Raw genomic sequence first — 51,168 nt, forward strand, 5'->3', positions numbered from 1 at the left:
ATGGTAGTAATCAAATAACATAGCTGGAGAGCAGTGTGTTCGTTCATCTGAAACTGTATTTATCTATTACAAATAAGGGGGGGGGGGGGGGGCTTATCAGTGAAATGATTGGACTCAGCTGAACAGGTTTCCCTTTGTAAAACGGTGAAGGATAAATCATGCACCTTTAATGAGGTGAAAGCAAAGCTGGCCATCAGTGGGAGCCCCTGGCAGTTAGCTACAGCAGGGGAGTGGCTGCCTCTGTTCATATGTGTGGCTGCGCTGAGCCCATAGTTAGGTGCTGGGGAAAGGGGTGCTGCTGTACCCCATGGCCTCCCCCTGCAAGTTGTGGACAACTGCTCAGCGATACACCTTAAGCTCCTTAAACTCAGTGTTTTTTCATCTGTTTCTTCTTCTGGATAAGTTTTTTACCACCTTGAGCTGATTCATGTTGCCAGGAGGAGTGAGATAAACATCAAGGCTGACACAAAGGGAAGAGCGAAGTACCTGTCTGGGTTTGCTCAGATAGATTTTGTTAAAGGAAATGTAATTTAGTGGGAATTTGGCTCACATTAGTGAATCAGATCTCCCAACCAGGAGAGTGAGGTGCTGACCTCATAGTGACAGGAACCTCTGTTGCAATGGGCTTTGCAGCACCATTATCAGCTGCACCAGCTGAGGCTCTCAAAACTGGTTCTGCTTAGCTCTTGAAACCCACAGTCCTGTGTGAACACTCCACAATGTGCATGATGCATTGTTACTGATTGTCCTTCGTGCAGACAAAGCATCTCTTAAATGTCTTAACTATGTAGAAAAGTCTCTTGTTCTTACATTATTCTTTCTGTGGGAGTAATACCTAGTAACTGTTTACAAACATCTATGTACAAGTTGATCAGTGGTGTAGCAGGGACCACCCTGGAGATTAATCAACATGTTTAAGCACACAAACTGGTTAGAATACAGTGGGGGGATTTCAAGGACTGTCCCAAATTCCCATGCACTGAGCTCCTGTAACAATGGCTAAATTAATTGTGGCAGCTCAAATACAGAGGTTCAAGTGTACTGGGTGTGCATGTAGGAACTGATGCTCTGCTACACCACAGCTGTAATTAAAAAGTGAATTTATTTTTCATGCTTGTAACAGAACTGATGTGCTGCAGCTCCTCCCAGTCCCTAGTCAGGCAGAAACTGTACTTTTGGCAGCAGTCAATTTTTAGGCAAGATCATCCCATCATCAAGATCATCTGAGGCTTTCCCAGCCCTAGGATCCATAGTCAAAGTCTGGTCGGTTCACTGTGAGCCTACGAAGAGTTTAGAATCATAGAATAGAATAACAATTTAATTCTAAACAGCTGAAGGCATTAAAACTAGCAGCAGGTGGGCAAATGCAATACATGTTAATTGTGCTGGGATCGATGGCACTTCCTTTTGTGTATGTGAGAGAGACATGGTCTGCTGTTAGCTGAATATCAGCAGGTGTTTTACACACACCACAATTGTCTCTGCTTATATAAGCACTAACTTGTAGCAATTTTTATTTTTTTTTTCATTTGTAGGATGATGTTGAAAGTACCACGAATGTTTTTGTCAAGTTATTTTTCCATTCTTTTGCCCATACACATTATTACACGTATGAAAGTTATGGGGTAGGAGAGATAATGACAGAAAAAAGTCAGTAGAAAGAATTAAACAGAGCTTTGGCTGTCTGTTTCAGGACACACCCCCCCCCCCCCAAGCAGGATTCAGCTTGAAGCTGAGATGCCTAAAATGAGGTGCCTGCAGCTGACCTAAGTTTCTGAGTGTCAGACTGTTTTCCATACGTCTGAAGCCCAACTGGCTACCTAAATCCCCAGTCGCTTTATTTAGGTCTTCTATCACTAGTGATGTAAGGTAATAATATCCTATTAGAACTGAAGCAGAGATTTTTCCAAGTGTAGCTGTAGTCTGGATGTATACTTTAGTGTCTCTCTGTGACAATATTACAAAGTGCTGTGAAATCAGGTTTAAGTTTTCTTCTTATTTTTTTGTAACAGTCTTCAATGCAGGTTTTTCCTGTATTTTGTTTTTTTTAATGATACACTACTAAAAGATTAGCAGTTGTGATTTTCCTGATCTTACTTTAAATGGTCTTATTAACATACCTGTTTTCACACTTAGCAAAAATGTGGAGAAATTTGCATTGAAGAAAAACCCAAACTCCCCATACCCCAGTCTTACACTTAAACTCCTTGAAACTCTTAAGTATTAAAGTTGGCAACTACTGGGGGTAAAAATTCGTGTTTTTATAGAGCTTAGTGTGTGTGATCAGTGAGTTAAATTTACTTAGTCCTGGGCTGGAGTAGATACTCCTTGCCTGTCTCTCCATACGGGTATGCAATGCAGATTCTGCCCTTGATTAACTAAGCCACCTGTCATTCTTTGATTTGCCTTTTATTGGCCAAATTTCATGTTTTCCCAATCTGAAGTTTCAGTGCAGGCCTGGATGCTTGGTTCCTATGGAAACAGCTTACTGTCTTCACGCAGACTGGGCATGCTGAGTTGCTGTGGCAACACAGGTAAGAAATGCTAGTAGGTGCTGAAAAGCATCCACTCCGTGCTGGCTGCAAAGTCCCAGTGCCAGACATCTGCCATGAGCTGATGCTGAATGCCCCAGGAAGGAGTGAAGCATTCCCTAGGGTGCAGGTGATGGTATTAAACCTTAAAACAGCAGTATATTCTTCCCAGCTTGCATATCCTCCCATATTTACCCATGAGGAATGCACTCACCTGGTGTGTTTTGTAGCTTCCCAAGGGATTTATTGATTTTGTTCCTGATGACTGGGCTTGTAGAAATCAAAGAGGAATGTCTGGGTTTTGTCATCAACTCTCAAATGTTTCTAACCGAAATGTATGTGCTAGCAATCGTGTCTGTATTTGTATCTGGAGGTAGAAAACAAGGTCCTGTCAGAAGTATTTTCTATTTGAAATGAAGAATCTATTTGAAATGCACTGAGTTGAAGCGAGGAAGATCTAGTCATTGCAAATTTAAAGCAAGTAAAACAAGAAGTTTGAATCACTTGCAGAAGATAACAGGTACATATATATCCACCTGGAAGAAAATGGGGGCAGGAGGTTGGAAGACTCAAAATTATGTGGCAGAGGAATAACTTCATGCTGCCCAAATTGACTTGACTTAGTCTTGCAAGAGAAGTTTCTGCCAGTGTATGTTTAAACCCAGGTATGTTAATTAAAGCACAGTGTGATATGAATTTTCTCCTCAGTGAGTCAGAACAAGTGCCTGGCTCATTCCCAGTAAAGATGCTAAACTGATTGACCAGCTCAGGATGTAGCAAAGGTGATCCTTTCTGGCCTTGGTGATCTCTACTTTGAACTTTGTCCCTTTTGAGCAACACAGGTCAGTGCAGAACACGAAGCAAAACTTTGAGCATTAGCTCCAAAGAAGGTGAAGAGAAGACAGTCATTTTAGAGAGGAATTACTGCTTCAGTTAAAGTTGTAACTTCAGTTAAACTTGCGACAACTACACCCCGAATGGTGACCATTGCAAGAAAACATGTGCAGAAGCCAGGGTGGTACCGCTCCAATGCATGGTCCAAGATGGCAGTAAGGGAGATATGAGTGACAGCTCTAATTGTCAGCTGTTTAGGAGATGAAAGAAAAGAAAATACAGCCAGGATCTAGAGTCTTCTATGCACTATGAGAAAAAGCCTTTACTGGGTTGACTGTTCCATGCAGTTGTTGATTCTCTAAATGATGAAAGGCCTCCAAAGATGCTCTTAGAGCACTGGGAAGAGAGAGACAGGAAGGTACATAAAATGTAACTGCACTAAATTTTGAGGGCAAGACTTCTAAAAACTAGGAACCTTAAGGTAGGTACCTAAGTGCAGGGGCAGGAAAGCTAGCTCTAAGAGGCACAAAGCGTCCACCAGCTTTAGCAATTGTCATGAGTGTCTCAAGAAAGAGCTATCTCCTACCTCTGCAGCAGGCTGAACCACTGTTCAAAAGCACATCCCATACCTCTGATAGCTCAGACTGTTTTGAGCAGCGGCATTTGCTCCTAAATGCCACAGTCACTGTGAGGTTTAATCTTCACCTATCCTCTGCCTGTAGCCATTCGACAAGACGAATGAACAAAACAGGAGTAGATTCTATATGGCGGCATGTTTAAGTCCAAAAAAAAGTATTTAAATAACCATCTTAAATCCATCTACTGTCCCTTCAGGATTCTAGACCATTCGTTCCAGGAAAGATAAGTCTATTAGCAGGACTTCAGTACATCTGCTAAATGAGCAATGTTCTTTTTCTTTGGTGCAGAAGATCCTGTGAGATTATTTTCCTGTAAAGAATACTGAATATTAAAATCTTGAAAAACAGATTTCCTGTGTAGTAGGGCTTATATGACCTGCATATTCCTCTGCGTATTTGGAATAATTTAGCATCTTCCCTGCTGTTTTTTTCCCACAAAGCATAGGAAACTTGCCAGCAAAGCTACGGATTTTACATGCTGAGTGACTGCTATGTCATCTTGAGAAACAGCTGGGGATTTGACCAGCCCTCTCAAGCTTGCATCTTGGAAACCATGCAGCTCTGTGGAGGCTGCTTTGACTCTGTTCAGATTCTTAATGTGAGGGATACTGGTGCTGTAGGGCTGGTACTTCACTAACTTGGGACTTTGTGAATACAGTAAAGATGGGCCCCGCCAAAATGCTTTACAAACCTTGCACCTCCTCTTGCACCTACTGAAGAATGGTCAGTTGTGTAAGGAGAAGTGCAGGGCTTGTCTCACAGACCTCGGAGCCTATGGAATGGTGCATACTGGAGAACACTGGGATGTGCCAGCTCCTGCAGAGAGCCAGTTTGCAGAGCAGGTGTTTGGCCCACTGTATGCTCTGGTTTACGCAAGCCACTTATTCCTCCAAAAGAACAGACTAATTGGATTTTCAGTCATGTAGCTTTGATCTTCCCCTTTGATCTTGCACTTTGACAAGTGAAGTCTGCTTATTCTCACATCTTTCTTGGTTGATGGTTCAAGCAGCCTCCAAAACCTTATTAGGTGTTAAGAAAAATTGGTTGTTTTAAATGTGAAACGATGAGGTTTTGGTTGCCTTTTGAATACATCTCCTAGACTCTCAAAGGACAATTTGAGGCATGTTTTACAAATACACTGTTTACCTGCTATAAAGTGACAAAATCTGTGGAATTTCGGTAGCAGGTTTTCTTGTCTCCTTGCATATACAGGAGCGAACACTCTTAACTTGGTAAACCCAACTGGGTAGGCGAGACTCCTGAAAGGGCTTTATGTGCCATGTGAGAGAGGAGGCAGGCTGGGCAGTCCACCATGATTTTGGAGTTGTAACTATTCCCTTTCAGAAGGAAATAGTTTACCTTGCTTCTCCTCTTTTTGCAGGGCGGTAGCACTACACTGAAAGCAGCTAAGATCTTCTCTGAGCTTTAGCTTGGATGGAAAGAGTTTCTTTATATTTGAGATACAGCCTCTCAAAAACTCCATTCAAGAAGGCCTTTGATCAGGCTTTTGCAATGGCATCCTCCAGAACCAGAAATTGTCGGTGAACAAGGGCAAGGAAGGGAATTCTGTACTGATAATACACCAGTTTCTGATTATACAGGATGTTTGGTGAATTGTTTTTCAGACTTGTTGCTTATACATCATTTTGTCCAGTGAGACTAGCCTCTATCTCTGCTTACTTCTCTGTTGTCTCAAAATGTCTCTGTGCACCCACTGTGTCTAACTTAATGGCTCCAACCACTTCATATACATGAACGCAGGTTATATGCTCCATGACACTAATGACTTATGTGTCTCTGTTCCCTGTGACTAATGCTGTGCCCACCGTTTCAGCAGCAGTCTGCTCTACTCCATGCTGCTCTATTTCCTTTCCCCTTAAGCTGAGTAACTGCTGAACAGAATCAGTTAAACTCAGATCAACTATCTCAAATTTCAGTTTGAGGTCTCCTTTTTCTGCTTCAGACAAAAAGCTGGTGTGCCCTCCTCATTTTTTCCCTATTCCGGTTTGTCCAAGAGAAGAAATAGCATCTCCCAGCAAACATCATCTTGTTAAGATTAAAGAAATAAAACCCGCAACCCTTTAGCACATGTTGAGGATGTAAGAACATGGTGTCTTGCCTATGTAAGGGAGAGATTTACTAATCTCTCTCTTGATAAGGCCTTGTAATGAAGATGTAATAATCTTGGTGAACACTTAAATCCGTGTACTGTTCCCTGGCATTCTCTTGGTAAAATCAGAGTAATTTTGTAATATGATGTGCCCCGGTATCTGTGACTACTAAAGAGCTTTTCCCAGCTCAGACAAGAATTGCTTTGGAAATAGTTTCTTAAACATTCATAACTAATAAAGACCTGACAACAAAGCCTGTAAGTAAAGACCCAACTTTTGTGTAGTGTCTTCCTGATTATTACTATGACTACTTCAAGGTGACTGCAAAGAAAAATTGAGTACAGCTCCTCTCCCTTTTCATCCTTTGTCAGAAGTGAAAAAAGCCCATGAATGCTGTGCATGATTTCTTATTTTTTTTATTAGAAATTCTAATTTTGTCTAGTTATCAAGGTAACTGGAAAAATAATGAATTTTTTATGCTGTAAGCTAAGGGTGATTAAAAATAACAACTGCTTGAAATACATTTTCATTAATTATTAACCTTTAGTCACTACTAGTACTACAAAGACAACTGTTTCATCTTCATCGGCCCATCAGCTGCCATCAAGGGAACTTACAGTGAACTCTACTTTGATATCCCAATGTATCCTCTGGCAAAACCGGGCAGCAGATTTAATGCTCCTGGTTTTGTCTGTGCTGAGTCATAGTGGTTGGTTTCATGGTGTCATTGAACTGTAGTTGTTACACCAAAAGCCATAAACTGAGACTGATGGGTGTCTTGGATTGTGCTAGAACGGTTTAATCTATTAAAAAGCCAAATGGTGCATCAGAGCAGGACAGTGAGTCGTCCTGATCTGACAGGCAAGCTGTATGCACCAGAGGGGTTTTGTTCAGGTGTCTTTGCTTTGATTCTCAGTATTGGTTTCTGTTCTCCTTAAATCTGAAAACAAGCTTTTGCCACAAACCTGGAAAACACACGTAGGCTTGCCTCTGCATGTGACAGATATGCCCTTGACAGCAGAGGACGTGGATTTCTTGCCAGTTGTAAGGTTCTTTTTTCCTTTTGCTGGCATGGCTGTATAGAGTTCAGTAATTAGTGAACATCTATGCTCCCAGAACATGGGTGGATATAGCAGTATAAGCAAGATTTCCTTCAGATTTGAGGAAATTGAGGAGTAATTAACAAAAGTGATTTGCTACCCTAATCATGTAGCAACTGGATAGTTGCCATAGTAATGAAAGTGCTGTTCAGCATAAGAAAGAAAATAGCTGGATCATGCCATGGGTGATTTGGAACAACACTTAGTACAGATTCCCCTCATGGGAGTAAAGCCAGCAGAAGAATGTCATGCTTAATAAAACGGGACACTGACAAGACCAGAGTATGTCTCAGGTGGGCAAAATCCTACAGAAAGAGGCACAGGATACAATTTTGTCTGTATTTCACACACAGATGTATTGCTAATAGCATACAGCACTTTAGCAGTCTAGCGGGCTTCCTTAGTGAAAGTGTGTTTGCTTTTATTTCCTCTTTAAAGTAGACTGGTGTTGTGGTAGTGTTTGCAAATAAATTTTATATGCTCAAGAGAGTATGAGGCCAGTTCAGACTTTAGATCCTTTTAAGCTGTGCACAGTGAAATCCAAAGGCACTGATTTTTTGTTCAATAAACAATGATTAAATACATTTTTAAATGCAGTGGAATCTCCTCTAGGTAAAGCTATTAAGAGTTAAGTACTTCTAAGCGTGGCAACAATGCTTGTGAATTGTGTATTAGTATGCTCACATAAGTTGAACATGGAGCTGAAAATGGAGCTGACAGACCAAGACCCAGAGAAGAAGGGATTTCTGCGAGTATCTCTTAATGCATCCTGCTTGACAGATGAACATGCTCCTCATGCAAGATAAATCCATCCCTCAGGCACAGGGGTTTCTCCTTTCCCCTTGTACATTGGAGGTGGCTGATTCTGCAACTGCAGAAAGTCCCCTTGTTTAGGCTGGGGCTCTACACAGGCTTAGCCTGCTTCTATGTCTACTAGATGTGCAGGGTGGACCTGCGTCCTGTCAGTAAACTTACTTTATTTTATTTATTTGAAATTAGCATTACTCGAGACTTATAGAGCAGCTGTTGTACTTACTGCTCTGTATGATGGAAGATAAAAGGCTGGCCCACACTTCTTCTTTGGCACTGTTTTCCAAAAGGGATGGTCCTGACAAATACGGATGCATTCTATGCGTTGTGTACCTCAACAGATGCTTTGGTTTCAGGCTCTTGGAAGAGCAGACTGAGCTTAGCCTCCTTCTTTGCCCACTAGTCATCCATCTTTTTGGAACTAAAAGATGCTTTTGATCATAAAGTTTAGTGAGGAACTTTTCTTTCCAACTCAGGTTTGTGTGTTGCAAAATGATGAAAATAGTTTTAACAGTGGTGGCAGCAGCAACTGGAATGCAAAGACCTAGCACTGGAAAAAAAACCCTCCTTCTAGGTGATGTCTGGCAGTGTCTATATCAGTACTTGTGAAACTGCTTAGTTTGAAAAACGCTCATTCTTTGGGGTAAGAAACCTATTAACCACTAGTGAACAGGGCTGCATCCTTAAATGCAGCAGACCTCCATTCCCTTCTGCTTGGAGAGGGACAGGATTGGCATGTCTTGTTTCTCAAAGCATTTTTGGCCACTGAGCTGTTGGGCAGCAGTGACTAACCTGTGACCTTAGAATAGACCAAGTGTGGCTTCTGTCCTGGGACTGTGCGGGCTTAGACGTGGAGAGCTATGTTCAGGTGAGGCATCATGGTTGTGTCTCCTTAGTGGACACAATGTTCCCTCATTTACTGTCTTTTTGAGAGGGGCACATGTATCCGTGGGATCATCACCTAGCTCACTTCCTACTAAGCACACTAATTTTGGTGAATGTTCTTTGGAGGCACACAGTTGACTTTAAAGATGTCTGTGCTGTGACTGAATGTACTACCCAGCCTGGGTGGTAGTTAAAACTATAATGAAACAACAAAGCTTATTTGAAGTTGATCTGAGCTCTTCTTTATCTGTCACAAAAACGTGGACTTGAAAATAGTGCCCACTGTCTTATTACTAGCTTGGGATGATTTCATGTGCTGGTGGAGGTGAAGGGCAACAAACATTGTTCCTTCTCTCTTCCTCCCTGACCTCAAACTTCATTGAAGAGGAGCAGCATAAAAGAGAAATAAGGTGATGAGGAACATGAACTTGACACAATCCCCTATTACAGACTGCCTGAGAGCATTGCTCGAAAAAATACCAAGCTAAAAAAAACAGAGAAAAGAGCTGGGCTAAATATAAATGTTTTGACCAGTGGGTGTTATTTTGCTGCGTTCACAAGGGTGTTCAGAGGTGGGAATGTGATGCTTTAAGAAGTGTTTGAAAAAAGAAAATGAAACCAGCATGAAATTCTGTAATGTTCCTGCAGAAACCCAGGGGTGATGCCAAGGTGTAAAGCATTACCTTCTTTTTCACTTTGGTTTCAATGAGCCCGAGGTCAGGCCCTGAGTGGATGTTCTCCCGCTGCCATCTGGGCCTGCAGGGGACCCTTGATGATCATAAGCAGTAAATGTATGTCTTCTCCTTCCCCTCTTCACATTGGGCAAAAATACATTTGGCATGATAGAATTTAATCAAATTGATGACATGTTTCAGATTTCCCTTGCTTCTCTTGTAATCATGGTGGGGTTTTTTCAAGTCTAGGTTTCTGCCGAAAACAAATCCCAAAGCTGCTTTTTAATAAAAGCTACCTTGTCTGTGAAAATAATCTGTTCTGCAGTGCAGAGGTATAATTACCACAGACACTGTCAGAATTGTATAATTTAAGTCCTTTATCTCATGGAAGAAAAGGAACTAACTATTGCAAGCACTCCCATTATTTAGGAAATGTGAACTTCTTAGACAAATTCAGCTCTCTGGTGGCAAGTGATTTATTTCATCCCAAGGAGCATTGCAAAGCATGCACATACTCCTTTGTGTGAACCCCAGGAAGACATGGGTGCAGGGCCTTCGTTTCAGCTTTTCTGGCAAGTAAGTACAGGGATCTGGATGTGCATACATTACTTGCAGAAAACAGGCTCTGTGTACATCATCTTCTAAAGCGGAGTCTCTGAGACTGTATTAAACCGTGTTTTTCTGGAGCAGTGGCAGCAAGCAGTCTAGGGCCATAGCCACTGGTAAGGCATGATTGGGCTGAGAGATGGAATATTTCTTTATGTAACATGTTCCATTTTCCCTTCAAATCTATTCTTGGATATTTTATCTTATTGCTGCTACCAAGATCTGTTCAAACAACCTGGAAGTCTCAGGTGAGCATCTTGTGTGTCCTGCCTGCCGGCCTACAATTGGTCATTGGCCTCTGTGTCTCTGCAAGGCACTAGATCTTCATTCTGCCTTGGGGCTACAGCTCCTGGAAAACCATCTTGTTTTTATTCCGGTTACTCTATGTCTCTCTGACACTCTTGGCAAGGTACTTAACAAACAGAACAAATGTCTCAAGACTGTGTTTATGCTGCTCTTTGCTCCTACAACCTGCTGCTGAAGTGTTATTGCTGACACTATGCATGTATCCTCACTATCTGTGCAACTCACTCTCTGAAACACTGGTAAATAAAATTACTTGGCTAGGATTGCCATAATTCTGTTTGGAAATACTGCCTTGATATTTATATTTAAATTGTTATTTTATCTGCTATGCAGCATGATGCTCTTGTAAACCACAGTGTGGTAGGTCGCTGCCGAAGAGTGACATTGTCAAGAAGTTTCCTTTTAGCTTTTTTTTTTGTGTGCCTTTTCCAGATAAGATGTTTTTTCCAAAGTGATCCTTGCCCTGTAGCATGGACTATTGAAAGTGGGTTTACTGAGTCTCTCTGACCTGGAGCTGACTGTTCTGTGGCCCTTTAGTGACAAGGTGAACGTTAGTTTGGGATAAGGTTCTTATCCCAAACCATCTTCAGTCATCAGGGTTTTTCTAGAGCTTACTGCTATTGTTTCTGATTTCCATCGTTCCCTACCCAGTTGTATTTTAACAGTCTTCTCCCAGGTGAAAAGATAAGTACAGAACAGACCGGTCTGCACAAAAAAATGAGATGTGGGCAAGAAAATGCTAAAGTAATGAAAATGTGCCAGGACACACACAGCCAGCTGGCTTCAATATCTTCAAGACTGATTTACTGTCATTTGTATTCTGTAGTTATTTCTGACAGCTACCACTTGCAAATCTTCCATTGCTATATATTAGGTAGTTCCTAGACACTGTCCATTAGCTTGATGACAAATGATCATATTCAGCAAGCATGTGAGTGGACTGTTGCTGTGTGATTTTAAATTGGATAGAAAATCCTTGTATATGAATCTGAAAATGTGTATGAAACTGAAAAGCCCAAACTGTATGGTTTAAATATCTGTGAGTTAAATTTGGCATTGATGGATAAGCAAAAACGATGCTTTTGCTCTAATAAAGACACAATTTAACAGAACTGCAGCTTTTTATTCTTTACATTACAACTGAAGAAAAATTCTTCCTTTGGGATGGGAAAATTATAAGCTGCACAACATACCCTATTCCTTTTTTAAGTGAATGACAGCAGGTAAAAGAAAAACAAAAAGGCTTCTCCAAAACTAAATTTAGCATTAGTCTCCCCTTCTGGAAAGGCGAGATTTGAATTTAAACACTTCATCAGGTGCATAGCAATGTAATCTGCTTGCTATCACACAGTGTGTGAGCCTGAGGTTCTCATCCAGCTTCTGATTACCAGTGCCCTAAAAAATGGGACAATCCTCACCATTAAGCATGTTGTAGGAAATGCAGTTTCTCCCATCCACGTGTCTGGCTTTTTTTTCCAGTAACTGCCACTGTCGGTCTGCCTTCAAACAAAAACATCAGTGAAGGGAAATGTATTCTATTTTATATGTAGTTGGGGGTGACAAAGATGAGAGGTGTGAGTTATCTTCATTAGGTATCCAGAAGGCAAGCCTAGAGTGTTTGGCTCACCACTGCTTGTAGTCAAGGGGAGAAGGATGGGAAAGGATGCCTACAGAATATGTTTCACCTAATTGCAGACAGACATGTTTCCACTAGGCAACGAGTCCCATCTTTCCCTCCCCTTTCCCTGTAAAGTAAGCCTAGATCAGTTGCTCAACTAGTTGCCTAAACATAGGATTTACATTAATGCCTTCCAAAATACAGAAGTGTTAGTGCTTGCTGAGATCATACCAATGTTTTAGAAACTTAGATAAATCTGTGCTTCAAAAAATAAGTTTTACATTTACATTTAATCTACATTATCTAGTACTGTTGTGAATTGTTCAGCCACCACATTTGTTTCTTTTCTGATACCAAACGCAAGGTTTGAAAAGACTGTTGCCAATGATACATATGTATGTCAAAAGACTCGAGTAAGGAGTATAAGTTCAAATCAGGTCTTAGTGCATCATCATTTTGGTGTATTCTGTAACTGGCTGAACCCTTGCCGAATACAGATGATGCCTGGAGACATCTTCAGAAATGGAAAAAGTCTCTGCTCTTGCAATCCAACACATGGAGATTCAGCTATATCTTCTTACTGATAGAGATATTATCTACAGATTGCACGTGAATTCCTCTGTCAAGCTGTATCTATGTAGTTCCTAAGAGATACTAGCTCATGGTCATTAATAATACTGTCATGGCCAAATAATTCTTGGTTGTCTTAGTGAGCAGGCAGAAAGAATATGGTCTTTTTGCATGCAAACATGCATTTCACTTGCCTGATCTTCTCCTGATGCATACTGGTGTTGGCTGGAATAGAGTTAATTTTCTTCATAGAAGCTTATATAATTCCATACTTTGGATTTGTGCTGCAAACAGTGTTGATAACATAGGGATGTTTTATCTGTTGCTTACCAGTGCTCACACAGCGTTAAAACCTTTTCTGCTTCTCACGCTGCCCTGCCAGCCAGTAGGCTAGGGATGCACAAGAAGTTGTAAGGGGAGCAGGAGAGGGGAAAGAGCTGGGACAGCTAACCCCAACTGGCCCAAGGGATATTCCATACTGTATGATGTCATGCTCAGCGTATAACACTGGGGGAAGAAGAAGGAAGGGGGCAGCATTGAGAGTTGTTATGTTTGTCTTCCCAAATAACCATTACACGTAATAAAGCTTTGCTTCCTCGGAAATGGTTGAACATCTACCTGCTGATGTGAAGCAGTGAATGAATTCCTTATTTTGCCTCACTTAGGTTTGCAACTTTTGCTTTCCCTGTTAAATTGTCTTTATCTCAACCCATGTTTTTTTTCTCACATTTGCTCTTTCCATTGTCTCCTATCCCACTGGGAGGGAGAAAGGGACCAGCTGTGTGGGACTCCACTGCCTGGGTGACCAGGGGTAACCCACAACATGCTGGCAGTGAAATTTCGAGGGAGCATTTGAGAGGCTAGACAAAGCTTGCATGGTCCAGAGAGACTCTGATGTGAGTGTGAGGCTATGCTTCAGACTTGGAGCATAAAGGTCAGTGGTCTGAGGTTTGACATAGCCTTCCTGGAGCACTGGGCTTGGCTTGCGGCAAAGACAGCTTTGTGTGTCGTCATTTAGATGAGTGAAAGAAAAGATCTGAGAGGTGTTCTTAACCATGGGGTTGTGCTGCTATTTCCAGCCTTATGCTCTCCCAACACACCTTGGTTTTGTGCCCTTGTTGCTTCTGTAAAGACAGAAGAAAATGAAGTTTAAATGTATTGTATTCCTATATTTGACTTGATTGTTTTCTCCTGGAAAGTCACAGAAATATTTGATACCAGCTGAAACCAATCAGTGTAGCGCTGACAGGATACATTCATCAGCAGTTCACCAAGGTTTACTTTCTCACTGCAAACAATGGAAGGTTTAATCATACTCACAACTAAGACTTGGGAACAGATTTACTAGTGCGTTTTTATACCTCCCCCTGGGGATTGACATCTGGAGTGTCTTTCCTGGACACAAAATATAACCAACAGGAACTGAAGAACTGAAGTTCTTGAACTATATTTGGTGCTCCTTAGCTCTCTTCTTGTATGTCAAGATTTTTTTTCTGGCTATTGTTCTCTACAAGCTTGGAGTGATAGGAGAGGATTCGTTTTACCCATTGTTAGCTGAAGCAAACCGCCAAGTTGATCTTTAACCAAACAAAACCATACACGCGTCAAGAAGGAACAAGAGAAAGGGTAAAGAACATTCTTTGCCTATCCAGCTCACTGAACTGGGAACCATTCCTCACAAAGCCAGAAGAGAAGCCAACCTAAGACCATAAAAGGAAGAAAATGAGAGTTCAGCCGAAGGCCAACAAAGATACAACCACCTTGGGGCCCTTGCCCAAAACAACCTGCGCCTGCTCTAGTGGATAGTAACCCATGTTAATTAGTTCAGGGAAGAAATTACAATATGTGTGAGATTTCTGGGAGTTACAGTGCATGTGTATGAGAGGAATGCTTATAAGCAAGAAACCTGTAAGAATCGGCATGCACGTTAGGCAGAGCTATCCCCATGCGTCTGGCGCCGTAATAAGTGATGCCTGCTTCTTAATGCTACATCAGTATAGGAGTTTTATTTTCCTGACTTTCTGTGACAGGAACACATCCGTCACTTTTCATTATCATAAGGGGCTTATTAAAAGGTGATAACTTGCTTACTAGGAACTTGGAGTTACAAGAAAGATGTAAGGATATTATCCACTTTGTTTTCTATTGCTCCATGAAATCCAAAAACTACTCCTCTTGAAGACAGCAAAAGTGGCAAGAAGTTAATAATCAGCTCTTGCTGGAGAGAAGCACCTCAGCATTAATTACATCTCTCATGAGGAGACTTCAGGCATATCACTTCCACCCACACTAATCATAAAACCAGTACTGTGAATTGTTTCACAGTTATATCCATGTCAATCTGATGCAAATTTATGACTGTTATGTTCTTTTTAGATGCTAAAATCTCATTTTATTTTGACGAATACAGGTAAGTTCTGTTAGTTTTGTTGAGGTCATAGTATGATTCCATGAAGCTGCCTATTATTTATGTTATTGAGCTGTCTGAACTTCACTCCCTCTCCAAGGCCACACTAGCACAAGTGCTATCATAACAGGCCTGCTGACACTGGAGTACTTTTTCATATTTGAAGGTTTAAAAGTACCTGGTATTCAACTTTCAGCTTTGCTTTCTAAACCATATGCTTGAGTACAGTGTGTTCTTGTGGCAATTTTTGTTTTACTCTTTCTTGGAACAGTTGTGTATGTGTGTAGATTACACAGAGGGCTGAATTGTGCTCAAGCCTGGTGGCACCCGCCTCTGCCCTCTGTTCCTCTGTCCTGTCAAGTTCCATTTGAGAGCAAGTTGCCAATGAGGATCCCAGGATCCTGTGACTGGGAAGCACAGTGTTGCTTGTATTAGGTCTGGCAGAGTCACTGGGCTGAGTTTTTGACCAAAGTGAGCTGAAGAGAGGTTTTTTTTCTTTTCTCAGCAAAGCAAGATCTTGGATGGATACAAAACCTGTTGAGTACAGACTTACAAATTCCTTACTTGCATAGCCTCTGATGCAAGAAGCTTCCATTGAAGAAAGGCTGTGCTTCAGAGCACAGTGCTGCAGAGCAAAACTTTTCCATACTGTGAAACCATCTTTGAACTGTTGGATGGTCCCAGTGCCAGACCCCCAGTGAAGAAAGGCCTGCAGGTTAGCAAATTCAGCCTTTTCAATTTGCCAGCAAGCCCTCTATGATGGGGGCAGCCTCATTCAAAGGAGCAGGAAGTAACACTCCTCACTCAGGTGCTTGTAAAAAGTTCTGACCTCCTGCCCTTGTGCTGGCCAGCAGGATTTCTCTATCGATCATCCTTGTTCAACATGCCCTTTATCTGCTGAGATTGTTTGACCAGCAGAGCACTTTAGTTCTCACCATGCAGAACATAAAACAGTATGTGGCATTTTCTCTGACACAGTAGGCAGCCTAAACATACTCTGTTGAACTCGAGAGTTAGATTTGAAGCTGGCCAAACTTCTGAGGCCTTCAGATGAAAAGTACTTCGCTATTCAAATAGCACTTACTGAAATACTAATAGCTATATTTAAGCACCATCCTAGTCCAAGTAGAAAGGTTATTTCTTTGAAGAAAAATGGTGTAGAAAGATTAGAGACCAAAAACGTGATCATAGTGGAGGTATATCTAGTTTTATCAAAGGAAACTTTTCAAAGCTGAAGGTGGCTAAAAGCCAGCATGTTACATGCAGACTTCAGTGAGGTGTGGGTTTATACCAACTGAGGATTAGAAATGATTTTTTTAAAGCAGCAAGCCCAATAAAGAGCAAAGTTTTTGTTGGAGATTAAATGAGATACGAGTTCTAAAGTTGTGTGTGGAATTTTAAATGCCTCACAGAAATGGCAACTTAAAATTTTAGCAGTCTCTATTGATCACTTTGAGGGAAGGAGGTAATTCCTTCCCACCAAGGATCTTTTCTTTTACTATAGATGGTGATTCATTCTTGATTGCATATTTCTTCCATACACCCACAGTATTGGTGCTATGTGACAACTGTGCATGTATCATAAACAGGATTTGGTTTTATAATATATAGTATGCTCTATTTAAGGGGCTCACCCAAAATGTCACACCTTACCCTAGAGGAACATCCTTCTAGAATCTTGTTGTTAGGGTGATTGTCCAGTAACTGTGCTGATTATGTTGGACATTTCTGTTTTTGTCGAGTGGATGTGTTGGTCTATGAATGTTGAAGGAACCAAACTGCCACTGTGCAACAATCATCTCCTTACTGTCATACTGTCAGCATTTTCAGGTAAGTGCTGCTTTCACCTCCCTCATGACCCTCAAGGTATTTACCTTAACCAGAAGAACCAAGTGTAGTTCATATCTGCAGAGACTGAAAACTAAGCTGGTTATGTGCTATATACTGCCTCCACCTACCCCTTGCAGATCCACTCTGCAAGAGATAAACTGCTTCTCTATTTCTTTGGAGCTTCCAGAGTTACAGCCTTATGTCTTTCTAGCATCCATCTCTGCATTACAGGTGTCAGTCACCTTTTCTTTCAAACCGTTTGATATATTAACATGAATTAAGTTAAAATCTCATTCAAATTGTACTTAACTTTGAGGATGCAGGTTGTCCTTCAGAACAGAAGAAAGGCAGAGTGTGTATTATTTTGCCTGTCTGATTATACCTCTTTATAGAATCATAGAATCATAGATTAGTTTAGGTTGGAAGGGACATTCAAAGGTCATCGAGTCCAACACCCCTGCAATGAGCAGGGACATCTTCCACTAGATCAGGTTGTCCAGAACCACATCCAACCTGGAATTGAATGTCTTCAAGGATGGCACATCCACCACCTCTCTGGGCAACCTGTTCCAATATTTTACTACCTTCATTGTAAGGAATTTCTTCCTCACATCCAGCCTGAATCTCCCCTCTTTTAGTTTAAAACCATCATCCCTCACCCTATCACAATGGGCCCTGCCAAAAAAATCTCATAAAGAAATAGCCTCTTGCCTCACAGAAAGTATTGCAGTAATGTTTTATGGTGAGTTGCATGGTGGTTCAATGACACTATTTCTCAAGAGGTGCAGCCCTGGTTGATCAAGATCCTCTCTGCAGCAGTGAACAAGTGATTGCCAATCTTCTAAGAGCAAACACATTTCTGGCACAGAACGATACCTTCTGTGGGTTATGTGATCTCTCCTCTAGTAAGGAGGAGCCAGCAGGAGGGAAAATACTACAAATTCTAGGCTCAGCTGAAGCTTCACAAACTTTCTCTAATGGTTGAGCATAACATGACAGCCTTTGTATAGGATCAGAGAATGAATATCTGAACATGATCTCTCTCATGTCTAAGGGAATAAGGAATTATTTTCATGTCCTGCCTTTGCAGTCTCCACCTGTCTGAGCGCATGACCATTTATCACCTGCAGGAGAGAATGCACCACCTTCAGGAGCATTCTGAGCTATGACCTGACGTGCTATGACAATCTCAGGCCCATCTGAGCTATGACCCGAGCTGCAAGAGTGAGAACATGGATTGAGCAGGGCAGTTAATGAAGTAAAACCCATGGCAATCTAAACTTCTGTGTCAATACCCACAAGGCATATTAATATGCTAGGCAGATCAGTCCTGCCTAGGGAAGGAAAAGTATAAAGAGAACAGAAGAGCTGCAGGGACAGGTGCCCTTCCTAGGAAGCCTGGGATGCTTCCAGTGGAAAGGTTTCCTTTCTGCCAGCCTCAGAGCAGCCAGTTCATTACAGACAACTTCAGGGACACTTGAATTGCAGTGCAAGGGTCTATGAGCACCTGTGAGCCTCATGTCTGAAGGCAGAACTGAACTTAGGGTCCCCCTTCCCTTTCACCTAACTGCCTCAGCTTCCACTGCAGAACTGTTCCTCTGTGCAGCCCAGCCAAATCTGTGCAGTAAAAGCAAATTAGGTTTTACTTGCTTCCCAGTCTGTAAAATAAAGTATACATAGCCTGGAAGAGCAATTGATTAGGGCAGTTAAGCATACTCATGATTTCCACCAGTTGCCATAGCTCATCACATGTAAGAGGTGAATATGGCTTTCTGATAAGGCTTTGAACTACATGCTGTAGCTTACCAAATTTCAGTGACACAGAGCACATTTCTGTGGTTTTACTTATTAATGCTGGGATTGGCAGGCACTGCAGATTATTTTTGCTAATGTATGAGAGAATTGTAGCCTGTAAAATAAACTGGAATGTGATGCCTGTGACTCATAAGTAGTTTTGTTGGACTAAAGATGCTCATATTCAACCTAATATTTAGAAAAGAATAGCTGGAATTTATTGGAATGAAGTCTGCCTGTCCTCTCCTTGCTTTTCATATAAGAATGAACTGGAAACCTTCAAGGGTTTTGTCACCCCTATTCCTCACAGGAAACAGGAGGCGTTCCAGGAACAAGAAAAGATACTCCATAAATTAGGGTGAAACAGGATAGCTGAAAAGATTTTATTCCGTGATCAAAATACCAAGGAAAAGGGATGCTGTACTAATGCATTAACAAGAGGACTAGATAAGAGGATCTGTATAGGCACAGCCACAGCCCCTAGATACCTTGCCACAGGTGGGCAAAAGAGCATAAAGCCTGGAATTAATCTAATATATTAAAGTACAGTCTAAAAATATCATGAGCAATTTATTCTTTCTCTTTAGAAGTTAAAATTGATTGAGGTAACTGGAAGTGTTGGGTGATGGGACAACTGACCAAAAACCTAACTACTGATAATCTGCTCGCTGTGAGAGTGAGCTGTTTGTTTTATCCACTGACTGTAGAAAGAGGCATGAGTTTATTCAAAGCCTAAGTATCACTTAGTGTTTTTGAGGGAATTATGGCATATCTAACAATTATAAATCTGTTTTTTAAATTAGATTATAAATTTGGCTTATAAGAAATACTATGCAAGTTACAAGTAGCATCTGCACTGTGTTCAGATAAGAAAATCCATCACATTAAAATGCCAATAAGCATGTATCAGATGGGATCAGTCTTGGTTCATATTTTAAACAGCTATCAGTAGCAAGTCTCTATTGGCATAAGCTTACTTGGATATTTTTGTTTGTTTGTCTTTTAATATTAAAAGCTACTTCAGAACATTCACTCTGTAGAGAGAGGAACAGAGACCAAAGGTCATGCTTAAAGAAAAAAGGAGCGTATGCTAGAAATTTGTGATTCTGATGAAGTTTTTGAGGTCAAAACTGCCAGTATATGATATAACTGCTGTTAAGAAGTTGTATCAGCTCTACACTTCACTTAGAAGGGGAATACTCAAGATCAGTAGAGAGGTGATGCTGGAATAATGCCTGATCTATCTTCATCAATTGAAATGGGTTACTAAAAGGAAAAAAGGGATACAGTGTTCAAGACTATGAACCTTATTCAAAGATGGCTAATTATATATTAGAATATACCAGGGGACAACCTGCTTTTTAACACAGAAACGCTACTAAGAGCTTCAACTGGAAATGAAACAGCATTTTCAGTAGTTGAATTTAAGAGCACTCAAAGATGCCCCAATGGAGGAAGAAGGGTATCTCAGAAGCTATTCCACTTGCACAACATAGAGTTTCCCCATAGTTCTCCTGCAACTTCAACTTACTATTAATTACATCTTAAAAATTATCACTTGTGAAAGTGATACGGCTACAAGACATGAACCCAGTTCATTACTCACCCATTTTTTATTTCTGTTATCTGTAGATTTGTATTTAACCTGCATGGGTGGCTTCTGTTAAAACTTTCATTCATGGATGTTTTAGTTTCAGGTTTTAATTTAGTTTCATGTTGCAAGGTACATAAAATACGCTTTTCCTATAATACTATTTCTTTCAAAACATGAAAACAGAGTAACTTGACAGAGTTTGTAGAAAAATCAAAATCAATATTTTGTGAACTTTAGACCCTGAATTTGTAAGTACATTTGGTTATCAATTAGCAGCACTGGGTAGCCAAATAGAGTGGCCTGTTTGTAGACCTGCAGCCCTGAGAGTTTTTTCAACAGCATAGTACAGAAAAATGGTAAATAAGTGGCAATTTGTTTCTTTATACCATTTTTATTAACATACAAATGCAACCAAACAACTTTACTCTTGTAGCATAGTCCTACTTTTCATAAGTGGTGCAGAAAAGTCCCTCTGTTGCCTTCCATTTAAACCACCACAGATACAGAAGAACTGCAAATGATGTTCCTTTTTGAGCATGTTTTTTTTTGTTGTTTATTCTAACTAAGCTACAGTGAAGATGTTTTTTCCTCTGCTATTGCTTTCTAGGTGGACGCTAACCCCCAGGCAGCTACTAACTATATATTAATATAAAGATCTGGCAAGTGAGAAGGACCTGTAGAATGAATTTCTGCAGGATTTGGGCCTTAATTGTAAATATGGTCTCTGGCTGTTTGTCACTAAACCCTGGGCTGATGCCTGCTGCAGCTGCTGAGCTGTAAGGGGGCAGCCGCTGCTGCTGAAGCTCCATCCTCGTTCTGGTCAGCCACAATGCAAATATCCATGATGCCTCTCCTCTTCCCTCAGCTGAATTCTTTAGGCTTTTAAAAATTCCCACTGCTGTCTCTATTAGGAGGAAGAGACACTAATGATGTGCGTGAAGAGACAGAAAATGAAATAATAAGAGGAATGGAAAAAAGACTGAGCAGCACCCTTACCTACACTTGGAGTTTGCACACCTGCAGTTCCACATCTCATCAGGAAAGAAAACATTTCTTCTGCTGCAATCTCAGCCAGGTTGTTATTACTGAATAGTCATTAATTCTGCATTTTCACTAACAGTAAGTGTTAGAAACAAAATTAAGAATCATGAGAAGATGCTGTAATGCTGTTTCATTAATCTAGTTGTGGTTTGACACAAAAGCTCTAAAATCTTTCCTTACAGGACAAAGCATGGGAGATGTGGTAGAGGTGGGGCATGGACTACATGAAGCTTATTTCCTTTAGAGGGAATTAGCTATTTTTTTATTATTATTTTTTTAAGTTTAAGAAAAAAGAGCAAAAGCCTGAGTCATTCTGCCTGTTTGACAGCAATGAAATTAGCAGATGGGAAGTTCCCAAATTGCTATTGTGCTTATTCACTTTTCTGTTCATAATCCTGACAATGCATAAGCATCAGTTGTATATTTTTGACTGGCACATGATAGCACTGATGATAGCTTTTATGACTGTTGCTGGAGAGAGACAGCCCTGTCCAAGACCACAGTCCTGCCTGGAAAGAAAGAGGCATAAAACCAACACGTGAGGTGCCCTCACTTGCACATGACATGCATTTGAGAGCAGAAGACAAATGGATATGAAGTTAGACTAGATATTAGAAAGAAATTCTTCACTGTGGGGGTGCTGGGGCACTGACACAGGTTACCCAGAGAAGCTGTGGCTGCCCCATCCCTGGCAGTGTTCAAGGCCAGGTTGGACAGGTCTTGGAGCAACCTGATCTAGTGGAAGGTGTCCCTGCCATGGCAGGGAGGTTGGATCTAGGTGATCATTAAGGTCCCTTCCAACCCAAACCATTCTAGGCTGATGGTAACAAGTAAAGTGCCAGAGCACTAACAGGGATCTACTATAACATTTGAGGGTGGGTATTGCAGTGGGCCCATGACTTCACTGGATAGGTGTGTGAGACTCATTTCCTAATACTGGGTTGCAAAATTGAGTAATATAATTCATTACAGCACTTAACTGCCATGAAGATGATTGAAAGCCAAGAAGACAGCAAAGGGACTGGAACTCATGATGCATGAGAAGAGACTAAGGGAGATGTGACTGTTTAGCCTAGAGAAGACTCAGGGTGCTTTTACCAATGTGTGTAAGTAACTGATGCTGAGAGTAAAGAAAGTGGAGTGAGATTCTTCTATGTGGCCTTCAGTGACAGGACAAGAGGCAATGAACATAGGCTGAAGTAACAGGAACTTCTGTGTAACTGTGAGAAAAAAATGGGGGGCTTTTTGCAGTGAGAGTGATCAAACACCTGGGTAGGCTGCCCAGAGAGGTTGTGGAGATAACTGAAGGCCTAACTCATGTCCTGAGCAGCACGCTCAGCTGACCGTGCTTCAGCTGGCTGAAATAACCTCCAGGTGTCCTGCCAACCCTCAACAATTCTGTGATTTCCCATGCTTTGATAACCACAAGCAGGAGAGTGAGGTACGCATTTCACCTATGTGTAAAGGTCTCTTTAAGAAGTTGCAGTTCGTAGGGATGGAAATGGGGCGAGAGGCCGTACAATCCCCGTGGGTTTAAGACACTGCCCTCCACCTCCGGGCAGCTGAGACAGCACCTCTCACCACCCTCACTGCCCCCCACTCCCGGTGGCTTCCCATGGGGGACCTTGCCTATATGCAACGGCGCTGCCTGTCCGCTTCCAGCGGGGCATGATTCACTGCTCGGCTTTCCTCGCTCTCCACAGTAAGTGATCCCCTCGAGACCCGTGCGCTCTGTCGAGGCAAGTGACACACGGCGGTGACTCCAACTGGCGCTCAGTCCTTCAGAAGCCCCGCACTTCCCAGTTTCCATCCCCTCCCCTGGACCCCCCCGGAGTCGTTCACACCTCCGAACGCTGCCCGCACCTGCGGCCACCCGTGGGGCCGCTCGCGCCCGCGCTGCCCATTGGCCCGGGAGCATCCCATTGCCCGCACCGCACAGAGCCGAGCCGTGCCGAGCCAGCCCGGGCGGGCTGGGGCTGGGGCTTCGGGGCTGCTGCTGATTCACTGACTGTGGCGGGGTCCGGTTCAGCTCAGTCATTGCCGCCGCCCGGTCAGGTAGGAGGGAGAGGACGGGCGTCATCGCCGCCAGCTCCGTCCGCCTGGCTCCCCCTCAGCGCTGACTCGACCCGGCGGGCGAGAGCGGTCGTGGGTGGCCGCGCCTTTCGCCAGGGACGAAGCGGTGCTTCGGAGGATGGCACCTGGACGTGCCTGGTGCGGGTAAGCTGCGGAGGGGAGGGTGAGCGAGGGGAGGGCGGCAGGGAAGGAGGGAGGAATTGCACTGCTCTGCGCTGCCTTTCCCGCTCCGCGCTGCCCCGCGGTAGGGCCCGCGGGTGGATGTGCGGTCCCAGCTGGGCGGAGTGGAGAGCCCCGAGCGCGGTGTGGGGTGCCGCTGCCCCGAGTGCCTGCAGTTCAGCCTGGCTAACAGGCGGTTTTGAGACCGACACCTGTAGACTTTCGCAAGCCTTAAGGTTTGAAGTACCCTTCTAATCTTTATTTAATTTATAATAATTAAAAAGAAAAGAGCTTGTGATGGCACTGTCCGTTTGGGTGATGTGGAAAATGCCGTCTGCCCGTGTCACGTTTCTAATTTGTAACGGAGTGGTATCTTCTCACGCTATGTAAGTGTATTCTAAAGCAGAAGGAATAGAAAGCACGTAGCTTGCTTGGCGCTTATGTTCAGTCGTCTGTCGTCCGTGTCCCCCCTCCCCCGTCCCTCCCAGATTGTGTTGTGTTCTGCTCTGACTGCTGAGCATTTAAGTGAGCTTATAAATGTGACCTAAAATGTTTGAAAACAAAATCCAGGATAAGTTTGTGGTGTGTATGTTGTGATGGGTTTTGTTCGTTTATTGGGGTTTGGTTGGTTTGTTGGAGGTTTGTTTGTTTCCCAGATGATGTTTCCCTTTGTGCTTTGGAACTGAAGGGATGAAAGCTCCTCCTTGCAGTCTTAAATTACTTCTCTTATTTTCAGTTCAGCCCCCTTTCCTTTCCCCCATGTGCTCTTCCCTAGACTTCTCCTGATTTTCATACTCTTCCCCTCCCAATGCCCCCTTCTTTCTCCCTTAACAGTCGTTGTCTTAGCAGTCTCTGGTGAGCAGGCTCTGTTGATGGTGACTGGTATGGTAAGGCAGTTCAGGTCCCTCTCCTGAGCTGCCTGCCCCTGTTTTTGTTGGAGATGATCACCTTGATGGCAAGCCAGCAAAACTTCCCTCCAAAAAGTCTCTGTTCCCGGACATTTGCCTTGCTCACCCTAGTGTTATCAGCCCTGTCTAGCACCTGATGCTGGACAGTGACTGGAAGCATAGGCACACTAGTTTGTCATTTCTGCAACAGACATAGCTGGAAGAGGGATGGTACAACAGTGGCAATGCTGTCTTAAACTGCTTTTGCAAGGCTGGTTGGGGTTTGTTTGCATGAACACTGAGGCACTTCTATTTCCAGGTGTGTTTCCCAGCCTACTGCTCTGTTTTGGAGGTGCTCCCTCTGCTCCTGTTGCTCTCATTTGAGCTTCCCAGAGGCTATATATACAGGGATGCAGATTTACATAACTGCTGTGGAATAAGCAGATGTTTTGGTTTCAGTATGGAGATAATCAGGTAATAGTTTCAAATACTGCTTGTTTTTTCTTGTCTATTTGTGGTTTCCTATTCAGGCTCCTGATCAGAGTCGAGAGAGTTTTTTTACCACAGGAGTAAATACCTGGAAAGATGCCAGGGAAATGGTAACTCTACATTGACTGAGGACAGTCTGGCTCCATTCTTGCTGAAAATAAGGAGATATTCTGGGTGTATCAGTAGCAAGGAAAAATGTATAAAACAAATCAAGCTCTTGCAATACTTTGTTGTTGTTGTTGAAGGAAAAAAAAATAAGACAAAATATTAGGAGCTGGACAAAATAATTTACTGCCTATTTTTTTGCTGGTCACCCATGTAGACTTTGTGGTGGAAGACGTTTTAAGGTGAAGCACAGATGATTCTCTTGTAGCTTGTTCAACAGATTAAATCAAATTTCCAGTCTTTGAATACAAGCTATTACTGGCACAATTGTAGTACAAATCTTAGGACAAATAAATGAAGGCTTTATTCTGTATACATAAGGCCTATTACTGCAATGGGCCTTGGCTGTACTGTTCTAATGATGTTTCCTTGGTCTCTGGTTACTGGTTTATAGCCTTGTGTAGGGCAGAGATGTGTCAGGGATTAAGAATTGGGGAATTCAGATGTGTGCTTGTGAGTTGTGTACTGCTGTCTGATTTACCTGACAAGAAATATGTATTTGAGACTCTACAAGAAATTGTGTACTTCTTCAGCAGCACTGGAGGGAAGAATTAGACACAAAGACAGGAAGAAAACAGTTGTGGTTTGGAAAAATCCCAAACCATTTTGATTTATAATAAACAGCTCCATTTCAGTGACTGTTTGAAATTCCCACTGAACTGATTAAGGCAAAATTTCTGCTTGGCATTGTAGGCTGACTACAGATGTTCAGCAAACATTTGTCATTCGGGTGTGGAAATTTTCAAGAAAAACGGTATCTTTTTGCATCTTATTTTGTTAGTTCTTGAGGAAATGTAATCCATAACTGAATTTTCAAATTGGAATGCTTGAGCATTACTTTGTGTCTGAGAGATTATAGCAGGGTGAAGCCATGGCTGTGAGATACCCAAGTATGGGAGCAGCTCTGAACAAATGGTCTGTCATACCTTTGCTTTAAACTTCATCTCTGCCAGCCTATCTTCCACTGGCTTTAGTGCAGATTAGGAACAAAGCTGTTTCTGTGGGAAGAACCACTGAGAAGTGAAGAGGTGCTGTGAGAGGTGTGCTGCAGCTTGTACTTCAGACAAGATTGATGTTATGTGAAGATTACAGTCTTATTTTGTAATGGGAGAGGGGAAATGTACTCTGCTTGGCTGCCTCAGCGCTTTGGTGTTTTTTTCACGGAGTCAAAACCAAAACAGAGCTATTGAAGAAGGCCTGAATGCAATTGTCTGTTTTCTGGGCTGTGCTAACCCTGTGTTTAAGCTCAGGGGCTTTCCTTTCTCCCTTTCTCTCTACTCAGAATAAGGCATCAGGTTGACAGACTTCAGGGTTAGCAAGGAATCCAAAAGACAAGAGACAATTAGTAAAAAAAAAACCACCCCAAAACCCAACAAAACCAAAAAACTCCCCAAACCAACCAACCAAACAGGAACCCTAGCACCTACTTTGTCAAGACATGAAAATTCAGGAAAAATGTGCCACAGGGCAGGCAACTTCCATACTTGCTTTATGGTTTGCTCTTTCCTCAGTAGTGCATATACCATAGGTTTTTCATTTCAGGGTTTTCTATAACAAAACAGCCTGGGATCTCTATCTATGATTTTATTGCAAGGTTAAAAAGTTGTAGTGTGAAAGGTTAGAATTGTCAGCATTGTAAACAGCTGAGGGAAAGGCAAGCTTTTCTTTGGAAAGTGTTGACTACAGTTATGTATACCACTGATGTAAGCATTATAGGACGGAAGAGGTCTCAGAACTTCAGTGCTTACTGATAGGACTTCTAGTCTGGTTGGTCTTGAGGGAGCTTGAGTCTTGAAGATGGGGCATGTGCACATCTAAAGGAGGTTGACTTTTAGTGGGGAGAAGAAAATGGGCTCCACAATACCCAGAGTTCCCTTCTGACCAGAGCCTTGCTGCAGCAGCAGCTGTGTCCATGAGCTGTGTCTGGAACTAGGCTCACTGGGGGTTCAGCTGGGACATGTCCAGGGCAAGATGTTGCAAGGATAATCTTCCCTGTTTAAAAAATGCTCAGAAACTTAACCATGTTATTTTCTCTGTAGAAGAACAGATTTTTCTCTGTTTAAAAGAAAGGTTTAGTCTTGTTTTCTACTGTGCCTATAACAACTATCAAGATGTGAGGGTTTTTATTTTGTTTGTTTTTTTTTTTCTTTGTGCAGAGATGTATTATTTGGGTGGAAAAGTGAATTCTTGTAATAGATAAATTTTTGCCATCCTGAATGTCAAAATGAAATGTTTTCCGAGCTTAACTTCATACACTAAAGCTGGATGATGGATCGTGTAATTCTACCCTAGCTTCAGGAAATAAAGATATGTTAGCTGTAATTCCATTTATTATTTGTAGATAATACTGTCTCTTAAGACTATATATTCTGGCTGTAATTCATAAGGATTCTGGTATTGGAGTTAAGCTAAACTGTTTGCTTCAGTGTGCTTTGGGAGCAAGTCCCAGTAGATCTATACTAACTGTTCCATGTCCATTCACTGTCACTGCAGGACTGAAACCTCTTAAGAGCAAGAGGATACATAGCTTCTGCGATGCTACATTAGGTATAATTCAGCTGTCTTCTCAGGCACGGTTTACAAGTGAGCTAATGCAGTATTTGCTCTATGTGTTTTCAGATCCAGGTAGTTGTCTGTGAACTCACAGTATGGCATGATTTCATAGCAGTTTCTCCCTAACTTCCAGGTGGCCCATACAGAGTTGAACTGCAAAGTGGGCATTAGTGTTTGCATATATCATCATCATCTTTAGGGAAATACTCAGCAAACTGTTTTGGTTTTTTATTTGTTAAATTTTGCTTTAAAGTCATAACGTCATCGCTTTCAACTACAAACAGTAGCTGTGCTATTAGCATGCAAATTACATAGAATAGTGTGGAACCTCCTTTTACACTGCAGCATGCACAGTGCAAGATACTAAGTGTTAGTACATGGAAAAGAAGACATTTTTGTAATAATGAATGTGTAATACAGTAGTATGAGGCATGGATGTCTGTAATTTTGCCCTTTCTCATCCTTAGTTCCCAGGATAAGCGATGACTAAACCAGCATTTTTCCTTACCATTGTTATAAAGTCCTTTTGTGATGAATCGAATATCATTCTTGCTATTTAAGTGCAACAGCTCATGCAGATGATGTGAGCATCAATCACAATCATAACCACTGTTAACAGTGGTACTTTCTTTTCTCTCCTAGAAAAGCCCCAAGTGTCATGTACTCAAAGTTCCTATGTGTGATTGAGTTGGTTTTTTTTTTTCAGTTGTACAATCAATTTTCAGGTACATTTCTATTTTCCTTGCTAAATTTCACTTCTTTTATATAACTTGCTTTCCTTGCTTTTGTTGCAGGTGGGAAGATTGGATATTCCCCTGAAAAGACTACAAGTTTGATCTCAAATCCTGCGCATCTAAGATCTTGAGAATTAGCAAGCAGCAAGGATCATTTGGTTAAGTATTTCCTGCAGACTTCTCTCACTGGTGCTTGGGAGCAGCACAGATTGTGCAAAGCAATAGCCATGTGGTAGGGTTGTAGAAAGATGGGTTCTGTATTACCTTTCAGCTGATGCAGTGCAGAGTAAATAAGTTTGTGCTTGCTTTTTTCATTAACTTCTTTTCCTCTGGCTTCAACTCTTAGTTCCTGGGGTGGAGGAAAACGGAACGTGGTGGTGGCTGCTTCCCTTCCCCTCTATGAAGAATGTTGGTTTTATGGGGACATAGGGTATGTGGGAATAGCCAAGTTTTTAACTTCTCATAGCTAATAACTTCTGAGTTAATTGTACGGCCTGGCTGATGGAGCTTATGCATCAAGGTGTAGTGCTAAGCCTTATCAGGCTAGAACTTCTCACAGTTTAGAATGCTACTCTTTTTTCCTGCCTTTTGGGATCTTCTCAGCAAGGTCAATTGCAGGAGCTCCCGGTTATGCCTCAGAGCTGTGGGATGAATCACTGCTGTCCATTCCTGGCAGAAAGAGTGCTTGAGTGCATCTTGTGGGGGACTTGCTTCCCTGAAGTGCTTATCTGGCACCTGCAGTCCTTCCATAACCTGATGCAGTCTGGCAAATGCACCAGACGGGCTGCTATCGTGTCAGCTCACCCTGCTTTGCACTTCCTCAGGGGGTGCAAGGTCTTAATGTTCACTGCTTTTGCTGTGCTGGTCCTTGTTCCACCATGCTAAGCTTATAAAGTAGAATAAAAAGTTTGTTTTAACATATTTCAGACTGAGGTTTTGGAGGCATTTGGACAGACAGAGCTTACAAGTCAGCTGTAACCTACTTTGGGACAATGCTTATGCTTAGCTGTACTGGATGATTTAGAGGCTTTATATGTCCCACAAAGCCGGAGGCACAGGTTAGCCTGGGATCTGGTAACCCAGGTTGTAGTTAGCACCTCTCCCTCTGAAAGCGGCTGTCTACAGTAAAAGAAAGTCTAGAAATGCTTGTACTGTCCATGGTGAAACACTGGAACTTCTAGTCCTAAGACGAAGTGAGGACAAATTCTTTGTGTCCTAGAAGTGGGTATTCTCCTCATAAATCATAAACGGACACATCTGACTGGACTGGGAGAGAGCTTTTCATATGGCCCAATTAATTCCATCTGCCTGCACTTGAGGTGGAGGAAGAAACATTTTTCAGGCTGTTTATACACCCTGTTCTGAAGTTTTCTGCCTGCAGATTCCTGTTCAGCTCTTTTTATAATAATAAAAGTGAGGAGGTGACAGCGAACTTCAGTTATGTCATATAAGAAATATTTGAAGGAAAGACTCCTCTGGAAGGCTACAAAAGAGAAAACCAGCCCTTAAACAGGAATATGACAGTCTGTCAAGAGACAGGTCATCAACAAAACATTGAGGAGCAGGGGAAGAAGATGGTGGGAACCCTGTGCAGCGCAGCGTAGTCTCAGAGCCCAGTCACAAAATGAAACACAAAATCTTGTAAGAGACAGTTGACAGAGCTGAAATGGGAGTCAGCTAGGACAGTAATCTTAGGTTTTAAACTGTGCCATTTGCTTCTCCTGGAGGCAGTAGTTATTTTAGTTGATTACAACTAAGAAAAACTGAAGCCTAATTAGATATTGTCTTTGATTCCAGGAAATAAGAAACTTTTCTAGTCACTGGGAAAGCAAAAGAAGAGCTTTACTGTTAACACAGGCACTTAAAGTTAGATGTACCTCTTTCTATTGTGTTCTTAAGTGTTGGTAGTAGAGGATGGGAAACAGCCATGAACTGGGTTGTCCATTACAGCCACATTTTTTCTTCCTCCTCTGTGCTTCAGGCTATTTATTCTTGCTGGGAGCTTTCTGAGTTGTAGAAAGAACTTTTTTACAAATCTGAAATGCTGTTCGTATTCCCTGGGTGAATTTGTGTTCCTCATTTGTGCCTCATTCTTGTTATTTATGTGTGTCCCTCTTTGCACTTTAGTTGCGCAGCCTTAGTTAATCTAATTATCCTTAGGAAGGACTGACGTTTCGGTCATTTTCAGAGACACTGTGATTTAGGGCCCTTCTTGTAAAGAAATTTTAGCTGGGTTCGACTGGCTCTGTGAAGTTTCATTGTTCACAGGACAACTGATTGCAGTATTTCTACGAACTGCATGAAGTCTTCACCCTGCTGGGTTTTAATTAAATGCAAAATTACCCAAAGCTCAATTTGCCTTTATAAGAAGTATTTTGTAATATGTTTCAAGTTGGGTGTCCTGGCTCCAGCTGCAGCCACAGATGCTCTGTGCAGAGATCTGCTTTCTTTTGGTGTGCATAAAACTGTCTAATATTCTGAAAAAATTACTTTGCAAAATGCAGATCCCTGGTGCAGGGTTGTGTTAATGACAAGTATCTATCAAGGCAGTTTAATGATGCTCAATGTTGCATTGCAGTTTCTGTTAATCTGTGGGGAAAATCACTGCTGTTTTGTTTTTCTTCGGTAGTGGCGTATTGAAGCTGATAATTTGCACAGAGAAATTTAGGTTGGAAGGGACCTCTGGGGGTCATCTGGTCCAACCTGCTGCTCAAAGCATGCTCAACTAGATCAGGTAAATCTTTCCTTGTGCTAATTTAAATTTCCTGTTTCCCAATTTGTATCCATTGCCTCATGTCCTCTTACTCGGCACCTCTGAGAAGAGTCTGGCTCCATCATCTCTGCAGCCTCTGACTGTAACTGTAGGCAGCACTAAAGTCTTCTCAGAGCCATCTTCTCTTCTCCAGGCTGAACAAACCTAGTTCCCTTAGGCTACTGTGTATCCTGTGCTGCAGCTCTCTGACCATCTTGGTGGCCTTCCACAGGACTTGCCCTAGTGTGTCCATGCTTTTCTGCTACTGGGAGTACTGAAACTGGGTACAGTACCCAAGATTCAATCTTACCAGTGGTGAGTAGAGAAGAATAAACACTTACTTTGACCTGCTGGCTGCAGCCTTTGTTAATTCAGCCTTGTACACAGCTGGCCTGCTTTGTCACAAGGCATACTGCTGACTCATATTCAGCCTGCTGTCCATTGCAAGTCCTTCCATGCAGCGCTGCTCCACAGCAGTCAGCACCCAGCCTATACTAGAGCATGGGTTATTCCCCTTCTCCAGCTTCTGGCTCCTCTGAGTAGCCTCTTGACTGGCCCGAACATAATCTGTGAGCTTGCTACAAGTGCACTTCATTTCATCGTGGTATCAGTCCCTCAGTCTCTGAGGGGTACCACTGATAACCAGTTGCCAGCTGGATTTCGCATGGATAATACAACCCTTTGAGCCTGGTAGTCTGGCCAGTTTGTCACCCAGGTTTTCATGGCAGCATTTGTCCTAAGCTGCTGAGGCTGGTGGTCTTTGCCATTTACTACGTTTGAGCTATAAAAGCTATATTCAATCTGAGGAGCCTGGTTTTGATCCTCTGTACATTTACGGGCATCTCTTTGGAGGTGAACATAGGTTTTCCTCTTTCCACTGAAGAGCAGCTCTGTGTTGACTGGTGGTTGAGTGGCCAACCGAGACGGGGGTAATGGAAGGGGATGTGATAGCCTTGTCTGACGAGGCAGTGATACTGGATTTTAGAGGTGAGAGCACGCCATTGTAAGCATGAATGGCTGCTCTTGCTAACAGTGATGAGTAAGAGATCCCCATAAGAAAAGATTCTCTGTAAAATCAAAAGATGTGCTAAAGTATGTAGTCTGCATTAACGCATTTTTACCCACAGGTATATACTTATTGAGGTGCAAGATGTCTGCCCTGAGGTTGATTTCTAACAGAACCTCCCAGCAGGCCTTGTCTAACTCTGATTACACCTGGGACTATGAGTACTATGAGTATGGACCAGTGTCGTTTGAAGGCCTGAAGGCTCATAAATGTAAGTTCAGTAGAGACATGCCTTACTGCAGCTGAGCTTCCCCCTTTTAATGTTCCTACTCTTAATTTGTAATTGATTCTATGAAAATATCTCATATTTTTTTTTGAATTCTCAGCCATTGGAGGTATTACTCCATTAGAGTCTTTGTTATTCTGTGCCTTTTTTGTAGGATGCTTTTCTTGTGCATGAGGGAAGTATGGATTTCTTTGCTGTGATAGAAATTTGTCAATACTGAAATTATCAGACTGTTTAGAAGAGTTTCTAACAGCAAATGCAGCCATTGCTGCTTCTGGTGACTACTTGGTATGATCTGTGTTGCTTTGCTCTTGTTCCTGTTAGTGCTAAAAAGTGGTGGGCAACCTTACTGCTTTTGGTTTTTAAGGCTTTTAAAATGAAAAAAAAGGAAATTTCTGAGGAAATTTTTATCATTGGGACTTTCTTCATAGGAGGAGTATTCTAAATTCAGCATTCTGGTAATACTGGAGCTCTAATTTAAAGTGGAATAACAAGTAGAGGATGGGACCAGAGAGATGGAAAAATCTGGGTAGAAACTGAAAGGAAATCGAACTGGGACAAGCTACTGCAGCTGCACCAACATTTACCAAAAACCCACACAATGCATTTGGCTTTTAGAATTTTTTTATTTTTTTTTTCTTTTAGGGGGAGATGGTTGGGGGAGGGGGGAAAGGGAGGAAAAAAACCAAGAGACTAATTCAGATTTACTGTACCTGCGTGGGAAAATGGGGGAAATTGGAGATCACCTCTCCCGAGTCAACCAAAGTTATAACACTAAGGAAATCTTAGGGTAAAATGGTAAAATGCGGCTGCTACTTCCAGCATGGAATGCGGCTGGCATGCATGGAATCTCCCAGAAGATAGTTCCTCAGGCAACCCTGCAACCTTGGCATATGCTAAGAGAAACTGAATAGAGGGTGAAGCAGAGTGAAGGTCCTGCAGCCAGGCTCTGTTGTACTCCCTGCGGGAGTACTGATAAATTGCACACAGCTGCCAAACACGCAAACTACATTCGTGTTATGAAAAGCAAAGCAAGAGGATTTTACACCCATCAGTAACAAAGAGTGTGACTGGAGTCATTCAAGCTCCATATGCATAGAGGCAAAATAATGGAAACTTGTGTTATGGATAGTCCTGAACAGATACAAGGGCCTCCTACAACACTGGGATGAAAAACACCGGCAAGCAAACAACTGAGATCAGAAAAATGCAGTGTTAAAGTCATCATTAGCCCTTGAGAAGGAGGCAGGAGAGAAAATTGTGACTGAGAGTAATAAATTTAAAATTTAAAACTGAAAATAATTACCTCGAAACAGAGAATAACTACCTCGAAACTGAACCCTCTTAAAATGAAGTGGACTGTCTAACAACTCTGCTTGATCTAGCAAAATGCAAAGAGAAGCACTGCTGGAAAAGCAGTCCTCTGTTGCAGTCAGGCAGATCTGCCAGTCAGTATATTACTCAGACCCCAAGACTTGGGAAGGAGACATCTGGTGTGAGTGATGATGAAATCACGGGTAGCCCCCATTCTGCCTCTTGTTCGGTTCCCTTGAATCATTGGTTAAGACTGAGGCTGCTGTTCCTAGTGATGGGGAAATTCAAGCTACCCCACGTGAAGTCCCCTGGTCTGCATGTTCTGATGAATTTTTTAGATTTGATGAAACTGCAGGAAAAGCATTCAAAACAACCAGGGGAATCAGCAGTCGAGTTTGCGTGGCAAGTTTCCCTTGTTGGGCAGACTGAATTCTGCTCAGTGAGGAGGAAGGACAAGGCTGTTGGGGCCAGAAGTGTTTCTAACAACCATGCCAGGAGATCATAATTATTGTCTAACTGCACAGACTGCGTTCTGGGCAGGCAGTATAGATCCTCAGGAGAGAGGAGACTCACTGGTAATTAAAACTGTAGGCTTATTGAACTTGTCTGAGTCAGTGCAGAAGCACTGGTCCAGGGTGAGATACATACTCTGCCTCATTTGTCATGCAAAGGATTCAGACAGGGAAAGGGAATTGCCTGCAGTGGCAAACTGCAGCCGAGAAAGGCAGATCTCCCTTGGTTTGCACAATCAGGAGGTTTTGGAGAGGTTTTGTAAGGCACAGAAAAACTTGTTGAAGTTATTAACACTTAAAAAAAACTAAAGCAGAATTTAATTTTTAGCCTGAGTTGTGCTTTTATAAATGTTAGGTACTCAAAAAATATAGGTCAGCTTTTATCATGCTTCTAATTTATATTCCATCCTTCCACTTAATCAGATGCCAAACCTGATTACAAAGATTACTGATTACAAAGGTTAGCTGTCGTGCTTTGTAAGTTTCTTCCTTTTTAGCTATGTGTATCAAGGATTGTGATGGGACTAAAATATACAAGTGATAGTTCCTGCTGGATTGCAGAAGGTACAGCAACAAAGCAGGTCTTGGACTGCCATTGAAGTGATTGCCCTGCATTATGTGTGGCAGCTCAGCTTTGCTGTCTTCACTCATTCTTGACAGCCCTTAACTAGAGAATAGGACAGACGAAATAACCTCTTTTCAGGTGGGGCTTGAAGTACTTATGAAAAAGGTTGATATTGAATCGGTGATCTGGGAAGGCCCTTTTCTTTTTTTTCTTTTTCTTTTCCAAGTCATTTATTACTTTTTTTTTTTTTAACTGATAGGTTGAATTTGGCTCTATTCACCTTGGTGTTACTTCATGCGTGCTCAGAGGGCTGAGTTTAATCTAGTAAAGCACTGTAACTTACGTTAGAGAGCTTAAAGGGGAGTGGACTCTCGTTTAACTGGTGCTGCCTGGCTGTGACACTTGGTCAGCTGTAACTCATCACTGTTCCTTCTTAAAATTAGAGGTGTGCAACCCCCTTAAAGAGAGAGGTGTGTTTTATTTTAAACTGCTATTTATTTATGAAAGACAAGGTGTTTCACACAGAAGGGAGGTTACTGTTTTGGACCATAATGTAAGATGAATTACAAACAAAAAAGTTGGAGGTCACTTTTGGCTTAATGTTGACTTAATTAATTGTAGACAAGGACAGGTCCCTAACGATTTAACATGCATACAAAGGAATTCAGAGGCCTGGGTTTTTGAAAGCAGAGAAAGATTTATGCAGGGACCTGTGAAGAGAGATGTTGACTAAACAATCTAATACACAAAAATCCATTTATTAAAGAAAGTGGAGGGGGGGGACAATGAAAAGTCCCTGTGGCACCTGAGCACCTCAAATATATGACTGCAAAGAAGAAAGAAAAAAAAGCTGATTTACCAGCAAAATATGTGTCCTTTGCCTGAAGAGAAGTGAAGGCAGGAACTAGGTTTTGTAAACTACAGCTTTAGAAAGTAAATAGATAAAGATAGCCAGGAGACACCTGTGACTGGCAGAGATAAGAACGAAATCCTTTTTTGTGCCTTTGGAACAGAAGAAACCTCAGTAACATTAGAGAGAGGTAAACCAAGTAGGAATGGTCAGGGGAGTCAGAACTGCTGCCAGGATGTTATGAGTATGTTGCAAAGGAAAGGAAGGCTGATACAGCTAGAGAAATTCATAGGATACCTCTCCAATCTAGTTACAACTTGGGGCAGTATTATAAATGTAGTCCTGCATACCATATGTTTTGAATATAAATGTTGTGTACGGTTTTATGCTGAATAAATGTTTAGAAGTTGGTAGGTTTGGATAATTTGCACTTAAATGAAATACGGAACAGAACTTGGGCCACCTGATTTAATTTTAAACAAATTCAAACCATACAGACATACTGACATACTGATACAGCAGAGCGCTGGAAGTGCCTCAGGACCCTCAGCAGGGCAAGGAAGATGTAGCTTTAGGCTCAGTAAATTTAGCAATCCTGCTGGGGAGGAACACCAAACAAACCACAAGACAGCCTCTTGCTGTTCACCACAACCTGCTGGCAGGTGTGAGTTTTGTGGGGAGTAGAAGTTTATCAGAGTCTTGATTTTATGCTTTTCTTGAAGTTTGCTTTCTTTTGGGATTTTCTTTTTTCCCTCTTTTTCCCTTTAATGTTGTGTTTTCTTTCCTTTTTCTTTTTTTTTTTTTGTGTTGTTTTTTTTTTTTTTTTTTTTTTTTTTTTTTTTGTTTTTTTTTTTTTTTTGTGGTTTATTTTGTTTTTTGCTTTTGCAGCTTGATCTTTGCATGTTTTTTGAACATCTTACTTTCATCAGAGTTTACATTCAGGTTATCAATGCAGCTGTATATCATTGAAGCATGTCTGACTAATTGGTAGGTACTAGTAGCTCTAAGTAGCAATTTTCTTTTTAATGTGACTATTTCTTTCTAGATGAAATTTTCAGGTACTACAAAAGCTGGTAGGGTGGTAGATACTCATGAGATATTGTGTATTAGTAACGCCAAACACAAGATGCATCTCGAGCTACTGAATTCAGACTATGCATATAGAATGATTCTGAGAAAAATGTAGGGCTCATAATGCATGGAGTCACATAAACTAACTCGTAACAGTACGCTTCAAGTAGAAAGCAGTGTTACAAACTCCCTGCCCCTCCCCGTCATGGAGACCCATACTTGAACCGTCCTCTAATTATTTTACAAAGGGTGTTGAGAGGAGGAGATGTGGCAGAGGAGAGATGGAATAAGTGCTGCAGTGGGAGGCTTGAAACTTAATCCCTCTTTCTGGTAAAATAAAGAGATTAAGGAGTGATTTGTGATATTTTCACAGAGAACAAATCTCAAGTTGAAGCAGGCACTTGGACTTGGCAAAAAAAAATAGCAAATGATTGGAACTGATTTCCAGTCTACAGAACTGCCTTTTAGCACGGAAGATATTTCACAGTGGGAGAGTGATTAACTGTTGGGGTCATGCACCAGGCAGAATAGCTGACTCCTTCTTTTCTGGTATCTTTAGTGAGTCCTGCAGGAGATTCAACAGGCTGGCTAGAGCTCTGTGCTCTGCCTGCTGCACTGGCTCACATAGCTTTACAGCCAGCTTGGCTCTTTGAGGTTCAGTAGTAGCTGTGTAATGAGAGCTTAAGGGTAGATTGGACACCTGTCCTGACCAAGGCTTCCCTCTTGCATGTTTGTGTGTCAGGGTTTTTTAACTTCTACAGTGGAAGTTTTGAATATTTGCATAAACAAAAAATAACTGAAACAAAGGGTGAAAAAGTACCCGTATAATGTGGGTCCTGGACCAGATTATATTTTGGGTTAATGCTCTGTAACTTTAGGCCATGCTCGTCAGCTGATTGCTATTTGTTGAGACAAATATGTTTGTCTCAGTTGTGCCTCTAGGTTAAGTTTGTGGAAGCTTTGAGCTTCCTTCAGGAGCAGCTTTGAAGTCGTAAGTGGACATAGATTCATTGTAAGTAGAACTGGCGATTTGTCTATGGGTCCATTTACTCCAGATGAGAACAGCAGGAACATTTTGGGCACACAGGCAAAAAGCCATGCTCTTTCCATTGCTTGGTGTCTTCCTCTTAATTAACTGGTGGTTTGACTTTTTTATCCAAATCCATTTGGCTCTCCTGACACTGTGTTGCTGTTTTCTGTATGCAAGTTGGGTCCCAAATTAAAAATTATTCAAAAATGTCTTGTATATGTTGGTTATTGGTATTTGTTGAGGTAGCAAATAGTTTTTTATCTGTGGCTCTGTTTATTTCAGAAAGTCTTCTGGACTTGCTGTCATGCTGCATGTGAGGAAGCTTCCTGCAAGTGGAGGGGAAATACTGATCATCTTGTTTTCTCTTTTTCACCAGATTCCATTGTGATTGGATTTTGGGTTGGTCTTGCAGTTTTTGTTATCTTCATGTTTTTTGTCCTGACCCTGCTGACAAAGACAGGAGCACCACATCAAGAGTGAGTCTGAAAACTGGAACAAATCCAGCCTGCTAACTAGTGTGTCTGTTCTTTTGCAGACCCCAAAAGCAGTGACAGTGCTGATATTGTACTGGCTCAGCACCATCATGTTCTAGTCTGTCCTTATGGAAGGGTGCAGTCTGTCTTTGTTCCTAGCCCTTCTTGGAGACCAATTCTGTAGAACTGTTATTAATGTGTTCTCTATTTAGCAGCTAGTCAGTAGGAATACAGCGAGAGAAGGGAATAGCTGCATGTCTGCCTTTTCATGCTAAAAGGAAGTTGGTGGGTAGGCTGCCAAACAGATGGTTTTAAATTACTGTTCTGCAGATAAGTGGGGTCATTTTAGGTAGGCTTATGTTATGATGGAGTGAAACAGAAATGTGAATATTGACAGAGTATATACAAGTAAAATACAAGGCAGATGTTAAATCAAGGAAGGTGAAGACTGGCAGGCTTACACATGCTCGTGTGGTCAAGTCCAAAAGGTAGGTATTGGTAGTGTTTACAAACTCTCCCCTTAACCCTGTGGCTCCCCTAGTCTCAGTGTGTCTCAGTTTCTGCTGAGAAAGTCCAGTAGGTCCTGAAGGACAGATCAGCTCCACATGTGATTAACACCAGGGTCCCCTGAAAGTCACAAACTAATCTTCATTTTTTCCCTTTTTGTTCTTTCTGGCTGATAAGTATGTGCAGACTGCCTTGCCGTGACCATTTATTTGCATTTGCACAGTGTGCAGACTGTCAGCATCCCTTCCTCTAAGTAAGTTTAAACCCGCATCTCCTCTCAGACTAGCGTACCATAAAGTAGAAGTAAAAAGCCCCTCTGGAGAGTGAGATTGCTTGCAGGCAGGTAGCAGTGATGAGAAGCTGATTGTGAAAGGCAATTGTTAGTGCTTATCACTTTCTGAAGCAGCCTATCTCTGCCTACTGAAGGCCCTCTGCTATTTAGTCATATGTAGACTGGCTCTGAAACTTCATGTAATGGCAGATCTCTGGAGACAGGGCCATATTAGAGAGGACGTAAGTATATCATGACCCTCTTCTGTGCTCCTGAGGTTTTGCTTCTATGAGAAGAAAATAGAGGGAGAAGGATTGAGCTTCCCAGAACTGACTTTCCAGTATTTTTGCCTCCCTTACAGACTGTCATAAAGTTGCCAGACCGCGGTCCCAAATGTATTTAAAGTCCTTCTAAGTGTTGGTATGCTGCCCCTTTTTGCTGGAGATCTTGTTTCTTAGCCAAGCATGAGAGTCTGTATCCCACGTGAATTTGAAAGGGAAATAAAGTGATGAAGTCAAATATACAGCAAAGATTTTAACATGTACATTTGTCAAAAGTTTGTACATTGTAAAAATGTACTTTCAGGTAGCAGAGGCCTGCTTGGTATCTCCCACTGTTCTGCTTTCTTCAACAGTTTTCTTGGAAACGGTTGCCTAGAGAGGTTGCCAGGAAGGAGACCAAAATCTTGTTTTGCTCCCCTTTGACATCCAGATAACCTGACCTGAATTTGGAGTTGGCCTTGCCTTCATCAGGGCATTAAGCTAGAGACCTCCGCGAGTCCCTTGCAATCTAAGTCTTAATGTAATTTTTCTTCAGTTGCTGAAAGCCCACTTATTCCTTTCTGTATTTGTTTTGAACTTTGCAGCTTTGGGAGCTGTGTGCTTCAGTGTTTGCCTACTTACTATGTGTGCTGATTTGGCACCTTGAACAAATTTGAGCGCTATTTTTTTGAGATTTGATAACCAAATATGTATGGTACTGGAAATAGATCATCCAGGAAAATGGTAAGGGCAGTGAATACTGTTGTTTCCTCTTATTTTTGATACATGTATATAAAAACTGCAACATAAATACCTACCTGTAGAACCAGTGCAGACTGTGGTTTTTAGTTTGCTTTTACCTTCTCTCTTTATGCCTGACTGGATTCTTCATGACTCATCGTTCCACTAGTGGGCTGTCTTGCAGCCCTCCTTTAGAAATAGATGTTAATGGGATTCCTACGCCAGCCTGATTGATGCATGTGTCTCTGACTTCAGTTAAGTCAATTTGGCTGCTCTTTTAAAGTACCATTAACGTGAGACATAAGCGTAACTGGGTTCACATGGCTGGATCCAAAGTAGAATACTCTGATTTCTCTAATAGTATGCTTTTCTTGGCTCAGTATAAAGGGGTACAATAGCATGTAGTTATCAAAATTGTACAAGATGTTCAGCATTGGGTACAGCCTTATACCAGAGGAAAAGGGTCAGGATACGGATGGGGAGAGATATAAATTTAATTAGCTGTGGAAATGATGTCTGTTGCACTTCTGTTTTGTTTGCCTGGACATTAGTATGTGTAGAACATTAGCTTGTGCAACAAAAAAATTGTTGACAAGCTGTCTGAATTTCTGCCTGAAAAGTACTGTCATTCATCACTCAGAAGAAGACAGGACTCTGTTTCTGCCTTTAAAAACATCCTTACAAACACGCTGCGCAACGAACGCATGCGTTCGTGTACTCTCTCTGTACAAAATACAAATATTGGCTAATGTCACCTCAAAGCTTCATGCAGCTGTTGAGGCAGGTTTTACAACCAGTTGCAGTAAAGGTGAAACGACTGGTAATATTTTCTTAAGAAATCAGTTGATTTTGGTTAAGGATCGGTTAGCTCCCTTTGAGATGCCAAACAGCGCTATTCTGGGGAATTTGCTACTTACTCCTCTCCATGGTTTGCCAAGTACTTCAGGTCACTTTAGGGAGGGTTCAGGGAAGGGCTGTTTTGGCTATAGAGCTCAAGTGTTAGTCCCAAACCAGTATGCACCTGTTAGATGGGTATCCTGGGCAAAATGGTCCGTACCCTGACAGTGCACTCAAGTCCAGTGGGCAGAATCCAGAGCCTAGTACCGAATCCAGCAGACCAGAACCCAGCATTGTAGGCTGGAATTTTCCCAGGAAAGGAGCTTGGGTTAGTTCACGGGCAGTGCTTGTTTTGAGCGGTTTTGTGTATGTATGGTGCTTGAGGTGTCCGGCATTCACTTTTCTGCTCCCTTGTGGGCAGCTTCTGGGACTCAGAAGGTCCCATTGGCCCAAATGCTGTGAAAGGGATTTGATTGTCCAGGTGGCTGTGCTCCCTTCCACAGTAAAGCTGGGATTTCTGAAGCTGCTGTTCTTATTCTGAAAAGACAAACGCTGAGGTATACTTGCATGCTGTAATGAGCAAGACTATGATTCCTCCCCAAAACACAGAAAGATAGTGTTTGTGGATTTCAGAATCCAAAAATACCACTGTGTATTACGTCATGTGTTTTCCACTCGTGAGCGTAGGATTATTCTCTATTTTACTGTATGTCCTTAACAGTATGGTCATTATAAAATTTTGCATCTTCCATTCTTCTGTTAAGATTAGGTTGCCACTGCCAGTCCTGTGTGCCCCTCATACAGTCAGCCTTTGCTCCTTCACAACTCATGGTTTCTAAAGTACTTTCCACACTTATGAATGGGTTTTACTTCTCTAATGGGTGCATTTTAAGCTTTCTTCCAAACTCACTTCTTCCTAGGCTGTTATCCTCTTTCAGTGCTTATTTGCCACCTCTGCTGTCCATGCCATAACACTACAGAGAAACTCTTACTGACAGATTTGCAAAACCGTATATGTCAATTAAATTTGGAATGGCTCTTTCTGTTGCATTATAAGTACATAGACGATAGTCATCAGTTCTGAAAGCTACCACAGTATTATTCCAGTCTGTTTGCCTCCTGGTGTGCATACAGCAGACTAGTACTTAGTTACTGGACTGTTTTGCATCAATTTAAATACTATGCTTCTACATGCTTCCCTTTGAAATGCAGAATGAGCCATTACAGTTTTGACAAACTTAAAGCCTGCTTTGATTGGAAGGCTACTGTAACTGATTTTGTTGGGACAGAATTCTTGTTTTACGTGATGGAAGCAAATTAGCACGTTTAACTATGACTGAAAGACTGAAAGGTTTTCAGAGTAGATTTCTGAAGGTGCCATAAGGCTTTTAAAAGCATGTAGGCACTTACCTCTTACTGCAGGCTCGAGGGAATTAAATGACAGTGTTCCTCTTAAAATCTATGTAACTGCCGTGTGCACTTAAGTGTCCAACTGTCTGGCTCCAGTGTCATTTGCAAGGAGTTCACATGTAAAGAGTATGCTTTATTAATTCTTATGTAACAATTCTTACTTAGCTTTTATTCTGAGAATGTGTTTATAGAGTTTTCACTACTCATACTCTGAATACCTCTACTGCCATTCAGATGCAATTTTGTCATGACAGGATATAAATTCAGCCTGACAAAGAATGCATTACTAGCTGTAAAACCAACACCCAGCATGAGCTTTCCCCACCCCTAGCTCTTTATGGCTCCTGCACAGGGCCATGCAGATCGGAGCTGGTTTGAGCTAGCACTTCTAGAAAACTCTGAGAAGTGTTAAGATCATAGAATCAGCTAGGTTGGAAAAGATCTTTTAGATCATCAAGTCCAACCATTACCCCAGGACTGACAAGACCACCACTAAACCATGCCAATGAAAGCCTCATCTACACAGTTTAACAATTTCAGGGATGGTGATTCCACCACTTCCCTGGGCAGCCTGTTCCAATGCCTGACCACCCTGTGAAGAAATTGTTCCTAATATTCAGTCTAAACCTCCCCTGGTGCAGCTTGAGGCTGTCACATCTTGTCCTATTGCTTGTTACTTGGGAGAATGACCCCCACCTCACTACAGCCTCCTTTCAGGTAGTTGTAGAGAGCAATAATGTCCCTCTGAGATTTCTCTTCTCCAGACTAAACCCAGCTACCTCAGCTGTTATTCATCAGACTTGGGCCCCAGACCCTTCACCAGCTTCACTGCCCTTCTCTGGACCTGCTCCAGCACCTCAATGTCTTTTGTGTAATGAGGGGTGCAGAACTGATCATGATATTTGAGCTGCAGCCTCATAAGTGCTGAGTACAGGGGGACAATGACAGCCTTGGCCCTGGCCCTGGCCCTGCTGGCTATGCTGTTGCTGATAAAAGATGTCCTTCCTGGGCTATGTGTCTGAGTTGTTATGACTGCCAGACTTTAGAGCAGTCTTTAGTTCCAGCTCTCCTCATCTGGAAATCTGAATGACACTGATTAAAGTCAGTGGAAGGGATAGTTTGATGTCCAGACAACCAAGCACTCAAATTATACCTTTAGTGACAGCACTGCTGCCTATGTCTCAGATGTTTTTTCTCACAAGTGTTTGATAAGCCATTCTAAACAACCTGTTACTACTTGATATCAAAAGGAAGTACTGGAGAGTATTTCTAAGCTCATTTATTGAGCTCATTATAACAGTATATTGATTATTAGAAGTGCCATTTAAGAGTGCTGACATTAACTTATTCAAGTGGAAAATCATCACAACAAATCAAGACTTAAAATAACTTAAGCAGAAAATAATAAATAGTGCTGGCTTTTACAGTCAGTGGTAGACAAACTGTAGGGTTTCCTTCCTTCCTAATCGTAACGGTTGCTGAAAGCAAATTTGCTGTTAAAAACTTGTATGTTTTTACTTTTTGTGCTTACTGTATTTCTCTCTTTGCTCCCTAGCAATGCAGAACCTTCTGGAAAGAGATTTCGCATGAATAGCTTTGTGGCAGATTTTGGAAGGCCTCTGGAGTCGGAGAGGGTCTTTTCTCGCCAAATAGCTGAAGAATCACAGTCACTTTTCCATTTCTGTATTAATGAAGTGGAACATTTGGACAAAGCAAAACAAAATCAGAAAGGTCCAGGTCTGGAGAGTAATACCCACTTCCAGGAAGCTCCCAAGAGCAGCGGTATGTTTGAGGAAGACCTACACTGTCTTACAAAATTTAACATTCCTAACTTTGTGAATGCTGAGCAGAACTCTTCGCTGGGTGAGGATGATCTCCTCATCTCAGAGGCACCAATCATTTCAGACAGCAGATCAGTCATGCAATCATCCCATCGGATCCTTGACTAAAAAGCCTTTTACTTTAAGGTAAACATTCCCGTTACTCTCCACTTTGAAGCCTTTCATGGACTTCTGGTATTGTGATAGAAGGTATTTCAGATCTGTGTTTTCTACTGTATGTAAGACTGTCTGTGCTCACCCAACTCAGTTTAGATATGAAGTAAACCACTTAAAGCTTAATTCAGATGCCTTTTGGGTTTTGGGTTTTTTTTTTTTTGGGGGGGGTGTTTTGTTTTTTGTTTTTAAATCATAGGGTCTCAGGACAGTTTGGGTTGGAAGGCACCTTCAAGAACATCTGGTTCCAATGGGCAAGTATACCTTCCACTAGACCACATTGCATAGGGCCTCATCCAATCTGGCTTTGAACACTGCCATGGATGGGGCACCTACAGCTTCTCTGGGCAACCTGTGGCAGTGTCTCACCACTTTCACAGCGGAGAACTTCTTCCTAGTAATAATATCCTATTTATCTAATCCTAACATCTAATCTAAATCTATTTTCTTCTAGTTTAAAGGCATTCCCCCTTGTTCTGTCACTACCTGCCCCTATGTCCAGCTTCTGAAGGGTACCATCATGATTTCCAGGAGGTTCCTCCAGTGTATGGGTGATAACTTCCTCATGCAAATGGTGGATGAGCCAACCAGGAGAGGAGCGCTGCTGGATCTCATCCTCACTAACAAGGAGGATCTGGTCGAAGCAGTAAGGGTTGAGGGCTGCCTTGGTTGCAGCAACCACGAGATGGTGGAGTTCAGGATCTTGTGTGGTAGGACCAGTAAAATAGCAAGTAGAATTGCAACCCTGGACTTTAGCAGGGCAAACTTTGGCCTTTTCAAGCAATTGCTGGGGGAAATCCCATGGGCAAGGCTGCTTGAAGGAAAAGGGGCCCAAGATAGTTGGTTGGCATTCAAGGATTGCTTTTTCTGAGCCCAAGATCAGAGCATCCCGACACCTAGGAAGTCAAGGAAGAGGCCAGGAGACCTGCGTGACTAAATAGGGAATTGCTGGGTATGCTCAAGTGGAAGAGGAGAGTTTACAGGTCGTGGAAGGAGGGGCTGGCCACTTGGGAGGAATATAAGGCTGCTGCTAGAGGATGTAGGAAGGCAGCTAGGAGGACTAAGGCCTCCTTAGAATTAAACCTGGCGAGAAGGGTCAAGGACAGCAAAAAGAGCTTTTTCAAATACATGGCAGACAAAACTAACACCAGAGGCAATGTAGGCCCACTGATGAACGGGATGGGTGCCCTGGTGACAGAAGATACAGAGATGGCAGAGTTACTGAATGCCTTCTTTGTCTCTGTCTACTCTGCTGCAGGCAGTCCTGAAGAGCCCTGTACCCCTGAGACCTCAGATGAAGTCAGGTCAACGGAGCGGTTTGCCTTAGTCGATGAGGAATGGGTTAGAGACCAGTTGAACAATCTGGACATCCATAAATCCATGGGTCCAGATGGGATGCACCCGCGGGTGCTGAGGGAACTGGCGGAAGTCATTGCTGGACCACTCTCCATCATCTTTACCAAGTCTTGGGAAACGGGAGAGGTGCCTGAGGACTGGAGGAAAGCAAATGTCACTCCAGTCTTCAAAAAGGGCAAGAAGGAGGACCCGGGTAACTATAGACCGGTCAGCCTCACCTCCATCCCTGGGAAAGTGATGGAACACCTTATCCTTGGTGCCATCTTAAGGCATTATCAAGGATAAGAGGGTTATGAGGGGCAGTCAACATGGCTTCACCAAGGGGAAATCATGTTTGACCAATCTCTTAGCCTTTTATGAGGAAATAACACGGTGGATGGATGATGGCAGAGCGGTGGATGTGGTCTACCTTGACTTCAGCAAAGCATTTGACATAGTCTCCCACAGCATCCTCACAGCTAAATTGAGGAAGTGTGGTCTGGATGATCGGGTAGTGAGGTGGACTGCGAACTGGCTGAAGGAGAGAAGCCAGAGAGTTGTAGTCTATGGGGCTGAGTCTAGTTGGAGGCCTGTAACTAGTGGAGTGCCTCAAGGGTCAGTACTGGGACCAGTATTATTTAATATATTCATCAATGATTTAGATGAGGGAATTGAGTGTACTATCAGCAAGTTTGCTGATGACACTAAGCTGGGAGGAGTGGCTGACACGCCAGAAGGCTGTGCTGCCATCCAGCGAGACCTGGACAGGCTGGAGAGTTGGGCAGGGAATAACTGGATGAAATATAACAAGGGAAAGTGTAGAGTCCTGCATCTGGGCAGGAACAACCCCAGGTTCCAGTATAGGTTGGGGAACGACCTGTTAGAGAGCAGTGTAGGGGAGAGGGACCTGGGGGTCCTAATGGATGACAGGATGACCATGAGCCAACACTGTGCACTTGTGGCTAAGAAGGCCAATGGCATCCTGGGGTGTATTAGAAGGGGGGTGGTTAGTAGGTCGAGAGAGGTCCTCCTTCCCCTCTACTCTGCCCTGGTGAGACCGCATCTGGAATATTGTGTACAGTTCTGGGCCCCTCAGTTCAAGAAGGACAGGGAGCTGCTGGAGAGAGTCCAGCGAAGGGCAACAAAGATGATTAGGGGAGTGGAGCATCTCCCTTATGAGGAAAGACTGAGGGAGCTGGGTCTCTATAGTTTGGAGAAGAGACTGAGGGGTGACCTTATTAGTGTCTATAAATATATAAAGGGGGAGTGTCACGAGGATGGAGCCAGGCTCTACTCAGTGGCAAACAATGATAGGACAAGGGGTAATGGGTACAAACTGGAACACAAGAGGTTCCACTTAAACTTGAGAAGAAACTTCTTCTCAGTGAGGGTGACAGAACACTGGAACAGGCTGCCCAGGGAGGTTGTGGAGTCTCCTTCCCTGGAGACATTCAAAACTCGCCTGGACACATTCCTGTGTAACCTTATCTAGGTGTTCCTGCTCCGGCAGGGGGATTGGACTAGATGATCTTTTGAGGTCCCTTCCAATCTCTAGCATACTGTGATACTGTGATACTGTGATTTGCAGAGAGCATAAAGGCTGTAGCCTGGCACTGGGAGGTGTATGAAAACTGCTCATCCAAGAAAAGTCTAAACCTCAAATTAAAGCTGGAGCAAGGGATAAGTAGTTGGTCCCTGGAGAAGTTCTGCAGCTTCTGTTACTCCCCAAAAGGCCACCTGAAACTGAGCAGCACAGTCGGTATCTGCTTGGAATTAACTTCAATTTCTGATACCTAACTGCTTCTCGGTGCAGGTTAAACCCAACAAAGCTTCCAGAGAGAATACCTGGCATAATAAATTGTGCACAGTGTTTACAAAATGCTATCACCACCTGCTGCTGAGCAAAAGCAAATTGGTACTGCATTTATAGTATTTCAGAGGGACATTCTGACAGTTGCCCAGTGATAACCTGGAATTAGCATCCTACAAACAGTAATTTGACTTTTTTTGTTTTTTATTAAATTGCTGATGCGAGCTTCCAGTTTGGTAAGTGCAGGATTCAGTAGCTAAATCACAGGAAATTGGATAACTATTCCTACATATTCATAGAGTTGCTGTATGCAAATAAATGTCAGTGATAAGTTGGTGTTATACTTTGCTTATAGGCTGAACCTTCCTGTGCTTTTTGGCTCCATCAATGGCCCTTTTCTTGACCAGTGGGCCAGCAAAGGGCTAGCAGGTGTGAAGCTGTGGGGAGGACTACCTCCAAAAGCATGGCTGAGCTGCACTTGCTGTGTCCTGTTTTTGTACTCGGGATGGTGTTGCAACCACAGCTGCTCTCCCAGGGAAAGGTTTGTTGAATAGGTGTAATTTCAACCTTTATTTTTTTAGAGAAGTAATATCGTTCTGAACCTTAGCCAGAACTTACATTACATTTAGCTTTCTTAAAAAAAATTGTAACTAATGGTCAAATGATTTTAGAGCAAGCACATAGGATGCTGAGAAAACAGGTTTAAATCCTTTGCTGGGTTTGGAATAAGAGTGCTCTGCAGGCAGTTATTAACCGAAAGGAAACTAGTGGATCCAAGATATCATGCATAACTGGGTTTTCTTGAAACTAACTTGCTTTGCATGGAACATGTTTGAGTGAAAATGTAGGAATTGCCTGCTGGTATGTTCTTTAGCCACTTCAATGCTTAAATTCGTTAAGCATTCATTTCATAAAATTATTTCATTCTTCCTTCACCTGACAAAGAGAATAAATAGTGAATGGCTTGTACATTTAAAGAATGCAAAGACTGGGGAAACTTCTTTTGTTTTTTAACTCCTGTGCCCTTATAAACCACTTACACCTAAATTTCCTGTTTTCAAATATAATTCTTGCACTACTTCCTAGTGTTTAAAGAATGGGTTTATACTTAAAGCAAAGCAGAGGCTGTTTAAAACAAGCAGACTATTGTTGAAAGTAGTTCCTAAAAGGAGACTGAAGTGAACTCTGTTATGAATGAGTATAGCTGTATGGTTGCAATGTAGATCTTGAGGTGCAAAAAAGGCCTCCCTTTACAGTAAGTACTCAACCACAAGTATGAAGGCTGTAGCTGTACAAGTTCCTTTTTCTCTTCCCAAATTAAGAAATTGCTTGCTGTTCCCAGTCAGTTAACCTGACATTTTCATCTGGTACCTTAAATCTTTGTGGCTTTTGTTTGGGTGCATAACTGCAACTTTGGGAGAAAGGAGAAATATTCATGTGAATGGATGCTGGTGACAGTTAGTACCCAAATGAAAGGCACTTATAAAAATGATCAAGGGATAAGGCCAACTTCACTTATACCATATTTGAATTGTGTTCTTAGTGTTGTCACTGAATTCCAGGAAATAACCTCTCTAAACAGAATGACAGGTCAGAAAGCCAACGTTACTTTGTTGTGACACTGGGTACGTGGGAGATCACTCTCCCTACTACGTACCCCAATAAGAGACAGTTTATAGCTTTCATATCTTCACTACATACATATTCACCATAATTCTGTGAAATGACTACCCAATTCTTGTTACTCATGCATATGGTAGTTTGGGTAGATCAGGCTGTGGCACAGGGGCTGTGACTTCAAGGAGTGGTCGCTGGGGGTTGTGATGGTCCTCAGGAGAAATATCTCTACTCATTTTATCCTTTTACAGAAATCTGTTAGTTAAGGACATCAGAATGCATGTTTAGTCTTGCCAGTTAACTGCATGTTCTTGTTTGGTCTAATCTGCAACCCTGAGAGGCTCCTCAAATTGTTTTCTTTTGCTGCTGTTTACCTATCTCTCAGGCCTTATCAGCAGGCTGGAGGCCTGTATTGGTTTGAGAGAAGGCATCTGGTCCTCTTGTTGCGTGCCTTCCTTATCTTGAGAATCGCTGTAGTCTTGTTTATGTCTAAGTCTCTATAAACAGCGGAATACTGATTTAAGAATCCGAGTAGCCCTGTCTATGTCTAAGTCTCTATATACAGTAAACTATATACTAGTTTAATTCAGTATTGCTGTCCTTCTAAAGCATGTGTTAATCCTCCACAGGTATTTGTTTGGTTCCTGCTCCCGTTCTTGCACTTTTTCCATCTCTCTCCCTTCTGTCTCTAAAGTAAGTCCTTCACAGTGCTCTTTACAGAAAAATAATGTGGTGGTCCCCACTGCACAGCTCCCACATGGCTGCAGAAGCGCTGTGGCAGCAACACAGTCTGATTCACATTTTTTGCTCTGCCTGTGCATTAGAGCAGAGTCAAAAGCAAATTCAGAAATTTTCTGCAGTTTTCAAAAGCAGTTATTTTAAAGCTCGTTTTTTTTCCTTTTAGAACTAACAGACATGACATTTTGCCTCAGGGGTAAGGGGAGTGTAATAACCAACTTTGTATAACATGTTAAAGTTACCTTTTCAAAGAAAACCACCATGAGTTGGTTCACCATGAAGTGAATAGAAAGTGTTTTGAGCAGGATAATCCTTCAAAAGGGGTGCTAAGAATTTAATGGTGTTTGCAAATGGAATTACTGCAAGTTTTCCTACTGCTTGGGCTGTCTATTTCAGAGCCTCTTCTGAAAACCTGCTGTAAGTGCATCACCTGTGGTAGATTTAACTTCACAGGGAGTTCCCCTAAGATAATTACATATGTTCGCATAAAAATGTATTGTATTGTGTTCTCTAAGAACCTATTAGGTCAAGTTATGTACTCCAGTTTTCAAAGTTAAGTATTTGTGAAATGTTCTTCTGTGTAAACAAGTATTAGTTCTCTACCTTTAAAACAAACAACCCACTCAACCTACAATGTAAAATCAGAAGTTGCCTGCTCAATAGAGAAGAGAAAGGGAAAGGTAAAACTATGTACTCTACTACAATCTAATGATATACAGTCTCTAAAGCTAAAAGGTGAAGTAAATGGTGTGTATTTGTCATGCAATTCAGTATTTATGCACCTTCATATTGAGACTGTTTTTGCCACTATGTGACTAAAAGAATTGCCCAAGGCCCTAGCAAAGGAGGAAGTGAAGTGTGCGTACCCTCCTACTCTGCCCTCTCCTCCAGTGAAGGATGACAAAGCAAAATAAATCAACTGGAGATACTGCAGAGCTGGAATGAACTTACTTGGCAGCCTTGGGTGTTGTCAGGCAGCAAAGAGGGTACAGAGCCACCACACAGCCTTTTACCACATATTCTTCAACACATGCAAGAGTTGGAGGGCTGTGCTTTCTCATTTTTGGACAAGAGCTGAGTAGGTAGCTGTATGAAAGGCTAAACACGTTACAATTCACAGTTATCAGAGGACTTTCTGTTCCAAAACGTCAGCGCAGCACTTGATGCACAGTCCCCTTCCCCACAGAAATTGGATTTGCACAGCTTGTTCTAGTATACAGATCCTGTTCTCCCTTCTTCCAGAACAGGTCTACCAGATAAGACTTCAAAATGGATTATGTACTAGGAAACAGTCTTCACCCATTATAACCTATTTGATTTGTTAAACGAACAATTCTGGCATGTATTTCAGAGAAATTGAAATAGAACTGCTTATGTCTC

General features: G+C 42.1%; 1 protein-coding gene across 11 annotated transcripts; it reads left to right on the forward strand.

Moving 5' to 3' along the window:
- The first annotated feature begins 22,710 nt into the window (after window positions 1-22,710).
- On the forward strand, window positions 22,711-48,480 carry MRAP2 (melanocortin 2 receptor accessory protein 2). Of its 11 annotated transcripts, XM_062608319.1 has the most exons (7): window positions 23,327-23,566; window positions 28,470-28,641; window positions 31,039-31,143; window positions 32,289-32,438; window positions 38,172-38,271; window positions 43,850-44,261; window positions 47,789-48,480. In XM_062608319.1, the coding sequence occupies exons 4-6, from the start codon at window positions 32,312-32,314 to the stop codon at window positions 44,241-44,243; spliced, it is 621 nt and encodes a 206-aa protein (XP_062464303.1). In that variant the 5' UTR covers window positions 23,327-23,566; window positions 28,470-28,641; window positions 31,039-31,143; window positions 32,289-32,311; the 3' UTR covers window positions 44,244-44,261; window positions 47,789-48,480. The 11 variants fall into 11 exon arrangements, with proteins under 11 accessions (XP_062464306.1, XP_062464305.1, XP_062464303.1 ...); XM_062608322.1 differs by lacking the exons at window positions 23,327-23,566; window positions 47,789-48,480 and adding an exon at window positions 22,711-22,790 and having other exon boundaries at window positions 28,470-28,567; window positions 43,850-44,420; XM_062608321.1 differs by lacking the exon at window positions 47,789-48,480 and having other exon boundaries at window positions 23,322-23,404; window positions 28,470-28,567; window positions 43,850-44,420.
- Window positions 48,481-51,168: the final 2,688 nt, after the last annotated feature.

Source organism: Pezoporus occidentalis, unplaced genomic scaffold (assembly GCF_034315485.1).
Source record: "Pezoporus occidentalis ecotype Australia unplaced genomic scaffold, CSIRO_AGI_Poc_V1 ctg13, whole genome shotgun sequence".
Lineage (NCBI taxonomy): Eukaryota > Metazoa > Chordata > Aves > Psittaciformes > Psittacidae > Pezoporus > Pezoporus occidentalis.

Bases quoted from the DNA above. Each gene is read 5' to 3' on its own strand.
- MRAP2 (XM_062608322.1), top strand. From the start codon at position 32,312: ATGTCTGCCCTGAGGTTGATTTCTAACAGAACCTCCCAGCAGGCCTTG. The intron at 32,439-38,171 runs GTAAGTTCAGTA...CTTTTTCACCAG, and splicing joins AGGCCTGAAGGCTCATAAAT to ATTCCATTGTGATTGGATTT. The intron at 38,272-43,849 runs GTGAGTCTGAAA...TTTGCTCCCTAG, and splicing joins ACAGGAGCACCACATCAAGA to CAATGCAGAACCTTCTGGAA.